This window comes from Sus scrofa, chromosome 1, assembly GCF_000003025.6.
Source record: "Sus scrofa isolate TJ Tabasco breed Duroc chromosome 1, Sscrofa11.1, whole genome shotgun sequence".
NCBI classification, from domain to species: Eukaryota; Metazoa; Chordata; class Mammalia; order Artiodactyla; family Suidae; genus Sus; species Sus scrofa.
In genome coordinates, this window is record NC_010443.5 from 119,710,367 (window position 1) to 119,775,640 (window position 65,274).

At 40.0% G+C, this 65,274-nt stretch overlaps 1 protein-coding gene across 6 annotated transcripts; it reads right to left on the minus strand.

Annotated features, from left to right (window-relative positions):
• MAPK6 (mitogen-activated protein kinase 6) lies at positions 14,660-60,622 on the minus strand. Of its 6 annotated transcripts, XM_021095334.1 has the most exons (8): positions 48,425-48,519; positions 43,023-43,066; positions 42,377-42,471; positions 28,755-29,947; positions 27,749-27,893; positions 24,785-24,949; positions 18,240-18,441; positions 14,777-17,022 (listed from the first exon to the last, which is right to left on the minus strand). In XM_021095334.1, exons 4-8 carry the CDS (start codon positions 29,307-29,309, stop codon positions 15,921-15,923), a joined length of 2,169 nt encoding a protein of 722 aa, XP_020950993.1. In that variant the 5' UTR covers positions 29,310-29,947; positions 42,377-42,471; positions 43,023-43,066; positions 48,425-48,519; the 3' UTR covers positions 14,777-15,920. The 6 variants fall into 6 exon arrangements, with proteins under 6 accessions (XP_001925326.1, XP_020950993.1, XP_005659658.1 ...); XM_005659601.3 differs by lacking the exons at positions 42,377-42,471; positions 48,425-48,519 and adding an exon at positions 49,093-49,235; XM_001925291.5 differs by lacking the exons at positions 42,377-42,471; positions 43,023-43,066; positions 48,425-48,519 and adding an exon at positions 49,093-49,275 and having other exon boundaries at positions 14,660-17,022.

A 65,274-nucleotide genomic window follows, 5' to 3' on the forward strand; every position in this document is an offset into this window, starting at 1 on the left:
CGAGCCACTTCTGCAACCTACACCATGGCTCAAGGCACTGCTGGACCCTTACTCCTAACCCACTGAGCAAGGCCAGGGATCAAACTGCATCCTCATGGATCCTAGTCAGGTTCATTAACCACTCAGCCACAAAGGGAACTCCTGAAGCATCATTCTTAATAGCCAAAAGTGAAAATAAACTAAGTGCCTACCAAGTGATGTACACATAAACGAATTGTGGTATATCTATACAATAGAACATCATTTGGCAAAAAAAGAAATGAAGTACTGATATATGCTACAGTATGGACGAACCTTGAAAACATTATGCACTCAAACATTATTAGTGGTTGTGGGGGAATGGACAGGGTATGGAGACTGGGGACATGGTTTCTTCAGGAAAGATGAAACTGTTATGAAATTAGAGTGTGGTGATGGTTGCACAACCCTGTGAATATAGTAAAATATATTTTTTTGTGCACTTTAAAAAGGGTGAATTGGGAGTTCCTGTCGTGGCTCAGTGGAAACAAATCTGACTAGCATCCATGAGGACTCAGGTTTGATCCCTGGCCCTGCTCAGTGGGTTAAGGATCCAGCGTTGCCGTGAGCTGTAGTGTAGGTCATAAACATGGTACAGATCCTGGTTGCTGTGGCAGTGGTGTAGGTAGCTGCAGTTCCAATTTGACTCCTAGCCTGGGAACTTCCACGTGCTGCAGAAAAAGCAAAAGAAAAAAAAAAGGTAAAAGAAAATCTAGAAGACTGGATCAATAATTGTGGTGTAGGGAAGTCCATTCTAAGTATGACACAAAACTCAGAATATATAAAGGACAATATTAATAGATTGAGTACATTGAAATAAACAATCTTCATTATCATACTAAGTGAAGTCAGGCAGAGAAAGACTAATATCATATATCACTTATATGCGGGACATAATAAAAATGATATAAAAGACCGTATTTACAAAATAGAAACAGACTCAAAGATTTTAAAACCAAACTTATGGTTACCAAAGGGTAAATGTTGGGGGGAGGGATAAATGAGGAGGTTGGGATTAACATATACACATCACTAGATATAAGATAAATAAGTAAAAAGGACCTACTGCATAGCACAAGGAAATCTACCCAATATTGTGTAATTATCTATATAAGAATCTGAAAAGGAATGGATATACGTATATGTACAACTGATTGATTTTGCTGTACACCTGAAGCTAACACGTCATTCTAAGTCAATCATACTTCAGTAAAATTTAATTTAAAAAAATTAATAAAAGGAAATAAAACATAAAAAAGAGATAGACTCCCAGTAATGTTCTGGGACTCTGGTGCTGGCCAGACTACAGGGTAAAGGGCATTTGTGTGGAGAAACAGTGAGTGTAAATTAGTGCAGCCAACTGGAGGGCATGTGGTGTCCAAGAGTGACCTGCAAAACATATCCAATGGTATGGCACAGTTTGAGTGAGCAGCACCAGATGAGAATAACCAGCTTACCACATGAGGCAGGGAGGCTAAAAGTCAGCTCTGGGAGATCTGTTGAAATGTTCAGAGTAAGCAGACTTTTGTCAGAGCATTTCTACCTTTAGATTGGTATCCTTGGAAAGGCTGCAAAGGCACACAAAGAATGTTTACTACAGCTATGTCTGAAATAGTAAACAATATCCATTGATAGGAAACTGGATATGTAATAACGATGCATCCTCACCATCAGATACTATGCAGCCATTAAAAAGAACAACATAGCTTGGAGTTCCTGTCACGGCACAGCAGAAATGAATCCGACTAGGAACCATGAGGTTGCGGGTTAGATCCCTGGTCTGGCTCAGTAGGTTAATGATCCGGCGTTGCCGTGAGCTGTGGTGTGGGTTGCAGTCTTGGCTGTAATCTGGCGTTGCTGTGGCTCTGGTGTAGGCCGGCAGCAACAGCTCTTACTGGAACCCTAGCCTGGGAACCTCCATATGCCACGGGTGCAGCCCTAAAAATGACAAAAAAGACAAAAAAAATTAAAAAATAAAAATAAATTAAAAGAATATAGCTCAAATACTGCCGACAGAAATATGCTTGAAATGCAGAAAAAAAGTTGAACAGTATATATAGTGTGATCCCAACTTTGAAAAAATAATGGTATTTATAAACATAGTATTTATATATAAAAATGGTCTAGGCATAGAAAAAATTCTGGATAAATGCACAATGAACTGTTAATGGTGGTTACCTGTGAGAAATGAATATTTGGAGGGAGGGAGTATAGAGAGAGGGAAAATAAGGAAATTATGTACCTTTGAATCATTTTTATTATTATTATTATTATCATTTTGTCTTTTGTCTTTTCAGGGCCGCACTTGCGGCATATGGAGGTTCCCAGGCTAGGGGTTGAATCGGAGCCGTAGATGCTGGCCTACGCCAGAGCCACAGCAACACCAGATCTGAGACGCGTCTGCAACCTACACCACAGCTCACAGCAACACCGGATTGTTAACCCATTGAGCAAGGCCAGGGATTGAACCCAAAACCCTATGGTTCCTAGTCGGATCTGTTTCCACTGTGCCATGACGGGAACTCCTATTTTTATTATTATTATTAATTTTTTTGGCCACTATTGCAGCATGCAGAAGTTCCTGGTGATGGGACCAAACCAGAACCACAGCAGTGAACTGAGCCGCCGAAGTGGCAACACTGTATCCTTAACTGCAAGGCAACCAGTGAACTCTGGAATTATTTTTATACTTTCATAAATATGGAAATACAAAACAATTATCTTAGGAGCAAACAAGGAAGGAGAAAGGGTGAGAGGAAAAGTACAATATATGAATAGTAATCAACAGTGATTATACTTAAGTGATAGGGTTATGGAGAATTTTTCCCATTTGCTTATATGCATTTTCTAAGTTTTCAATGAGGTTTTTTTTTTTTTTTTTACTTGTTTCAAAATGTAGTTAGAAATAACAGAATATTCTTATGCTTTTCAGCATACCAGCTGAAGAGATAAGGAAAGTCTTGGCGATATGGCTGCAAAAGGAGACAGATTCTAAACAATAAAGCCATTTAGAAGATAATGTTAAGAGAGTTGGTGATGGAAACAATTTTAATAATCAAATCCTGAGTCACATACTTAGCAATCATGAAAGTTTCTCTTTTAGACATCAGGATTCCACTTTTTTTTTTTTTTTTTTTTGGCTGCACCCATGACATACAGAAGTTTCTGGGGCCAGGGATCAAATCCAAGCCACAGGTGCAAGCTATGCCCCAACTGCGGCAGTGCTGGATCCTTTAACCCACCACACCAGGCTGGGGATTGAACCCATACTGCCACAGAGGGAACTCCCAGGACTCCACATTTTTAATGTATATTTTGTGAAACATGGACTTGAAGCTTGGAAGGTCTACTATGCTAACTGATCACTACGCACAATTCCAGCTCTTCCCCTATCTCTGGAGAATGGAGAGTAGGGCTGAGAACTCCAAGTTTCTAATCATGGCTTGGTCTTTCTCATGACTAGCCCCCATCTAAGAGCCCACCAAAGGTCACTTAGTTGGAACAAAAGACACTGCTATCACCCAGGAAATTCCAAGGGGTTTAGGAACTCTGTGTCAGAACTGGGGTCAAAGACCAATTATTAGAACAAAAGACACTTCTAGGCTATTATCACTTAGGAAATCACAAAGGTTTCAGGAGCTCTGCCAGGAACCAAGGGCAGGTATCTATCTATCTATATATATAGATAGATAGGTATATAGATATATATATTTCTATCATCTCACAATGAATAAATATAATTTTTAAAATGATAATTAACAGTGATAAATTATAAAAATCAAAAGAACATATATACATTATTTTAAAATTAGCAATAAAATTGCTATATCAGTAATTTAGTACTGAATACCACCAACATAAAAGAAATATATTGAATGGAGTTCCCACTCCAGGGAGGAAGGAAACCAATCTGACTAGGAACCATGAGATTGAGGGTTGGATCCCTGGCCTTGATCAGTGGGTTAAGGATCTGGCGTTGCCATGGGCTGTGGTGTAGGTCTCAGATACAGCTTGGATCCTGCATTTCTGTGGCTGTGGTGTAGGTGAGCAGCTGTAGCTGATTTGACCCCTGGCCTGGGAACCTCCATATGCCACAGGTACAGCCCTAGAAAAAGCAAAAAAAAAAAAAAAAGAGTTCCCGTCATGGTGCAGCAGAAACTAATCCAACTAGGAACCATGAGGTTGCGGGTTCCATCCCTGGTCTTGCTCAGTAGGTTAAGGATCCGGCATTGCCGTGACCTCTGGTGTAGGTCGCAGACTCGGCTTGAATCTGGCGTTGCTGTGGCTCCGGTGTAGACTGGCAGCTGTAGCTCTGATTAGACCCCTAGCCTGGGAACCTCCATATGCTGCGGGTGTGGCCCTAAAAAGAAAAAAAAAGAAAAAAAAATATATACATAGAGAGAGAGAGCGAGAGAGAATGGTACGACATTTAGCAGACATATAAGGAAATTTTTATTCTAGTTTAAAAAAAAAAAACAAAACCCTGAAAAAACACCCAAGAATTAGGTGGACTGAATTCTAGTCCTGATTCCACCAACCACCCAAAGCTGAGTGAGTTACCTAATTTCTCTATTTCTGTATCCTCAACTTGTAGATGGGGAAAATAACATCTGGTGTCCTTGACCTCACAGGGTAATTTTGAAACTCTCATAAAGGATAGAAGTATGCTCTAAAAAATCATCCAACAGGGATTTCCCATTGTGGCTCAGTGGGAACGAACCCAATTAGTATACATGAGGATTCTGGTTGGCTCCCTGGCCTTGTTTAGTGGGTTAAGGGTCTGGTGTTGCTGGGAGCTGTAACATAGGTTGGAGATGCAGCTCCGACCTGGCATTGCTGTGGCTGTAGCGTCGGCTGGCAGCTGCAGCTCCAATTTGACCCCTAGCCTGGGAACTTCCATATACCACTGATGCAGCCCTAAATCAAAACCTACTTAAAAATCATCAAACTCTCTATACAAATTGTAGATTTGAGACTGATAAAGCCATAGATTGTGCTGATGAACTCAGCAAGAGACAAGCCAGTGGAATCAATACCTGGAGGACCCCCGTGGGTCCAGTTGGAGAAGCTATCAGAATGGCTGACAGGTGACTAAAATATAAGTGAAAAGGGGCAAGTTATTAGCCTGTGATGTAGGCACACTGGGGACAGCTAGCTAAAAACGACCCCCTATCTGCCTTCCACTCTCCATTAGCGAGGGTTAACCCTCAGCAGTAGTGTTTCCTCAATATAACCCTGCTACCTGGCCATAGTTAACTGGGGGTGGGCTGATATGATTTTTTTTCAGAGAAACCTTGAATCAGAGAGAAAAACAGGCAGAGGGATAGACAGCCAGACAGAATTCTATACAACCACAACAGTTGCATTTGAAATTGGAGCTATGAGCAGCTTTCTTTGGACCAGGAAGCCTGGTTGGTCTAGAAAGAATGAGGCAGAGTTGGAAACTAGCTCAACCTTCCTTAAGTGTTGCTGGTGCCCTCCAGCCTGGTTCTGGTTCTTCCAGAGGCCCAGTTATTTGGGCTCTATGAGTCACCTTTGAATCCTGATAAATTTTCAAAGGTTAGCATGGTTTCTATTGCCAAAGATCCTTAACTAAACATATAATCTAGGTCTGGCTCATTTGGTGGGGTTACGATTAACAGGAATAGCACAGAGTCAGTTAAAAAATAAACCGTCTTGCACTGGCTTAACTGGGTCATGAATATATTGTGCAACCCTAACAGGTATAGTCATTCCAGCATAGGAAACAGGAAAATAGGCAAGCAGCTGAGTCAGGAGCAAGACAGTCATTAACCTAAATTGCACTCCCATTTGAAAATGTAATTCAGGATAATGAACCTCCCCGCTCAGATGACATTTTCTGTGAATTCTAACTGCTCTAGGGACTTCTGGTTAGTCCCAACAACTTGGAACTTGCTGGTTCTGGAGAGACACATCTAAGAAACCCCAAAGTTGCAGACTTCCCACTACACATTACAAGTTGAAGAGCCATGAACACTGTAACTTAACCTCCAAACTATTAAGCAAACCCCAGAAATTTCAATAGAGCCTCACTGCCCCTGAGCCCCATCGATCCAGAAGGAATTTAGAAAAGAGCAGTTATTTTCTTCATGGCTTCATACATTCAACAAATATTGAGTGCTTACCATGTGCCAAGCACTGTGTTAGGGGTTGGGGATATAGCCCTGAACAAAACCAATGTTGACCCAAGGAGCTTCTACGCTAAGTGGAGGGAGAGCGACAATAGAAAATCAGGATGTAGCATGTTTGTATACGTGCTAGAAAGAAAATTCAGGCAGAGCAGGTGTATAGGAGTGATGAATGAATTATTTTACATACACTGGTCAGGCACAGCCTCTGTGATAAGGTGATGTTTGGGCAGAGACTTTTTTTTTCCTTTTTAAGGCCGTACCCATGGCATATAGAGGTTCTCGGGCTAGGGGTCGAATCAGAGCTGCAACTGCCAGCCTACACCACAGCCACAGCAATGCCAGATATGAGCTGCATTTATGACCTGTGCCACAGCTCACAGCGATGCCAGATCCCTGAGCCACTGAGCAAGGCCAAGGATCCAACCTGCGTCCTCATGGATATTAGTTGGATTTGTAACCTGCTGAGCTACAATGGGAACTCTCTGAACAGAGACTTCTAAGAAGGAAAGGAGAAAGTGATGAAGCTTCTCTGGGCCAAGAGCTTTCCAGGCAGAGGGAAGTGCTAGTTAACACTCTGAGGTAGGAGTCAGTGGGAGCTGTGGGGCCAGAGCCATGTGAGTTTGGGAAGGAGTAATGGAACGGTCAGGTCCCTTGTAGACCTCAGTAAAAACCTACACCTTTACTGTGAGGAAGGGATTTTTTTTTCAGATTTTGAGTAACTAGAGGAATAACACAGTCTGATTTATCCTGGCTGCTGTATTGAGAATAATCTATAGGGGATCCAGGGAGACCAATTAGGAGGCTATTGCAGACATGACTCATGTGATGGTGAAGAAGCATGATGGTGGATTAGATCACATAGCAGGAATGGAAATGAGAAGTGGTCAGATTCTGGATAGTGCCCTAAGACTCCCTGAAGGATTACAGGTGGGTTTTCAGAAAAAGGATTACAAAATGACTCCTAGGCTTTCGGTTTCCAAATGAAGATGCTTATTCTCCAGGAGGAATAAAAGACAATGCAAACTATTTATAAGAAACACAGAAAGTGGATATGAGTTCAGTCTAGTCTTTATGGATTTGAGAGCTGTCTGTGCTGAAATGATTCAGGTAAGGGCCTGGGCTGATAAGGAAGGACCAAAAACTGGAGCCAGGATTTGGGCAGAGCTGATAAGCAGTATGAGTAGAACAGAAAGCCATCTATAGGTCAAGGCCAGAAGTTAAAAGATACTTAGATAAAGGGATGCAATACTGAAAGCAAAGTCAAGGTTAGGGTTCAGAGTTTTGCTCTAATTTGGAAGGCAAAGGCAATAATTCAACTGGAACAAGAGCAATGATAATTTATAAAACACAAGGCAATCTGCTAAAAGTCTTTGAGTAAGGAGTTCCCTTGTGGCACAGTAGATTAAGGATCCAGTGTCACTGCAGGAGCTTGGGTTGCTGCTGTGGCACAGGTTAGTCACCAGCCTGGGAACTTCTATGCCACAGGCACAGCCTAAAAAAGAAAAAAAAAAAAGGCTTTGAGTACAGAATCTCATTTAATTTGTTCAATAACCCCATGAATTAAGTGAATACCCTACACATGGCTGGTGGCAGACACAGTTTTAACCTTACCTTGGATCTTGAAGCATGTTGTGCTTAAAGACTACACAATACTGCAAGTTTTAATGTCTCAGTAGGCAGTGAAGTCATCTCAGAGGTTCAAGTTAAGTGGGTGTGGGAGTGGTAAGCACAAGTGGAAGCAGAGTCCACGTACACAGACAAAATTGGATCTAAGCTTGTGGTTTAAGCTGGGCGTGAAGGAACAGGCTTGGGCTGGGGTCTGAATCAGGAGCCCAGGATTTGGCAAAGCACCACACTCAACCTAATACAACAGCCCTGAGAGCTAAGCAAGGCACTAGAGATGGCAGACAGTTATAATGAAAGATAAGGACTTTGCTTAGCTAGATTTGCAACATGGCCACTGTGTTATACCAAGGCATCAAGTATAAGTGCAAATCCAATGGAATTTGCTTGCTAGATCTCTGCATCAGAACTAAGTGCTGCAACATGGATAAACAAACACACATCTTTTCCGTAAGAAACTTGTTACAGATCAAGCATTGGAAGAACTCAAAAAGAGCCTTCTCTTTACCTGGCTTATTTAAGGAGCTTGCCCCAGGCAAGAAAAGAGCTGGGTGAGTTCACAATGCTCTTTCAAAGGTAAACTTTGGGCTTCCAATACTTTTGTTTCTTTTCCTCCACCAAATGGCAAAGATGCACTGAACACAAAATTTCATTCTCAATCTGCTTAAAAGGCAGATTAGGAGTTCCTGTTGTGGTGCAGCAGAAACAAATCCGATTAGGAACCATGAGGTTGAGGGTTCGATCCCTGGCCTCACTCAGTGGGTTAAGGATCATGTGTTGCCGTGATCTGTTGTATAGGTTGCAGTCTCAGCTGGAATCCAGCATTGCTGTGGCTGTGGCTGGCAGCTGTAGCTCCAATTAGACCCCTAGCCTGGGAAACTCTATATGCCCTAAAAAGCAAAAAAAGCAAAAAAAAAAAAAAAAAAAAAAGGCAGATTAATGCAGTCAGTCCAAGGCAGCTAACATAGAAATAAGACCTATAAGCAGTATATACTAGTAAAGGTTAATCATTGTGCCCATTATAGTGCATTAGAATTCGACACAATGCTGTCTTGTTCAGAGTTGTCCCTGGTAGGCTGTGTTAGGCTCAAGTAAGCTGCATCTTCTAAATTAACAGGTAACTTAGGCCCACAGAGACAAGTGATATCCAAGTGACAGAGAGTAAGTCAGTGATGAAAATGGATCCAGAACTCATTATCTCCCAATTCCCAATTTGTCCTTTTTCTTCTCCATCCTGATTTTAGTATGAGATATTAGACTTGATTAATAAGCAATCCTAATATGAACAGGCATAGGGTAAAACTAAAATTACTAATATTAGATACAAGATAAACCCATATAGGGTAGAGCCTCTGTTTTGAATTTAACAGTAAAATGGTTCTGAAAAGGCTGAGATTAGTAGGAGGTGAGCGATTCAGTCCATCAAAGTACATGACAACCAGTCCACTAATTAAATGTGCTAATACACACCACAGCCTATGATGGAAAACAGTGCTTTTAAATAATTTTGTAAGGAACAATACTATGCAGAATCTACACTATTTTAACCTCAAAGCCAAGGTGTTACCATATTGGATTTTTTTTAAAACCCTGTTTGATTCATAATGCTCTTTTAACTCCTCAAATTGTTGGCTCCAGTACATATTATATAATTGGCTCAGGCTTTATGTTTTAAACTACTTGTTACCAAGCTGCAGCAACTGTAGTAGAAAGAAACAAGACTACCTGATCATGGGAGTTCCCTGGTGGCTCAGTGAGTTAAGGATCCCCAGTGTTGTCACTGCTGTGGCTTGAGTTGTTGCTGTCATGATGCAGGTTCCATCCCTGGCCTGGAAAATTCAGCATGCTGCAGAAATGGCAAAGAAAAAAAAGGGGGAAAAAAAAACAAAAAAACAAGGACTATTTATTTCATCATCACTGTGGCTGCTGCATAAGAATCTCTAAGGTGGGAGTTCTCGCTCCGGCACAGTCGGTTAATGATCTGACTCGTCTCCATGGTGTTGCTGGTTTGATCCCTGGCCCAGCGCAGTGGGTTAAGGATCTGGCATCAATGCAGCTGTGGCATAGGCACAGTTGGGGCTGTAGCATGGATTCACTCCCTGGTCCAGGAACTTCCATATGCCACAGGTGCAGCTGAAAAGGGAAAAGGAAAAAAAAAAAAAGAATTTCATCTGAAATGACTAAGAGCTGTTTTATTTCAACCATGTCAGCCTCTCCCTCAAGCCTGCATGGCTCATGCATGGAAGCGGAAAAAGCCTATCTTGCAGCTTCTCCTATGAGAGAGAAAGATAAGACTAGAACTATCATCCAATGTTCCAGGTTTTGGGAGGCTGCCCAAGAGACTGATTTCAGTCTGGCCTGACTCAAAGCCCTACTTTGGATGCCCAGGAGCCACCAAGAAGAAATGAGAGCGCTCAGACAATTGTAGTAGCGACAAGAGGCTGTAACTTCTTTGAAAAGAAAACTGTTAAACCTGGTGGGGGGAATGGGGGGTTAAGGGGGATTACACACCAAGTGTAATGACACAATCCTATAAAAGGTTTGAAGATCTCTAGCTGGGATGTCTGGTGAAGATAGTTTCCAGTACAAGCCAGTCTGCAAAGACAGGCAAAGGCATCTGTTTCTTCAAATGCTAGTCGAAAAAAAAAAAAAGATGCGAATAAGGAAGAAACAAAATATATCTCCATAAACTGACCAAAAAGAAATGGAGATCTAGAGTGCCTTGGCAGGCCTGCGGATCTATCTCTTGCTTCAACAGTGTTTGGACCCAAATGGACCAAGGGACATTGCTCCAGCCTTGGACCACCCTCCAACCTTTTTCCCAGTTGCAGTCTTTGGAATCAGCAACTATTCTTGGCCTCCAGGACCAGCCAACACCATTTTCTGAGCTTAACTCCTTATTACTGATCAATGAGCCTCCAGATTCGTCAGAATTATTCCACTGAGGTGGAGGCCATCAACTGCCTGGTCAACATGTACGTGTGGGCCTCCTTACACTTATCTTTCTGGGCCTCCATTTAACAACATGGCTCTGGAGGGTACGGGCCACTTTTTCTGCAAGTTAACTGAGGAGAAGCACGAGGATGCTGAGCGTCTCTTAAAATGCAAAACCAGAGGGCAGCCATGCCCTCTTCCAGGACAGGTAGAAGCCATCTCAAGATGAGTGGGGTAAATCCCAGAGTGCTACAGAAGCCGCCATCCTTGTAGAAGAACCTGACCCAGGCCCTTTTGGATCTGCATGGCCTAGGGTCTTGCCTGTGCAGACCCTCACCTCTGTGACTTCCTGGAGAGCCACTTCCTCGATGAGGAGGTGAAGCTCATGAATGGTCTGCAGGCTGGCTGGTCCCCAGGTTGCTAGGCAAATATCTCTTCAAAAGGCTCACCCTCAAGCACAACTAGGAGTCTCTGGAGCCCAGTGGCCCTTGAGGAACCTCTCCAGTGTCAGGGTTTCTGCCTGAAACCCCTCTCTGCAACCACTAGGCAGCTTTTAAACTACCCTTGGAGCCCTCTCCCAAGGCTTGGAGCAAATGGAAACAAGAAAGCTTTGTGCAGGGAAAAAAAAAAACCAAAACAAAAACACTATGAATTACCTGACAAATAACTCAAAATAATTATCCTAAAGAAGCTTAAGGTGCTACAAGAGAACCCAGATAAGACAATTACACAAAATCAGGAAAGCAATGCTTGAACAAAATGAGGATACAACAGATTTAGAAACTATTAATTCACTAGCAGGGATCAACATCAGACTTGATCAAGCAGATGAATCAGTGAACGCAGAGATAGTATATTTGAAGTTACCAAGTCAGAGGAACAACAACAAAAAAAGAATGATCAAAAGTGAAGAAAGCCTAAGAAATTTATGAAGACAAAATCAAGTGGACAAATGCATATTAGTAAAAGAAGCCAGTGTGAAAGGGCTACATTTTATATGACTCCAACACAGAACATTCTGGAAAAGGCAAGACTATGGAGAGTGAAAAGATTAGTTGCTGCTTTGGTTTGGGGGGATAGGGAAGAATGAGTTGGCAGAGCACAGAGGATTTTTAGGGCAGTGAAACTACTCTGTATTATACAATGGTGGATATGTGTCAGTATACATTTGTTCAAACCTACAGTGAGTACAATATTGAGTAAATCCTAGTTAATGCAAATTGGATTTAGGGTGATACTGACATCAGTCAATGTTCACCAGTTATAACAAATGTACTATTCTGGTGGGGGATGCTGATAATATGGGGGGCAGTAGGTAAATCAGAAATCTCTATACCTTCTGTAGAATCTTGCTGTGAACCTAAAATTGCTCTAAAAAATAAAGTCCATTAAAAAAAAAAAAAAAGCTTCAAATCAACAACCTAACTTTACACCTCAAGGAACTAGAAAAAAAAAAAAAAAAAAAAAAAAAAAAGAACTAAACCCAAAGTTATCATCAGAGGGAAGGAAATAATAAAAATTAGAACAGAAATAAATGAAATAGACAATAGAAAAGATAAACAAATTCAATAAATGCTTAGCTAGAATAAGAGAAAGAGAAGGGAATAAACATAAATCAGAAATGAAAGAGGACCATCAAAAAATGGGCAGAAGATCTAAACAGACCGTTCTCCAAAGAAGACATACAGATGGCCGAGAAACACATGAAAAGATGTTCAACATCACTCATCATTAGAAAAATGCAAATCAAAACCACTCTGAGGTACCACCTTACACCAGCCAGAATGGCCATCACCAAAAAGTCTACAAACAATAAGTGCTGGAGAGGGTGTGGAGAAAAAGGAACACTAGTACACTGCCGGTGGGATTGTAAATTGGTGCAACCACTGTGGAAAGCAGTATGGAGATGCCTCAGAAAACTGTGGAAAGCAGTATGGAGATGCCTCAAATAGAACTACCATTTGATCCAGCAATCCCATTCCTGGGCATCTATCCAGAGAAAACCACAACTCGCAAAGACACGTACTCCAATGTTGACTGCAGCACTATTTACAATAGCCAAGACATGGAAACAACCACGACAGAGGAGTGGATCAGAGGTGGTACATATATATACACAATGGAATATTACTCAGCCATTAAAAAGAATGAAATACGGGCAGTCTCAGCAACATGGATGCACCTAGAAATTATCATGCTAAGTGAAGTCAGCCATACAATGAGACACCAACATCAAATGCTTTCACTGACATGTGGAATCTGAAAAAAGGACAGACTGAACTTCTTTGCAGAACAGATGCTTACTCACAGACATTGAAAAACTTATGGTCTCCAGAGGAGACATTTTGGGGGTTGGGGGGATGTGCTTGGGGTGTGGAATGGAAATCCTGTGAAATCAGATTGTTAAGATCATTATACAACTACAGATGTGATAAATTCAAATTCAGTAATAAAAAAAAGTAAAAAAAAAAAGAAATGAAAGAGGAAATTAACTATACTTCAATTTTTAAAAAAAAGAAATGAAGGAGAAATAAAATAGGATCATAAGAGACTATAATGCCAACAACTGTATTCCAACAAACTGGATAACCCAGAAGAAACTGATAAATTTCTAGAAACATGCAACCTACCAAGGGTGAATTGTGAAGAAATGGAGATTGAATCAATCATCAAAAGCCTCCCAAAGAAAAGCCCAGACCAGATGGCTTCACTAGAGAAGTATACCAAACATTTAAAGAAGAATTAACTCCAATCCTTCTCAAACTACTTCAAAAAACTGACTAGGGAATATTTCCAAACTCATTCTATGAGGCCAGCATTCTTGATACCAAAATCAGACAAAGATATAAGAAAACTACAGACCAATATACCTGGTGCATACTGATAGAAAAATCCTAAAAAAAATATATATATATATATATACACACTAGGAAACCAAATCCAATAGTACATTAAAAGAACTATACATTTTGAACAAATGGAATTCCTAGAATATAAAAATGGTTCAACATATGAATATCAATCAGTGAACAGACCACATTGAGATGAAGGATAAAACCCACATGATTATCTCAATTGATACAGAAAAAGCATTTGACAAAATTCAACACCTTTGCATGATTAAAAAAAAACCAAACACTCAACAAAATAAGAACAGAAGGAAATTACTTCAACACAATAAAGGCTATATATAAGAAAATCCACAGCTAACATCATATTCAAGGGTGAAAAACAAAGCTTCTCCTCTAAGGGTTTGCCATTTTAAGGCAACAAATATATATTCACATTCACAACATGTGGCAATCAATGATATTCACTGAAATCAATGAATTCACTGAAAATACATGCATTTTATTATTTTTGTTTGCTTCTTTTTAGGGCCACACCCATGGCACAGAGAAGCAGCTATCAGCCACAGCAACACGGGATCCAAGCAGCATGTGCAACCTACACCAAAACTCAAGGCAACACCAGATCCTTAACCCACTGAGCAAAGCCAGGGATCTAACCTGCATCCTCATGGATACTACTCAGGTTCGTTTGTAACCACTCAGTCTCAACCACTCAGTCTCAATGAAACTCTGAATGGTTTTATTTGGATACGTAAATGAGTAAGCTCTTGAGCAAAAGAGAGATGTATTGTAAAGCAAATACATTTAAAGGAGGATCCTCCAACTGCATAGCTCAAAGCTTCCACATACATCTTACATAATAGTTTTGAAATAAATAAAGCCTTATTCTATTTTAATGTGTGAGGTTAAGAGATTTTGTGTGGAGACAAAGAATCTTTTTCTTTTAAGCCTTTTACCCTAATGTAGCTTAAACTCCAACCTCAATTCAAAGACGCTGAAAAGAAACTAGCTAAGATTCTGCTAGTGATTTTCATTCTAGTGGGTAATTTTCATTACCTGAAGAGTTAAACAGGACCCATATTTGCTGGCCACGTTTTATTTGTCCTTTTTTTTCAAACAGAATAACCAAAGATACAGACAGTATTCAATAAAATAAAATAGATGAAACAAATTCTAAGAGACGGCAATGCCACATGCTACATTTAACCTAATTTTATTCATGCTTGCCTTGGGATGGGGAATAGATCATTCAGTAAAAACATACAGTAAAAACAAAATATGTCTTATCATGTACAACTTTTAAACTACAATAATGATGTACCTTAATTACTTCCATGCACACAAGTCTAACAGTTTTTTTTTTTAAAAATAAACACAATTAAGACTTCTAGGAGCATTTTATATAAAGTAATTCCTAATTTTTCTTTGTAGATAGATCAAGCACCTCCAAAATACAAATTCCTATACACAGTGAGCTCTTTACTTAAAATGAATACTTAAGTAAATTAAGTACGTGGACAGCCTTAGGATAAGCTGACATTATATATTCAGCTAAGTAGGCAACAAACCATAGTGCCAAAAGGAGAAAAGTGTATTTGCAAATAAATTTTAAAAACTAAGTTAACTTTTTATAATTAAATACAGAAAATATACTGATTTTCTAAAATAAATAAGATGTGATGTAGTAACACTTCACTATAAAGAATGCATACCAGAACATTTATAAACGGTGAGTGAATCTTATTAAGAATAGTTTACTACAATAAACGCTGGCTAAATAGAAGTGCATTTGTGAAGCACTATGGGTGGTATATGTTTTGCCACATACTTTTGTTACCTTGAGGTAGATAACACATGTGTACCAAATTCGGCATTCATTTTCAGTTGCTGCTGGTATCATGTGTTTTTAAGAAATGTGTACAGTATGAAAAACTTGAAAATACTCATGAATGAAAAATGTTTTAGGAAAAAAAATAGATATTTCCATGCAATTATGTACAGTCTCACTGTGTAAATTTTCAAGGCAAAATTTTTGTTTCCTGTAAAACAGATCATTGTTCTATGAGAGAATGTTTTTTACTTGTCTTAGTGCATTTCTTCTGTCTCCTCCTGCATTGCATTATTTTGCTCTTTTCTTTATTTTTGTGTGCAAACGACATGCCAGTTAAAATGAAAACCTTCTCACATGTAGAAAAAAAAGTCTGGGTTTTAAAAACCAAGAATAAAATCCTTTCTAAATGACACCATCTGATTCAAGTAAAAAAATGACTAAACACTAGTAATAAAAAAGACAAAACACATTTCATGAAGAATACAAAGAGAAATGTCTGCTGAGTGTTTTTTAGTTCAGATGTTTCAGAATGCTGCTGTATGTTTTATGAGGAATCTGAGGGGAAGATTTCATAGCAGAAGGTGTTAATGTGGCCTGTATTGACTTAAGCGGTGACCCAACTGGACTGTGAAACTGCGGGATGCCTATGGATTCAAGCTGCTTGTTAAAGAGGAACTCCCCACTGTTATTCAGAAATCCTTCCTCATTTTCTCTCTCCCCAAGCTTCCCATCTTCTACCGGCTCAGTTTCTAGCATTTCAGTATCTTCCTTCCTGCTAAAGAACTTGTCCAGGTAACTGGTGTAATTATTTTCCTTTTCAATATGCTCATCCTTCCTTACCTCACAACAAAACTGATTTATGAGAAAACAGTCCTCTCCACCACCCACAAACTGGCTATCCCAAGAAGACTGGTACAAGGCTTCTAACTGAGCTAAATTTGCCTTTCCTTTTTCCTGTTTTTCTCGGCTTACTGACTTCGATATCAAACTTTTCAATTCTAGTTGGGACACTGAGCTATTCAAGTCATTTAATTTGTCAACAACATCAGTAGGCTCATGTTGTGAACTAAGTTGAATAGTTCCTGCAATAAAGGAATCAAAGTCAAATCCCTGATTCTTTTCCCTTTCTTTTTCAGCCAACTGCTGTGATGCTTCCTCTAGGGCTATCTGGGCTTTAACCAATCCATTCTTTTCACATTTTGACTTGCCTTTCTTATCAGATTTTTCTTTGCTTTGTTCTTTCCAATTGGAAAGATCTATAATAAGCTTGGGTTCATAGTAATGATTAACTTCACTCTCTCTCCAAACTAAATTATCTAAATAGGATGATGACCTGGTTTTGTAGTTACAAGTATGGCTACACTCCAGATCACAATATTTGTTTTCATGATGATCTGGGTACTGCCAACAAGGCTCAGTAGAGTAATTGGTATCAAAAGCAGGATCCTCCAAATACTTTTCACGATCTCCATCCAAATATTTTCGAGGATCGACTTGTACTTCTTCTTCGTCAGTGACATCAGACAGAGCTCTTGGGTCAAGCTGAACTTCGTCAATATCAAAGTTGTTATGTATAGGCCAATCATGCTCTGAAAACTGACAATCATGGTACCTGAAAAAAATTAATTCATTAGTGTTAGTCCAGGTACGTGATCTCACTTTCAAACTCACTGCTTACCTTTTAGGTCAAAGCACTGTGCTCGCTGGGTCTATGAAGGGATAATAGGGGTATAAATAATGGGCCTTCCTCCAGGAACTTATAATTTATAAACTTAATGGATAGATACACTCTGTTACTATATAAAGCAATATGAAGCAATAATTACCAATGATTATACAAATTGCAGATAAACATTTGAGTGACTGTTGGATTCCAACAGTTTCAAACTAAGAAAAAAAATACTTTACGACCACAAAATGCAGATCTCTAATCTCAATCAAGAATCTTACCAATTTTCACTCTACTGGTAATAAGGCAAAATAGAAGAAGGCTTGCTTGAACTTATCACCATGAATAGAAAATAAATAAACATGAAAAACCACCCCAACAACTCTCCACACATATGTGCTACTGAATGTGGTATCCTCTTACTGACACATTTCAGCAAGGTGAAGACACTAGGCCAAGTAGAGGCATCTGAGACACACATGAAAAACAGTGGGGGTTGGGCAGGAGGGAACAAGAAATGAGATTAAGAAAATGGTTGGCAGATATGTGTACACATACTCAGAAATACCTCAACATTTTAGGAGTTAGCAAACGAATTTCAACATTAACTACTCTTGTTTCAAAGCAGCATTTAACTTTTCCCATTATGTATATCCTAAGATAAACAATTTAATAACAATTAAATAAATACTTAAATTATATAATGGCTATTCAAAGACAGCAATAAGTTTAGCAGAAACCCAAAGAGACCATTACTAAAATTTTAAGACTTCTGCATTGTCTTATACACAATTTTATTTTATTTATTTTATTATTATTATTTTTTTTGTCTTTTGCCATTTGTTGGGCTGCTCCCGCGGCATATGGAGGTTCCCAGGCTAGGGGTCTAATAGGAGCTGTTGATGCCAGCCTACGCCAAAGCCAGAGCAACTCGGGATCCGAGCTGTGTCTGCGACCTACACCACAGCTCACAGCAACGCCGGATCCTTAACCCACTGAGCAAGGGCAGGGATCGAACCTGCAACCTCATGGTTCCTAGTCGGATTCGTTAACCACTGCGCCACGACAGGAACTCCCTATACACGATTTTAAAATAAAATTTCAATAAACATTATGGTTTATTGAAAATAAAATCTTTCCCTAATTTACAGCCAATTTACCTTTCCCAGTTATAAATGTGACTATGAGTTTCATCCATAAGCAAAATATCATCAACTTCATCTTCAATATGAAAAGGATGACTTGAAATAGGCTCATCCATTGGAAAAGAATAAATGCTCATGTAAGGATGGGAAAGCGCTTCTTCTGCTGTCAACCGATCCATGGGGCTAAAAGTCAAAATTTGTTCCAGGAAATCCAGTGCTGCAAAAGAGAGAAATAAATAACTGTACCAGAGGTCCACCAACCTATAAAGGAAAAAGCAGTTATTACACAATTAAAAGATATGTTAATTTAAGTTTTGTTCAGAAAAATAAAACTAACCAATTTATAGATTTTTAAAGACATGTGCCCTGGAAATTCCTGTTGTGGCTCAGCAGTAACGATCCCAACTAGTATCCATGACGATGCAGGTTTGATCCCTGACCACTCTCAGTGTGTTAAGGATCTGGCGCTGCCATGAGCTGTGGTGTAGGTGGCAAGACACGGCTCAGATCCAGCGCTGCTGTGGCTGTGGCATAGCCCAACAGGTGCAGCTCCGATTCGACCCGTAGTTTGGGAACTTCTATATGCTGCATGTGTGGCCCTTTAAAAAAAAAGTATACAAATTAAAATGTATAGTGTCTAGGTCTTAATATAAAGCCCTTTCCTCCCCTTATCTCAGACAGGTTGCACTAATTTGTTGATGTCTGTTTCACATCAATCACACTACAGCAAATCACAAGTGCACTTGATCATTTTTAGGGCTATAGAGGAGCAACCACAAACCCAATTCTTCCCACTAATTCAGTCTTTTGGGCCTTCCTAAGCTCCTTAGCCAGCTTGAACCACATTGTTACCAGCCCCACACCACCACAAACGTATGCTTTATGATTTTACACCAATCTTCAACTCTGAATGATTTCCACCATCCACTTTCTTTTTTCTAGCCATATAGTACTGATGAAAGTTACATGCAAAATCACATGTGTATCTGTATCTGGCTCACATACTAAGGAATTTCAATTTGGCCTTTGTTACTGCGCAGCAATGTTCCATACCACCTCTTTACATTCACAATCTTTATCCTTCTCAACAGATAAACCCACTTAACATTTATTTCAGTATGGTCTGTCACATGTCTACTCATCCATACTTTCTGTCTCAAAGGAAAGCAAGCTAGCCCTTCACTCAAAAACTAAGCTGCACTCTAGAAAGGACCCTATTCTCAATTCCCAACCTCTCATTAACAAGAAAACAGGTGACATCTTTATAACCATTTATAACTTGACAAAGTGCTTTCACATTCATTATCTCATTCAATCTTCAAATCAGCCAGAAGATGGTAAAGAAACCTAAGGCTCATTGTTATTCATTCCCTTCAGTGACCCAGGGCTGAGGCTCCTTCCTGAGCTACCCCCTTTCCCATTTCTATTATATTACTCTAATCTGGAAGTTATTTCATGATACATATGTCAAGCTGTTCTTGGTTCTCCCACAAAAGTCTTGCACCAGGGCCCATGTGTCTCAAGGCAAGAGATCTTGTAACGCAGAGTTATGGATGGCTGACCCAGCACAATCACTGTTCTCTGAGGGAAATACATCCACCTAAACAGGAAGAATACATTCTAAATCGCTAGCATTTGGCAACAGTAGGTAGTAGGCAGAAACAAAGGGTAACAAACTAGTCAGGCTGAGCTCCCAAATGTATGCAAATATAGAATATTTCCATTTCCTGAAAATTCTATTGGATAGAACTGCTCTAGAAGAAATTGTTCTATTTACTACAATGGTGTTGAAATATGCTATGATATGGAAATAAAGTGGTAAACTATAGAGACAGGGAGGAGAAAGGTAAGCATAGATTGAAATGTAAAAGATTTGGTATTCATCTAAAGACACTAACCAGAGCATGGTTCCTAGCAGTCTTAATGTGTTGATTCATATGTACTTAATTTGCTTTTTGTCTGAAGATCATGAAGAGAATATGAGAAAACATTTTGTATTATTCCTACTAAGAGTTCCCCATTGCCTCAGAAGATACTCTGCCCAAAAATAAAACTCCAGTGTTAATCAGTAAGAAATTGATGTAGAGTATATCTATATAATAAATCTTTAGTTCCAGGAACTTTAAACACTCTGCATTGCACTTGTATGTGAGCACAGTTCTGCCGCTTGTGAAAACCAAGGATCTTTGCCCAATGGTTAATTTAATGCATCTATTATCAAAGACATTCATTTAACAGATTATGAATAAACCTCAGCCAGCAGCCAAATACTCAGGTTGGTTATCAGCTGACTAACTCATGGTTCCCACCCTAATAAAGGTAGGGAAAAGAGGATTTAAATTTAACTAGATTACAAATGCTTAAACATCACTGTTCTCTATTCTATAGTTTGCCACTTTTGGTAAGACCCAGCAATGGTGACAATGACTCCAAAGCCAATCCAGGTTATTTCCAAGCACTATCTCTCAACCTGGCTGAGCAGAGTCATACTGCCAAAGGTTTAAAAACACAGACACATGGCTTGGTCGACACCTCACCTTTGGATTCTGATTTAATAATGCACTTTTTTTTTTTTTTTTTTTTTAAACTGGCTACAACCACAGCATGTGCAAGTTCTCAGGGCAGGAACTGAAACCGAGCCACAGCTGTGGGCAACACTAGATCCTTTAACTCACTGCACTGGGCCAGGCTTCGAACCCACAGCAACTCAAACCACCACAGTTGGATTCTTGACCCACTGCCACACAGCGAGAACACCAATAATCTGCATTTTTTAAAGAGCTCCCAAGGACAATTCTGAGGTACAGTCAAGTGTTATACGACTAATGTTCAGTTATGAACAGGGATGTCCTGAGTGGCTACAAGGTTAGGAATAAGAAAGCCAGCAACATATTGGCTGATTGTGAAAAGTCTAAAAGACGGATTAGAAATGTAGAACTACTGATAAGGAAGCTTGCAAGACTTGCTGAAATTAAATATAATGCCTCGTTTTCATTTTGGCCTTTACTAAGTTCCAAGCATGTCTGAGGAGGAAAAAAAAATGTCCTCATGGTTTTGCCATCCAGTGCCTATTTCTCAAAATACTTGCTAGTTTTCTTCTTTTTGCTTTTTAGGGGCACACATGTGGCATATGGAAGTTCCCAGGCTAGGGGTCTAATTGGAGCTGAAGCTGCTGGCCTACACCACAGCCACAACAATGTGGGATCCGAGATGTATCTACGACCTACGCCACAGCCCACAGAAACACTGGATCCTTAACACACTGAGTGAGGCCAGGGATCAAACTCCTGTCCTCATAGATACTAGTTGGGTTGTTACCGCTAACCTAATAGCACTTGATGATTTAAAACACTTTACTAAACTGCATGTAAATCAATGAAACTGGAACACACCCTCACAAAACTGTGCACAAAAATAAACTCAAAATGGCTTAAAGACTTAAACATAAGACAAGACACTATCAAATTCCTAGAAGAGAACATAGGCAAAACATTCTCAGACATCAACCTTACAAATGTTTTCTTAGGTCAGTCTCCCAAGGCAACAGAAATAAAAGCAAAAATAAACCAATGGGACCTAATCAAAAGGAAACCATAAAAAAAGAAAAAAAAAAAAAAAAAAAAGACAACCTACGGAATGGGAGAAAATAGTTTCAAATGATGCAACTGACAAGGGCTTAATCTCTAAAATAAACAAACAACTTATACAACTCAACAGCAAAAAAACCCAAAAACCCAAATGAAAAATGGGCAAAAGACCTGAGTAGACATTTCTCCAAAGAAGATATACAGATGGCCAACAAGCACATGAAAAAATGTTCAGCATCACTAATTATTGGAGAAATCCAAATCAAAACTATTATCAAAACTACCTCACACCAGTCAGAGAGGCCATTGTTAACAAGTCAACAAATAACAATTACTGGAGGGAGTTCCGGTCATGGCTCAGTGGGACTAGGAACCATGAGGTTGCAGGTTCGATCCCTGGCCTTGCTCAGTGGGTTAAGAATCCAGTGTTGCTGTGAGCTGTGATGTAGGTTGCAGATGCGGCTCGAATCCTGCTTTGCTGTGGCTCTGGCGTAGGCCGGTGGCTACAGCTCTGATTAGACCCCTAGCCTGGGAACCCCCATATGCCATGGGAGCTGACCAAGAAATGACAAAAAGACAAAAAAAAAAAAAATGCTGGAGAGGGTGTGGAGAAAAGGGAACCCTCCTACACTGTTGGTGGGAATGGAAAACAGTATGAAGGCACCTCAGAAAACTTAAATATAGAACTACCACATGACCCAGCAGCAATCCCACTCTTGGGCATATACCTGGACAAAACTTTCCTTGAAAAAGACACATGCGCCCGTATGTTCACTGCAGCAATATTCACAATAGCCAAGACATGGAAACAACTTAAATGTATATTGACAGATCAATGGATTAAGATGTGGTATATATACACAACGGAATACTACTCAGCCATAAAAAAGAACAAAATAATGGCATTTACAGCAACATGGATGGAACTAGAGACTCTCATGCTAAGTGAAGTAAGTCAGAGAGAGAAAGACAAATATCATATGATATAATGAACCTTTCCACGGAAAAGAAACTCATGAACTTGGAGTACAGATTTTTGGTTGCAAGGGCAGAGTGAGTGGGATGGACTGGAAGTTTGGGGTTAGTAGATGAAAACTATTGCATTTGGAGTGGATAAGCAATGAAATCCTGCTGTATAGCACAGGGAACTATATCTAGTCACTTGCAATAGAACATGAGAGGCTAATGTGAAAAAAGAAATGTCATATATATATACACAATTGGGTCACTTTGCTGTACAATGGAAACTGACAGAACACTGTAAATCAACTATAACGGAAAATTTTTAAATCATAAAAATAAATAAATAAATAAATGAAACACTTATAGTGCTAGGAGTTCCTATCGTGGCTCAGCACTAGTGAACCTAACTAGTTAGTATCCATGAGGATGCAGGTTCGATCCCTGGCCTCATTCAGTGGGTTAAGTAAGGATCCAGTGTTGCTGTGAGCTGTGGTGTGGGTCACAGATGCAGCACAGATCTTTCATTGCTGGGGCTGTGGTGTAGGCTGGCAGCTATAGCTCCAATTTGACCCCTAGGTCTGGGAACCTCCATATACTGCAGGTGTGGCCCTAAAAAGACAAAAACAAAAAAACAAAAAAACCCAAAACACTTTGTTATACACCAACCTCAACCACATATAATGATTGGAGTGAGTGATGTGAATAATAGACATATAATTAAGAGAAAGTTTAAAATGTTTAAGAAACTATATTTGAACCTAACCTTATGATACATGAAAGAACTATACAGTCCTGGCATTGATGCAGCTAAATACAATATAATAATTCTTAAAGACACAATACAATCAACTTTTAAGAAAGATATTTTTCAAATCTAATGCTCTTCTTTCAAAAAATGCTATCTTAAACCTATATGGGAAAAGAATCTGAAAAGAATGGAATATGTGTATATGTGTAACTGTATCACTTTGTTGTACAGCAGAAATTATCCTATTATAAATCAACTATACTTCAATAAATCTTTTAAAAAATGGAAAAAAGGTATTACAGATAACTAAAAAAGAATTTTAGACTTTTGAATCTTATTTATACCAATAAAGCCTAAAGAGGAGTTCCCGTTGTGACTCAATGGTTAACGAATCCGACTAGGAACCATGAGGTTGTGGGTTCGATCCCTGGCCTTGCTCAGCAAGATAAGGATCCAGCGTTGCAGTGAGCTGTGGTGTAGGCTGCAGACGCGGCTCGGATCCTGCGTTGCTGTGGCTCTGGTGTAGGCTGGCGGCTACAGCTCTGATTAGACCCCTAGCCTGGGAACCTCCTAGAAAAGGCAAAACGACAAAAAATAAGTAAATAAATGAATAAATAAATAAATAAAGCCTAAAGATACCTATTTTGAGGATAAAATTAATTGCGTTAGTGGCCAAAGGAGTTTTGATTCTCTCCAATTTCCTATTTTCAAGTTTGCATAAACTCTCACATTTAGCACCTAATATTCCTAACACCAATCTGGAAACTTTTATGTAATGAGTTTGCTCACATGAAGTTTTGGTCTCTCCTTCATCTCTTCCTTGCCCTGAAACCTTTTCTTTCCTCCAACTTAATTCCCTCTTGCATATCTAAATCACATTCATGTTCATACTCACACTTACTTATCTTACAACCCTCACAGAAGCCCATTCGAGCTTAGAGAGAGTCAATGATTCAATACGCTCACCTAATGTAGACATCAGAGGGGTAAGCTGAAAAAATAAGTGGAATTATTAGAACCAGGAGAGAGGGGTTCACTTTCTGGAATGTGGAAAATTATTCACAGCAAAGAAACAGATCCCGGCCTAAGTGCCAGGCCAACAAAGGGAAGCGAGAGCTAAAGGTTTAGGTATACCGTAAGTGTTTAAAAGACTATTTGGGAGAATGCTACACATAACTAAGGGTAAAAAGCTAAAGCTCCCTACACAGGTACTGCTTACACACAAACACACCATTACATGACGGTTACTGGAGTCACAATACCTTCTCGACTAATTCCTGGAAGCAGCTGAGTTAAAGGTTTGTGTGGCTCAGTCATATCATTTCTAATGTAAACTGGAATTACGCTGAGAAGCTCCTGACGATCTTCCTCATGCACAACAGGAATAGATTCTAAAATCAGCTGCATCTGTTCAAGTTCATGTGCACCTGAGTGAGATTAAAGAAAAACACCAAATGAACATTAATAAATACATTTCTCAATGTTTACTTATTTGGCAGTAAACATTCTAAAGCTATACAAAGCTAACTTAAATACTGTAATGACCACCAATGGGAAAATGGTTTTAACTGAGTCATTAATCAGATTTCATTGCTTTGAATATCATCAATCTGCTCAAAAAGCACATCTATTTCAATTTCTGATCACTGATATATTTAGTTTTTTATCTGCTTTGTTTCCATAAGAAACTGACTTGAAGTCTGGACTCTTTTTTTTTTTTTTTTTTTGGTCTTTTGTCTTTTTCGGGCCACACCTGCGGCATGTGGAGGTTCCCAGGCTAGGGGTCCAATTGGAGCTGCTGCTGCCAGCCTACGCCAGAGCCACAGCAACGCCAGATCCAAGCCACATCTGTGACCTACACCACAGCTCACAGCAATGCTGGATCCTTAACCCACTGAGCGAGGCCAGGGAATGAACCTGCAACCTGATGGCTCCTAGTCAGATTCATTTCTGCTGAGCCACAACGGGCACTCCTGGACTCATTTTAAGGTGTCAAAAAGTAGTGAAAAAAGCAATGAACTAAGATTCAAAAGACTTGGATTCTAGTCTTAACTGTACCACTAACTCACTATAACTTTGAGAATACTTAACATGGTAATGACTTGATTTCTCTATTAATAAAATAGAGGCTTGGACCAGACTTGTGAAACAAAGTTTTATAGTTATGTGTTGGGCTCACTTAACATTTCAGGACCACTATTAAAGGAATACAAGGGGTAACTTTAGGCTAAATGGGCAACTAATTTTTTAGAAAAAAAATTTGCTTTCCTACTGATTTCTAGAAATTCATTCGACATTCAAATTTCTTCTTGAGAGCCCACCCACTATGAGCAAGGCACTTTAGAATACAGCTGTGAAACAAAACTGACCAAGTTCCTGCCTTCCTGGGGCTCACATCTAGTGGAGGAAAACAGATAATAATTCTGCAAACATTTATGTCAAATGGTGACAAATGCTGTGAAGCAAAACAGAATAAGCTAAGGGGATAGAGAGCACTGCTGGGGGTAGGATTGCTAATTTATACGGGATGACCAAGGAAGGCCTTACTGAGAAGCTGAAAATCAAGGAAGTTAGAAACCACCACACATTCATATGCAGGAAGGAACATCCAGGAAGATGAGAAAAGGCCCAAAGGCCCAGAGAAGACAATGGGCTTGCTGAGTCTAAGAAACAACAATTTGGCAAGTGTAGCTGAAGTAGCTCTGGGGAGTGATTGGAGATGAAGTCAGAGTAGTACCAGAACACAACAAGTCTGCTTTAGCCTAAATTTGATAAGCCATGACAGAGCTTTGAACAGAGAAATGACATGACCTGATTTGTCAGAGAACTACTGCAGCTGCTATGTGGTAACCTGATCACAGACAGCAAGGGTTAAAGCAGAAAAGTTAGTTAGAAGGTCCTGCATTAGACCAGAAGAGGCATAATGGCTTACTGAACTGGGAGGAGGGGTATGGATAGAGATACTATCAAGCAGTTAGATTTGGGACATATTTTGAAGCAAGAGCCCACAAGATCTACACTGAGAGCAGTGAAGGACAATGCCAAGATTTTGGGCCCAGCAACAAGAAGTAAATCTGGTTTACTGAGATAAGGAAGGCAGCAAACAGAAAATATGAAGGAGAACCATCAAGAGTTCAGTTTTAGGTAGGTTAAATTTGAGATGCTAGTAAATCTGAGATACTATAGGTTAAAAATACACACATTTCTCCGCTAACTTGCGGCCTATACTAATACAGACATAGATCTCCCTCATGCTGCTTTTACTAAGTGGTTCACAAACCTACCAAAAAGGCTTCAAATGGGAACCACACTGGATCTTTCAAATTACTTCACAAACAGTTCTCTTTAATTAAATGTTTAAAATTTACAAGGGTTTAAGATAAAATTTGTTTTTGTTTTTTAATTCACCTTAACTCTCACACTTCTTTAGACTCCCTGAGAACACCAAAATGAGCAAAAAAAAAGGCTGTTTCTGAAATATCACAGTAGTCAGGCAACAGGATTGATAGAGGGCAAAGAAAGAATTAGTGAATTTTCAACAACAGCTAAAAACATTTTACCAGGAAGTAACAAACACTGACAGAAACAGGCAACTTATGTATGTATCATTTAACACAAAATAAGCAGCAAATATCATGGACCTACAAAATATGCAATTATATTTAAGAAGTAAGATATATAAAAAAGAACACTAGAACTAAATTTATTAAGTGAACAATTCAGTGAATATACTTTATCAAATTTTTAGATATTGAAAATACCATTTTATTATTTCATTTTAATATTCTAGACTACAATAAATTGCTCTAAATCTTATATAAATCGGAGTTCCCGTCGTGGCGCAGTGGTTAACAAATCCGACTAGGAACCATGAGGTTGCAGGTTCAGTCCCTGCCCTTGCTCAGTGGGTTAACGATCCGGCATTGCCGTGAGCTGTGGTGTAGGTTGCAGACGCGGCTCAGATCCCGCATTGCTGTGGCTCTGGCGTAGGCCAGTGGCTATAGCTCCAATTGGACCCCTAGCCTGGGAACCTCCATATGCCTCAGGAGTGGCCCAAGAAATAGCAAAAAGACCGAAAAAAAAAAAAAAAAAAAAAAAAATCTAATAAAGTGTTGCTGTGTGTGTTTAAAAAAAAATACATCTTATATAAATCTTGCTTCATAGATACATGGAAAATTATTTTTCTCTTTGAAATAAATTTTCCTATATATTTTTAAATTTCTGACCTGCAAAGAGAGTTTTACCAGTCAGCATTTCAGCAAAGATGCAACCTGCAGCCCACATGTCAATGGCTTTAGTATAATTATTAGGAGAAAGTAAAAGACGTGGAGATCTGTACCATTTAGTAACCAATCCTTCAGAAAGATGACCCTGAAAAAGAAACAAAAATACATTTTACATTCTAGCTGAAGAATAGTACATAAAACACGGTTCATAAAGAATCCTAATCTAAAAACAAACTGTAAGAGTTCCCATGGTGGCTCAGTAGTAATGAACCCAATTAGGATCCCTGAGGACGCAGGTTTGATCCCTAGCCTCACTCAGTGGGTTAAGGAGCTGGCGCTACCATGAGCTATGGTGTAAGTCACAGATTCAGCTCGGACCTGGTATTGCTGTGGCTATGGCATAGCCTGGCAGCTGTAGCTCTGATTCAACCCTTAGCCTGGGAACTTCCATGTCCCATGATCCTAAAAAGACAACAACAACAACAACAAAACCCAGAGGCCAGCTCAGAAAACGTTATTAACTTCTTGTACAAAAGCAAGCTATTATCTAAGGCAGAATTACTATGAATCCTTTTGGCTATTCTTATTACCTATTTTATCTTGATGTAAATTTAGATTTCAAACTAAATTAAGTTTGCTAAACAAGTATGATAGAATAGCACTGACTCAAAGGGATAAAAAGGCATAAAAGTTGAAACAGTATGCCCTATTACCTTCAGAAAGAACCACCTCCTGCCCTAAACACATAAGGATGTATCATATTTTTAAATAAGGGAGAATTTAAATTATAATAAATGACCACAAATTTTTAGGAATTTGTATTTAATTAGGACTCAACCCTACTTTCATTTCAAACAGAGGGCGATCACGAATTTTAAAAAGGTACTATGTACAGTTGAATACAATAAACTAAAAATTCTGCCACAGCACACAAAATAAATACAAGTACCTAATCTGATAATCCATTATCAGTTTAAAGGTCTGCCTCAGCTGACTTTCCACGTACCTTATGGGAATAATGGGGATCCATGATCCGTGCAAGACCAAAGTCACCTATCTTCAGCACCAAGTCTTCAGTGTTAATGAAAAGATTAGCTGGTTTGAGATCTCTGTGCAGTACGTTTGCTGAGTGAATATATTTGAGCCCACGTAGCAGCTGATACATGAAAAGCCTGGCATGCTCTTCCAGTAAAGGGCCCTGTTCCAGCACATTAGCCAAGTCTGTCTCCATGTACTCCTGAACAATGTAAACACTGTTCAGTTCGGTAAGAGAGCCCACATCATCTGTTAACTGGCTTCCACTAGGACCAAGAATTTCAAACACCTTCACAATGTTATCATGGTCAAGTCTTCTAATAATTTTAATTTCACGTAGAGCATGTTTGACACTCTGGGGATCAGTAAGGACTATTTTCTTGATGGCTACTCTTTTGTCACAGTCATTGTCTACAGCAGAAAAAACCAAGCCATTGCCTCCACAACCCAATGGTTTTAAGTCCATATACCTAGAGCCCAGATCAAAACCATGAATGTTCATGAGACTTTCAAATTTCTCTGCCATTTTGAAACCCTTACTATTGCCTTTTCCTTTCAATTGTTGAACTTCTGTAAACAAGGAAGAAAACTGGCATCAAAAGGAAAGATCTTTCAAAAAGGGATAAGAAAAATAATTTTGCTTCCACAGCAAGATGGTTTCTTGATGTTCATTGCATATGCCAACCGGGCCCGTTGAGTTCCCCTTAGATTTAAAGCTCAAAAAGCTCTACTCATACTGAGAATTAAAAAGATTGCAGTACTCATAGTTCAAGAAAGGGGCAGCAACTCTGCAGACATTTAAAGAAAACACTCAAGAAACTCAAACGGAATGAAATGACATACTATGTATGCACCTAGATTTACTGTGCTGAAGGATTTAACATTTAACAAAAATGTGAATAAATATGCACACAACAGGCTTCTATGAACATTCTCCTCACAGTGCAGATACATTCAGTGTTGGACTGGTCCTGAGCAGCATCATTCTAAGGTGCTGGTAAGCACTATTTCCGTTTTGCTTCGTTTCTTCCTTTGTTGCTGTATATTTCAACAGGAAGCCCTGGCGGTTGTTTATTAACAGAAGATGTCTTTTGTTAGTGATCAGGTGGCTCCAGCTCACCACAATCACAATCAAAGCTACCGTCCATCTTACTCAGATACAACCTGGAGGATGAGAAAAAGATGGAAGAGTCACCACTGTAGGAAATGCTCTTTTATTCAACTTTGTAAAATGACACAAACTGGGCATTTAGCTATAGGCTACTACTGGTACATTAAACATTTATTTATAGTCACTAAATGGAAAGATCACCCTCAATCAAAAATAGCTATCCATGTTGCAAGCAATTCACATGTTAACTCAGACTCTAGATTCTACCAACACTAGATTTTCTCTCTCTCTCTTTTTTCTTTTTAGAGCCACACCCATCGCATATAGAAGCTCCCAGACTAGGGCTTGAATTGGAGCTGGAGCTGCCAGCCTACACAATAGCCACATTAACTCAGGGTCCGACCCATGTCTGCAATTTACACTGGAGCTCATGGCAATGCCGGATCCTTAAACCACTGAGCAGGGCCAGGGATGGAACCCACCTCTTCTTGGATACTAGTCGGGTTCATTACTGCTGAACCACAATGGGAACTTTTCATACTAGATTCTTTACATTATTTAGATCATTAGGTTGGATAACTTCTTAAATGCCAATGAGCAAAAGAAGGTTCACAGTATTTCTTTACAGAATTCTTTAGAACTTTTTTTTGGCCATGCCCATGACATGTGGAAATTCCCAAGCCAGGAATCAAACCCATGTAACAGCTGCAGCCTGAGCCACTACAGCGGCAATGCTGGATCCTTAACCCACTAAGCCACATGTAAACTCCATGAACTTTTAGAAGTTTTTTTTTCCCTTTAGAAGTTCTGAAGGGTAAAACATTAGTAGCATTTCTCTAAAAATCTAGCAGTACAAATAAAAAATCTGCCAAGGAAGTTCCTCAATTTACAAAGAGTGAATTTAGAGAATAAACCTATAAAGAAAACCTATGAAATGATGTTTAATTTTACTGATAATTAGAAAAATCATATTATTTCATGAGGAAAAACATAATTTCATGAGGAAATTTCATATTGGAAAAACATTGTTAACAGCAAGTTTGCGGAGAAATGTGGAAAAACAGGAACTTATACAATATTGGTGAGAGTTTAAATCAGTAAAAACATCAGAGCAATCTGGCATAAATAAATATATAAGCAGATGAGTAAATAATGCATTATGCCTTAGTAATTTTTCTCCAAGGAAAATTCCCTAGAAAAATGCTTGCAAATGAACAAATGTTTGCTTTTTCTTGTAATGGCAAAATATCAAAAACAACCTAAACTTTCAACAATAATAGAATGAGTTATAGTCACACAGTCAACACTATATAATAGTAAAAATGAATAGAGATGGTTGAAATCACCAAAAACACACTACATTTAAAAAGCAAACTGTAGATAGAAATGTGCCTGCTGAAACCAGTTATATCAGGTAGATAAACATGCAAAATAATGCTATTTTGGAGTGCATATATTCATAGCAAAAGTATAAGAAACATAAGACTGGATAAATAACAAATTTATGATAATTACCTTGAGGAAAGAAGGAAGGATAAGAATCAAGGTGGCGTTACATAGCATGTTTCAACTATATCTTTTATGTGTTATTTCTTTAAAATAATGAAGCATGACGAATTATTATAATCTTATTGAGTTAGGTAGTATGTATATGAAGAGCTCACATTATAGCGGGGGAATACAGGAAGACAAGCAAAACACACATATTAGATAACCAAAAGAGATATGGAAAAATAAAACAGAGAAAGGTGATGGGGAGGGTAGTTAAGAAATACCTCTCTGATAAGGTGTTGCTGGAAGAAAGCTCTGAGGTAGGAAGTAAGGAAATGGGGGGGCCGAGGGATGCTATGTGGGAAAAACTGTTGCAGACCCCAAAACCACTAAGATGAAAGTGTGCATGTCAGGTTTCAGAAGCAACTAAGAGGCCAATGCAGCAGCTCATTTAAATATACAGGCCTATAAGAATATAATACAGCTGACCCTTTAAATGGAAAGTCTTCCTGTTGCTGACTTTTGATCTTAAAGCTGGTATAGATGCATATACAGTTCTATTTTCTGAATAAATCTGAAGGGATTGGAATTAGGACATATTCCTTGTTCAAAGAGCTAATCTTTTAAATGCAAGAAGAAACTGTCATCAGTGTATGAAATAAAGCAGTCCATTCTCAACCTGAAGATGTAACAACAGTCAATCGCCTTCAGGTGTGGCTTAAAACCTGCTAGGACTGAAATACATCACCTGTTTTGCAGTGGCGAAGCTTTGTACCAATACAAGATTCTGAAAAATAACAGTATTTATCTTAATCTGAGAAAATCTTCAATTTTGAGAAATTAAACACAAACATTAAAAATAAGGTATGAAAGGAGTTCCCGTATGGCTCAGCGGGTTAAGAATCCGGAGTTGTCACTGCAGCAGCTCAGGTCACTGCTGTGTCATGAGTTCAATCCCTGACCTGGGAACTTCTGCATGCCATGGGTATGGCCAAAAAAAAAAAAAAAAAGTATAAAAGAGAAACTGAGGATACTAATAACTCAGAGACTAAGTAGATAAATGATCTTTATGGCAACAGTTTTTTTAAAAAGCTGACATTTAATATTCCTGAGTTCTTTTAGTAAATATGAGTGTTTCTTACATCTATTTAACACTGTGAAGAACGTTTATAAAGCATAATGGTTTTCTCTGTTTTACTATGGCAGAGACTGTGTCTTTTGCCTGCAAGTATTTCATCTGCTTCTCAGAAATCAGAAAAAAAAAAAAAAAAAAAAAAAGCAGACTTCTAAAAATTCTGCACCTTATCAGTCTATTTGTAGTAAAACATTTGAAAATTAAATTAAGGTTTGCAAATAATCTTTTGAATTAAAAAAATTACTCTAATGTAGACAATTCCTTAAAGCTCAGTCAAGTTTTAAGTTTTTGATAAATACGCATTTTTATCTCAGTTTAACAGACTTGACATAAGAACAGTAAAACCTCTAAGTACTCTCTTAAAGCTAGTTCACTAATAGAGCAATCACAGTAAAGCACAAATAATGCTTTGCCAAAAATGACACCACTATTATCCAAAAGAATAGCTCAATAGTAGGAACTGCATCCAGATTATGAGAGAGATCTCTACTCAAGACCTTCATCCAATATGTGCTCCCTTTCAATTTTAGTGAGACCAAGAAGCATTACAGACCAGAAACAAATGTTAGCAAGAGAATGCCCTTTCAGAAATTTCAGTGACTGGGGAGCTCCCGTTGTGGCTCAGCAGTTAACAAATCTGACTGTGATCCACGAGGACGCGGGTTCAATCCCTGGCTTCATCCAGTGGGTTGAGGATCTGGCACTGCTGTGGGCTGTGCTGTGGGCAGAGGCAGCTCAGACCTGGCGTTACTGTGGCTGTGGTGTAGGCTGGCAACTGTGGCTCTGATTCAAACCCTGGCCTGAGAGCTTCCATATGCCGAGAGTGCGGCCCTAAAATAAATAAATAAATAAATAAATAAATAAATAAATAAATAAATAAATGATTGGTCAACATTTACAGGGGTAAGGAGTGGGTAAAAATTCATCTTGGGGAAGGCAGGAGTTTGTGCCTAGGCTGAGAGCAGCAGCTGAGAACTGCAGAGTCCTCATTATAGATTCAGAGGATGACTATTTTGAAAGCCTTGAGCAGACCTTACAGAAATATGAGACCAATCTCAAGAGATAAGGTAATATTTATCAATAAAACTGTAATTTCACTAGACAGCAAGTACTGTACAAATAAAAAATTGGGGGAGGGGGAGAAGATCCCACTGTTTACAGTAGTGTTTGTCCAGTGAGTTGCCTCACTGCTCTGTGAGCAGTAGTTTTCAAAGTCTTACAAAATCCGTAAGACCAAAAGCTTTTAACATCTAGGAGCCCACCTTAATGAGTAAGTTGGAGGTCATGTTACACTTCTGCATGATAAAGTAGATACAGGAAATGTCTCCAATTCAGTCCTGCCCTATTCAGCAAGTATTTGCTAATTATATATAATGTATGTGTCAATATACTAAAAACTTGGGATAAAATGGTTAAGTAAAGATAGGCTTGAGCCCTGCCCTCAAGAGTTTATGGTATGGCTAGAGACAAACAATAATAAACTGACAGGAGTTCCCGTCGTGGCACAGTGGTTAACGAATCCGACCAGGAACCATGAGGCTGCGGGTTCGATCCCTGGCCTTGCTCAGTAGTTTAAGGATTGCCGTGAGCTGTGGTGTGGGGTCACAGACGTGGCTCAGATCCCGCGTTGCTGTTGCTCTGGCGTAGGCCAGCGGCTATAGCTCTGATTAGACCCCTAGCCTGGGAACCTCCATATGCAGTGGGAACGGCCCTAGAAAAGGCAAAAAGACAACAACAACAACAACAACAACAATAATAAAAACTGACAACAGGAAAAAGGGGAATGCAGAAGAGACAAGCAGTACAGGATGCTATGAGAGCCTAGACAGTGGGGGACTTGATCTAATTAGAGAGGTCAGGATGGGTGTCTCTGGAAGCCATAAAAAGCCATAAAAAGCCTTCCAGGCTCCCCCTTAGCAATCATGGAAATAGCTTCTTCCTTATCATCTTGACCTTTAAGATAGTTATATTCAAAATCCTGATCTCTACAATCACTTCCATCTTTCACATCCATCTGGGAGATTCTTAGATTGATCAAAGCATGCACATGCACCTCAAGTGGATCAGTAGATTACTGGTCACTGCATCCTCCATCCACATCAACAACCTCTAGACATTTTTTCCACCATCTTTCATGGTTAACTTCACAAAAGCAAAGATCAAGGTTTAGACTCAGGAAAGATCACAGTTCTATATTCCTTCTGCACTTTCTACATACTTCAAGGGAGGATAAGGAAAACTAAGACCGGACAGTAACTTTAAAAAGACTCTTCCCACCACCCTTCCAATTTCTCCTCCTTCAAATATTACCTATTCTTACCAACTTCAATGCTACTGTGTTGCTTGGAGAGAGACGATTAGTTAAGTTTTAATTAGCTGGGTCAATGTTGTTTTGTTTTTAACAATTTGGTAAATAAAATGAAGTGCAGAGAATGATCTATAAAAACAAATTGGTTCTTTGGTCTTCCTTCAGATCCACCAAAATATGGAGAAATAAAAGCTCTGTATGTAGCCCAGGCTGGGTACTAGATTCCAACAATAAAAGGCAGTTCTCTGAAACTGCATTAGTCACACTATCACCTCAAGTTCTCTTTTATTCCCTAAATCTGCCTCCTGTTTTGTCACTTAGCCTACCCCCACACCAAGAAAAATGCAGGTACTCTGAGTCAAGCCCTGGTGTATGAAATAAAATTATAAAATGCATATGAAAGAAATAAAAACATAGAATAACTTCTGCCCCAACTCCACATTCTATAAAAACTGGATTTTCTTTCCTTTCTTATCTTTCCTTTCTTATCCAGGAACAACTTGGCCAGGGTCAGAAAACACAAAGTTTGAGGCAAGGACCTTAAACATAAAGGTTACTTGTCTGGTTTTCTCTTCCAGACTGGTACTTCTCAGGTTAAACGCTGACATGGGTCATCTGGTCACGCTCACCCACAATCCTACCCCCACCCCTTCAACAGCCCTTGCCTATTTTGCTCTTTTCCAGGGTCCAGTAAGTAATCTGAGTTAACTGGTATTCAGCTAGACTCATATCTCCTCAGCCAAAACCCAGTTGCTTTTGGAGAGAAGGGAAAGGTTGAGCTCTACTTATATTCACCTAGGACTGTCTCCTAACCCTGGCACAGAATGGTGTTGTTATAGCAAAGTTACCCTTCCCTAAGATCATGTTCTCAAGCTCTCAACAACACTACTAAGTTTCGAGGGCAGAGAAGGCCAAAGCTACAGCTTAGCTGCTCATGCATATGCATTCCCGGCAAAGCCCTTGCTCCAAATGTAGGGTAACCCTAAGAGTTATGAGGGACTCCTCTCAGGATTTAGATCTCGTTCAAAGTGCAAACTAGTGTCAGTGAATGATCATCTTAGGAACCTGGAGTGGAAAAGAAACCTTTACACTTAAGCATCCAAGCCCAACTGGTTTTGCCTGCTATCAGTAACTACAGAGCTCCAGAGATAAACTTCCAAAGATGGATGATTACACAGTTTTTAACAAAGTATCCTGTTTTGAAAAAACTCCTCTTCTATCCCTGAACCTCTGCCTAAATACATTCTAACATTAGGGACTTCAACCATTTAAAAGGCCATTATAAAATAAATGTCATTTCCTTCCTTCCTTTCCTCCCTCCTTCCTTCCTTCTTTCTTTTTTAAGGGCTGAACCTACTATATACGGAAGTTCCTAGGCTAGGGGTCAAATCAGAGCTGCAGCTGTCAGGCTATACCACAGCAATAGCAACACCAGATCAGAGCCACATCTGTGACCTAAGCCACAGCTTGCAGCAATACCAGATCCTTTACCCACTGAGCGGGGCCAGGGATTGAACCCACATCCTCAAGGATACAAGTCAGGTTCTTAAACCTCCGAGCCACAATGGGAACTTCTCATTATATTTCTTTTGATGCTCATTTCTAGTTGCTATTTTCCTTAGGGTACCCATATTGGAATATTGAAACTTCATAGGCCAGATAAACTAGCCAAAGAATCTCTAAAGACCCTTTCAATTCTAAAACTATGATTTACGAAAGCACAGTACAAATATCTTACTTCACTAATTTTTGTTCCCACTTATTATGGTGGTATGTCCAGAATGGTGGAAATGTGATTGAAATTGCTATAAATCAATCATTAAAAATACACAATCCCTTCAACAAGTTTACAGCTGGAAATTTTAAAATAATTATAATAACCATTCATCTCTCTCATATTTTCCTTCTGCCTGAGCCTTTATTTCTAAGTCCCCTCTCCTAACTAGTGTTAAGGAAACACTGGTGCAAATATACAAGCAAGAGACACGTGGGCAGCCTCTTTCTTCAAGTATCTGTGGAAATCTGAGGATTCCAACCAAACAAACATGAGTATAAATTTCTGTAGTAGTCAGGTTAGACAGTGTTACAGCAACAATCCCCAAATCTCAGAGACTTAACAAACCCCTAAGTCTTGCTCATGCAGCAAGTTCATCATAGCTATTATCCAAACTCTTGAAGTACTTAGCATCTCTATCATTGCCACTCAATGTTCCAGCCAGAGTGGGAACATCTCACTGGTGCCTGAACCTTCATCCAAAAATGATACACTCACTTCTACTCACATTTTACTGACCAAAGCAGATCACATGGCCATACTTACTTCAAGGCATCAGGGAAATGCAATCCCAACATGGCCCAGAAGCAGAGAAAATCTAGATGTTGTTAACAGCTGTCACTAACATAGCTTCAATTCTTCTATCCATCCACTACCTTTTTATTCAACAAAACTTTGCATGCTTACCAAATGTCAAGCACTGTTTTAGGCATGAAGGTAGAGAAGGGGTCAAAATAACTTAAAAAAAATATCTGGTCTCATGGAGCACATACTCTTAGAATATTGCAGCAGATTCCTCCCTGTGCCATTAAGTTTTCTTTCTCTTCTCTTTTCAAATAGCACTCTTGCCTTTTGCCATCCATCCCCAATCTCATCTCTAACTTCAAATCCTCTAATCTTCCTTTTCTAGAACATCACTCTCTTCCCCTTTGTTATAGCTCTGTTAAAATAAAAGGTCTGGAGTTCCAGTCACGGTGCAGAGCAAACAAATCCAACTAACAACCACGAGGCCTTGCTCAGTGGGTTAAGGATCTGGCGTTGCCATGAGCTGTTGTGTATGTCGCAGACGTGGCTTGGATCCTGCGCTGCTGTGGCTGTGGCGTAGGCTGGCAGCTGTAGCTCCAAGTTGAACCCTAGCCTGGGAACTTCCATATGCCTCAGGTGCAGCCCTAAAAAGCAAAAAAAATAATTAATTAATTAAAAATAAAACAAAATAAAACAAAAGGTCTAGGACTAAGTAGATTTACTGACATTTGGGGGGCATAGTACCTGGTACTTGGTGGATACCTCAAAAACTACTGAATGAATTACTATAAATGGGATAGTCTCCTTGGTAGTAGAACGTTTTGGAGAAGACAAGTTCTACCCCCATTTTTTTTTTTCCAGAATCTGATCTCATTCTGAACTACCGTGAGGGAACATCAGTGATGACCCCAAGATAATAAGGTGCTTTCCTTTCCTGGCATTCCTCTAGGAGCCTTACCCTCTGGTGAACACACAGGTCTGCCAACACATGAAGAAACCAACAGACTTCAACCCACTCAGACTGAAGAAACAAAAACACTTCAGCTTTGTTATAGCTCCTGGTTTGTTCTGTTGAGGTAATGGAGAATGAATGTGTCACTGAAATAGTGTTCTATATAACCAGAAGAGCAGGATTCTATAAAAAGTCCTACTAGCCCATGTGATAACAAGCAGGTATCATGAAGATACACAAGACATTGACATTATTCTGATTTTACTGTTCCTGTCCATCCTAGCAGGATCTATGTGCCATAGCCTTCCAGACTGTACATCAAATATAATGGCTGTCACTTTTTAGCTAACTCTGATGAGGGTCCAAAGATCACATTGTGTAGGGCCACACAAAACATTTCTGGACCCTTATCAAATGGAGACAGCCACATGCTTGGTTAGAGAGTTCCCAATTAAAAAAAAAAAAAAAGATTCATAATGGCCTATAACTTTTCTGGAATACCCTTCCTGCTTTGTTTCTCATATTCTCCAGACCTGAACAAAGCTTGCACGCTAAGAAATAGTCTAAGTTTCCTATTAGATTCACACTACAATTCGGCTCTGCTGAAAAATTTATTAATACTGTATAAAAAAACCAACATCGACTAAAGAGATCTGAAGTCTAGGTCCAGGATCTGTGGCTAAATTAGCTTTGCAATCAAAGCAATCTCACATTTCTATGTCTCAGTTCCTCATCAGGAAAATGATCATGCAGTAGCTAAACTACATGATTTCTATGGTCTCTTCCAGCTCTAAAATGTAAGTTTAATGGAAGGCTCAGGATTTCACTTCTGGTGAAAATGCAGGAAGTTACAAGACACCATTACTCTAACACTATAAATCATGATAAGCTGAATAAAGCTACAAAACTGTAGTTAAAAAAACAACCCATCAAAAATCTAAAGATGCAAAGAACTATAAATAAGTTCCAGAAAATGTTAAGCCTTTCATAAGACAAGAGACCATAGAATAGCTATTCTCATTCCTGGCAAAGTGGCAAGAGAATAAGAAATTTTCCATTAACAGAATTAAGGAGAAACTAGCCAAATTTATAAACAAATTTTAATGGCTGTACGTGGATTCAGGTAACAGCTTAAAATTCAGAGGAAGCTCAGTTACAAGCTCCACCTGCCAATTCTTCCCCATGGGTCTTCGCTAAGTGCACAAGTCTGAAGGCAAGGCAGGAAAGCTGAAAAAAAAAATTTCATAAAGCATATGGGCCTTGAGTGTGTCCAAGACAGATGCCCTCTGACAGTAGAGGACAAGACAAGAAGAAAGAGATACAACCCCTCCAAGGCTCTCTGAGTATAATATTCTTCCTAAGAAAATGAGCAAAAACATGACATACAGAAAATCTGAGATGGTACTATAAAGCAAAGAAAATGTTCAAGCAACCTAAAGAACTGGCAACTGGGCTGAAAAGTAGAGAGCCTCAAGGTTCAGCGAGCTGACGGGGCAGAAATATGTGATGAGATAATGGATAAAAACCTTCCAAAACTAGTAAAAGACATCAAATCACAGACCTGGAAGCTCAATGAACCATAAGCAGGATAAATACCAAAAAAACCTCACACTTAGGCACATCACAGTCATACTGTTGGAAGTTGGAGGGTGAGGAGGGTGGGGGGTGCAAGAAACAATTCTTAAAAGCAACTATGGAAAAGAGAAAGAGTATATATGAGGGAAAAAACAATAGGAACGATGGCTGATTTATCATTAGAAACTATTTATCATTAGACACCATTGGACACCAGAAGACAATAGAACATCATCGTCCCAAGTGCCAAAAGAAAAAGAAACTATCAACCCAGAACTCTAGATCAAGGCAAATATAATTCAAAAATGCAGATGAAATAAAACCATTTTTGGGAGTTCCCATCATTGCTCAGTGGTTAATGAATCCGACTAGGAATCATGAGGTTGAGGGTTTGATCCCTAGCCTTGCTCAGTGGGTTAAGGATCTGATATTGCCGTGAACTGTGGTGTAGGTCGCAGAAGTGGCTCAGATCTGGCGTTGCAGTGGCTCTGGCGTAGGCTGGCGGCTACAGCTCCAAATGGACCCCTAGCCTGGGAACCTCCATATGCCATGGGTGCAGCCCTAGAAAAGACAAAAAAAAAAAAAAAAAAAAAAAAAAAAAACAACCCACCAATTTCAAAAAGACAGAGGTGAAAAGAATTTGTCTCCAGTGGACTTTCACTACAAAAAACGTTAAAAGAAGTTCGTTATGGTGAAGGAAAATGATACCAAATGGAAACCCCAGATCTACAGAAAGGAACAAAATCACCAGAAAGGGTAAATAATTGGAAAATACAAAAAGCCTTTTGAAAATCCACATGTTTAAACATCTTTAAGAGATTACTGGAGTTCCCATCATGGCACAGAGGAAACATATCTGACTAGTAACTATGAGGTTGTGGGTTCAACCCCTGGCCTCGCTCAGTGGGTTAAGGATCTGGCGTTCCCACAAGCTGCGGTGTAGGTTGCAGGCGCACTTCAGATCCAGCGTTGCCTCAACTGTGGCACAGGCCACAGGAGCAGCTCCAATTCAACCCCTGGCCCAGGAACTTTCAAATGCCACAGGTGAGGCCATAAAAATTAAAAAATAAATAAATACATAAACAAATAAAGGAGAAATGCAAAAGAAAAAGAGAGAAAACCAAATAAATCACTAATAGTAGGTAATGATTTATTTGGCCAAGGGGTTTTTGTGTACTTACACATCAATAATAATACGAATACGTTAACCGGTTTCATAAAAACAATTACTAAAAAATATGTTTATATTATAAAGAAAGTCACAGCACTGAACACAAGAATGTAATTTTTTTAAAGTGAATTTTTGAATAGAAGGAATAATAGCAAGCTTGATTAAGAATGTATTGTGCGGGAGTTCCCATCGTGGTGCAGTGGTTACCGAATCCGACTAGGAACCATGAGGTCGCGGGTTCGATCCCTGCCCTTGCTCAGTGGGTTAAGGATCCGTCGTTGCCATGAGTTATGGTGTAGGTCGCAGACGTGGCTTGGATCCTTTGTTGCTCTGGCTCTGGCGTAGGCTGGCAAGTACAGCTCCGATTCGACCCCTAGCCTGGGATTTTTTTTTTTTTTTTGTCTTTTTGCCATTTCTTGGGCCACTCCTGAGGCATATGGAGGTTCCCAGGCTAGGGGTTGAATCAGAGCTATAGCCACGCCAGAGCCACAGCAACGCGGGATCCGAGCTACATCTGCAACCTACACCACAGCTCAAGGCAACACCGGATCCTTAACCCACTGAGCAAGGCCAGGGATCGAACCCACAACCTCATGGTTACTAGTTGGATTCGTTAACCACTGAGCCACAACAGGAACTCGCAGTCTAAGATCTTTAGAGAATTTAAATAACACATCCAAAATCACACATCAGTAGGCCCCAGAACCTGAACCTCAGGTTTGTAAACCAAAGGCCATGATCTTCTCTCAAATAACAGTGTAATTTACTGACAAGTATACTACACACTCCCAACTCTATGACAGTATATTTCTTATAGACATTCTTCTACATAACCAAAATATAATCATCAAAATCACAAAATTAACAGTGTATAGTACTACCATCTAATACTCAGATGCCATTTAAGTTTCTGCAATTGTACCAGTTGTACCAATAATGTACTTGAAAACTAAAAATCCCACTTCAGAATCCCATGTTACAATGAGTGCAATGTATCTTCCCTTCAGAAGTTTAAGGGCATCAAACATTTTACATAGTGTACAAAAATTTACTGAGCACTTGAAATGTGTCAAGCATTGTTTGATGGTACAGTAGAGAATAAGACAGTTAAGGTTCTTCTGCTTCCAAACGAGTTTACATTCTAGTGCAGAAAGACTAAGTTCAGGCTTGGTCAGGTGCTATGACTGGGTAGCTTGGAAATGGCCATCTAAGGAGCTGCAATCTGAATGATAAGAAAGAACCAGCACTGCTAAGAGATGAAAAATAGTGCTTCAAACAGAGGAAAGATCAAATGTAATAGGTGGGCCTACAGCAGGACAGAACTTGCTGTTCTGGAGAAAAAGAAAAGATGACAGCATCCTGAGAAAGAGAGCAGGGTCTGATGTGAAGATAAAGTTGGATAAGTAGAAAGAAAACACATGAGGCAGGATTCTGAATTTTATAACTAAGAGCAAAAACAAGCTATTGATGGATTTTAAGCAGACAACTGGCATGGTTTCATTTACTATTAATTATTAATTATTATTATTATTGGTCATTTTAGGGACATACCCGCAGCATATGGAAGTTCCCAAGCTAGGGGTCGAATCGGAGCTGCAACTGCTGGCCTATACCACAGCCACAGCAAAGCCAGATCCAAGCTGCATCTGCAACATATGCCACAACACCAGATCCTTAACTCACTGAGCAAGGCCAGGGATAGAACCTATGTCCTCAACAGACACCAGTCGGGTTCATTACCACTGAGTCACAACAGGAACTCCTCATTTACTTTTAAGAAGATGTTTCTAGCTACTAGGAGGAGAATGCACTGAAGATGGTCAAGTGAAAGCAGAGACCAGTTAAAAGCTATTTCAGTAGGCCACATGAGATGATGGTGACTGAAACTAGGACAAATCCAAATGATATTTTGGAGATCAAGAAAACATGGTGATGGATTAGATATGACAGATAAAGGGAAAATAGGTTTCAGGGATAACTCCTAGGTGCCAATTACTGACATGGGGAAGACAGAGAGAAGAACAATATGAGAGAAAGAGTTTTATTTTGGATCTATTAAGTCTACTTAGGCAAGAGGTCTAAACCAGAAACATACATTTGAAAATTATTCACATAGCGATTTAAAAAACTAAATTAAATGAGACTACCTACAGAAAGAATTTAGAAAGAGAAGGGGTTGGAGGAGTCCAAGACTAACCTTTGGAATATTCCAATGCCTAGATGCAGGTGGAGGAGAGAAGTCTGTAAAAAAAAAAGAAAGAATGAAGGTGGTAGTTCTCTTGTGAAGCAGCAGGTTAAGAACCCAGAATTGTTGCTGCAGCAGCTGAGGTTGCTGCTGTGATATGGGTTCAATCCCTGGCCTGGGAATTTACACACACTGCTTGAAAGAGGATCAGAGATATGTGGCGGCAACCAGAGAAGAATGTGGAATCAGGACAGGGTTTACAGGAGACTTCTATGTCTTCACTGTCCAATATGGAATCCAATAGCTACACATGGCTACTAAGTGACAGAAACACAGACAGCATGAATGAGGAAATGAATTTTTTAAATTAATTTTTGTTTAAATAGCTACAAGTGGCTAATGGCTACTATATTGTACAGTATAGCTCTAGAGCACATTTGTATACCAATAAAGATGGCCAGAGAAAGGGCAAAATTCATGATGCAGGCAAGAGATGCATCCTTAAGAAGTCAAGAGAAGGAATCCAGAGCACAAGTGGAGGATATACAAGGGACATAACATGAATGAAGCAGGCATGAAGTCATGAAACTGATGGGAACGACAAGACTTGAAATCAGAAAATGCTTTAGATTTAGTTGGAATCTTAAACATAAGACTAACTATTAAATACAGAGTATCTATTAATTGCCAGGCATGTTCTAAGTGACAAACTATTTCTGTTACTCAAAACCACCACTGTATGAGTCTCATTTTTATGAACAAGAGCATTGATGTTCCCAGAAAGTTCACTGAAATCACATACATAGTAAATGTCAAGATTTGGACACAGGCCTCTGACTTACCCCAGGGTTAAAATCTTCCCACTGAATAAGGTGGGAGGTTAACAACCACTTAATATTTCTGCACCTGGAAATAACATAATAAATGGCTGATCTGATAGCTATCAACAAGTACCAAAAAGCCTGGAGGTACTAAGCTAAAGGTGAAAACTGTCCCCTCAGTACTATTCACAAGATAATTAAGGAACATTTACTTAACAGGTTTTTTTTTTGGCCACACCCAGGCATGTCAAAATTCCCAGGGTGGGGATCAAACCTGCGCCAGAGCAGTAACCAAAGTCATGGAAGTAACAGCACTGGATCCTTAACCCATTGAGCCACCAAGGAACTCCAAAGTATTTTTAATTTTTTAAAATCTAAGTGAAAAATATCTTCATTGAGACAAATGGTAAAATGTATATTCTTAGAACTTAGATTACCTAACATTATTGGACATAGGAGTATAAATTAGAAAATTGGCATTATTTCATAATAACTACTAAAATAAATATCTGGGCATATTAGAAAAGTGGGTAGTTAGAAATCCACCATCTCTCCAATTTGTAAATAAAGGAAATCATCAAATTAAGCCTAATCAGTTACAAAATTATAGTTTAGATTATTTTAAACAGTGTGGGCAAAGATCATCTAAATTTGTGCTGTCCAACATGGTAGCCATTAACTTCATGCAGCTATTTAAGTAAAAATTAATTAAAAACTCAGGGAATTCTCTTGAGCACAAACCCAGTGTTATCACTGCAGCTTGGGCTGCTGCTATAGTAAGGGTTTGATCTTTAGCCTGGGAACTTCCACATGCCACAGGCACCCCCCCCAACCCCCTCCCAAAATTCAGTTCCTCAGGTGCACTAGCCACCTGTCAAATGCTCAACAGTCACATGTGGCTAGTGGTTATCTCAATCGACAGCACAGAATAGAACACTTCTATCATCACAGAAAGTTCTACTGGACAGAGATTAGATCTTCAATTTTCCTTTTGACTTTTTTCCTGCAGGGCCAAAGTAGAGAGGAACACAGGAGACCTGAGTTTTCCACCTATGTATATATTACTTAGCAGTGCTTTCAGAAATGAACGTGCATTTGAATCACCCAAGAATCTAGTTAAACTGTAGGTTCAAACACAGTAAGTCTTGAGATGGAGTAGAAGATTATGCACATCTAATGAATTCTCAGGTGAGGCTAATACTGCTGGTCCAGAAACCAAGGTCTTAGCTCTCTCTGGGCCTCAGTTTCCTAAGCTGTCAAATGATGTACCTGGGGCAAGAAAATGTCCAAGACACTTCTGCAAAAACTAACATTTTATAGTTTTATGGTTGTACAGAATTAAATGCACCCAAATTCCTCACACTCCGCAGAGGCAGCCTCTTCCCTGAAGTAAACACTAGGATTCTAACAAATTTTTGTGATAGCCATTTTTTCCCATGAAAAATACACCAAATTTAAGTGAAAATAAATGGGGACGTGTGATTTGTTATGCATGTAATCTCTACAATTTTTCAGAAATGGCTTTAAAAGGCTGACATGTATGTAACACAAACCTTTTAAAAACGATCAAAGGAGTATACTATATATTCCAAATATGCAGTTCATAGAAGGAAAAAACCAATGATGGACTCAGTATACACCACTGTTACTTTAAATGCATCAGCTCCACATGAAAAGCAACTCCTAGGAAAAAGCCAATAACTACAATAACCTTATTGTTTTTGTAAAGTCAAATAGGGCTCTGATCAGTAAAACCGACTCAAATCCCCATATCCCTCTGACAGCAGGCAGTCAACAATGCTACAAAGAATTTACTGCTGGCAGCATCTTCTATATTTTAACAGGACCCTAGAGTAACACACAGTTCAAGTGGGCAATGCAAACAAGGAACTAGATAGCAGTGATAAGGATCAAGGTTCATAAGGCAATACCTCACAGAAAGGAGACAGGCTAATACATCCGGTTTGTTTATAAATTCTGAATTAAGCATGACAGCTCAGTAGTTATATTCTTATAAACACACACACACTAGAAATACATGTTCAACCTTTAAATGATAGGACGTTTTGAAAATCGAGAATATTTTTGTATTGTTATATTTCCTTTAGGAGAAAATGTATTAAAGTTTGAATTAAACTTTATTAAAGTTCCTCTACATAAATCATGCAATGTTCTTCCAAAATCTCTTCTAAGACTTAATTCACATTAATACACGTTACTGCCTCCAAAACTCTTCAAATAAATCACTTTGGAGATGATAAATCGTATAAAAAGAAACACTTGGGGAGTTCCCATTGTGGCTCAGCAGAAACGAATCTGACTAGTATCCATGAGGATGTAGTTTCAAGCCCTGGCCTTGATTAGTGGGTTAAGGATCCGGAGTTTCGGTAACCTGTGGTGTAGGTGGCAGACACAGCTCAGATCTTGCGTTGCTGTGGCTACAGATCCATTTCAACCCCTAGCCTAGGAACCTCCATAGGCTGTGGGTGCAGCCCTAAAAGACAAAAAAAAAGGAACACTTGGGAGTGGGAAGTTTCTTCTTTTCACTTTTAAAACAAACTGAAATTCTCTTTTTTTCTCTCAATCTTATTTTAAGCCAACCTGCTAAACAATGGCTTTTTACAATCAGTCAAAATATTATATTACCAAATTTCAAAGTAAATCCTAAATTTGAAACTGTACATTCAGCTTGTCTTAGGAAAAGACTGATGAAAAACAGTGATTACCATACCTATTCCAAACTGTCTTTACTAAATTCATAAAAATAAGGAGAAAGCACTATGTATAATTCCATCAGAATGAAAGGCTCACAGTCAGAGCTATATCTGATTAAATACTGCTGCACTTTTACACTTATTTAAACTGATTTCTAGATACTATAAAGATAACTTTTATATTAACAATGAAAACAAAAGGTTAATTTCTATCCATGCCACAAAGTACTATCTGTCCTTTGTAAATAATCCATTAAGAATCTCTTTCAATAACCAAGGAACTGCTAGTATCAAATATTAAATTGCAGCAACTGATCAAGCACTACTTTTACCTTTCCTCTCAACAAATGTCATAAAATTCCACCTGCAGGAAATACGATATCCTTTTAAAATGCAACTTAAGAAGCCCTTACTTTTTCAGAAAAACTGTGTCTCCTCTATGAGAGTGAGAATTATAATGTGGACAGAAGCATTTTAGCCTATCATTTAAAAAAATACAGTGTATAAAAAAAAAAAGGGCCACGTAGCAAGCAGTCCGTGGGCAGGATGAGTCATCATCCAACTCAAAACTTGCAGCACTTCTAAGCTTCCTCCTACCCGACCCTATCCCCTTCAGCAATGTACCCTGAGTCAGCAAACCTTACTATTTTGTCAGTTATGAATTCTCACGATGCTTAAATGAACTTATGCAAATGCTGTAACACTTTTAGTACTAACACTTGTCATTAAAACATGTACTTTTTCTGGTGCAAAATTAACTGATCTTCAAATCAATCTTCTCTGGATTCTTAGTCACAGAAAGTAGCAACCACTTTTAATCCTCTTTTGCAAATAACTGAACTGCAAAATACGGTCGTATTTACAGTTTTCATAAATAATTGTCCATCTCCCAGAGCTTTTTTCTGAATAGTAATAATGTAATTAAAACACGTCCTGCTCAAATCTGGCATTTTTTCTACATGACTGCAATTACAGAATTCAGGACATCAATAAGCAATTTTACAAGTTTCACTGGGCAATTCTTATTAAGTGATGTAACACATATATGTGAAAGGACTTTACACTCTATGGCACACAGCAAGCCTTTTGTAAACATGTTGGAACAACTACTCGTTAAAGAAATGTAAAATTTCTCTCACCCAATTAAAAATTATATTTCAAACATAAGAATCTAACTTTTCTAAGAAGAAACTCTAAAAGCAGTTTCCTTTCAAGGCCCAGCCCTGTTTGAGCCCTTCATTCTTCGAGTCAGATTACTTTTTCGAACTCAGTTTCCAACAATGAAAAGAGAGAATACGTCCAATCAGAACTTAAAAAGAACAAGACTAGAATAACCAAGCAATCAGAAAACTATTCGGAAGCTGCTTTCGCTCCATTTTGTCCCCTGTTAATGTTTCTTTCCCATGATAAATCACCTTGTACCTGGAAAAAGTTAATACTAAGCCTTACGGGGGCGGGGGGGGGCATTTTTAGCAATGAAGCAAAGAACATGAATTTTGCTGCAAATGTAGTAGTCTTCTCATTCCACCTCACCAGTTTCCCTTTACTGGACTTTCCCGAAAGAGCAAGCAAAAGAAAAAATAAAGCAGGAATCAGAAAGCTCTTGTCTCAGAGCGTTCCCACATAACACCTGAACCAGTCGGGTCTAACTAAGCCAAGGAACAAAAGGCAGCCAAACAATTTCAACGCACCTCACCAAGTCAGAGAAAAAAATGCACAGAGAAGCGAGGAGGCCCCTTTTTAGTGAAGTGACAAAATAAGTTTTCATTTGGGGACCTTCAAAGACCACCACCGCTCCACGTCCCGAACGCAGCTCAGGCAAGGCTGTAGTAGAAGGGGGAGGAAATTAGGAATTCGGATTCGGACCAGTTTTCTATACCTCCTTTCCGGCGAGACTCAACTTGGGCAGAGGGTGTCACGGCTCTGAACCCAGCCGGGTGAGCGGTGCGCGCTATGCAATGTGCCGAGCGCACTGGAGACTTTGCCCGGCCGGAGTCAGCTGAGGCCGAGTCACCGGAGTGGGATGGGGGAGGAGACGCGGGAGCATTTCGAAAGGCAGCGTGCCAGGAAGGCGAGACTCCGCGCCACCTCACGCTTCCCGGGCGGGCCGCCCCTCCCAGCCACCGCCCCGCGCCCAGGCCGGCCGAGCTTCGAACCCGCGGAGCCGAGCGCGGGCAGAGAGGCAGCAGCCTGCCACCCGGGCCCCCGGGAGGACAGGCGGGCGAGGCCCGGCCCGGCCCGGCCCGGCGACTGCCGAGGGGCGTGCCGGATGGGAGGGGCACGCCGGCCACTCTGCCGGCCCCACGCGGGGACCCCGGCCCGCCGCCACCGGCCCGCGAGGGAACGCGCCGGTCAGGCCCAAGCAAGCGAGCGGCGGGCGGGCCGGAGACGGAACAAAAGCGCCTTTGTTGAGAGGCGGCCGCCGGAGGGTCACACACAATGGAGGAGGGAGCCGGCGCCGCCGCCGCCGCCGCCGCCGGGCCCGCCGCGGCGCCCTCCCGAGCCGCCCCGCCGGCGCGCCCCGCACACGTACACATATATACTCACGGGACTTCTCCGACTCATCGAGGGAGTGCGGGGCCCACGGACAGCCCCCAGTGTCGGCTCAGGTCTCCAGCTGTGCTGGCGGCAGCAGCGTCTCCGAGGTTCTCGCTTTGCCGCAGTCGCCGCCATGTAACCCCGACCCGCGAGAGAGGGCGAGGAAGAGGGGGCGGGGCCTCCTGGAACCACGCCCCCTCACGTCACAGGCTCACTCCATGGGTTCCCCCGCCCCCGCCGGGCCCAGCGCTCCGGCACGCGCCGGAATTTCCAACGCCCGTGACCGAGCCCAGCGCGCCGCGGGGGCGGCAGGAGAGGCACAAGGGTTTGTCAGCCGCCTCTGGTGTGCTGGGCCGGGCCAGGGGTCTCACCGGGTAGTGAACGGACCTGCCTTTAGCGCTCTGCTACTTGCCTCAGCGTTAGAGCAGAGTGACCAAACTCTTGGCGAGCGTTTACTGTGCACCTACTACGTGCGAGGCACTAGGCAAGCTAGAGAAATAGGCCTTCGTCCCCATCCTTGGGGAACTAGAAGGCTGGACCTGAAGATGGATAGGTTACAAGGCAACAGCGGATGAACAAAGCAAACGCGTTAAAAGTCAGGTGCTAAAGAGAGCCTATAAGTGAGGTTGCCGTTAGCGATTTTTTTCAGCTAAATTAGGAGCCCATATAACTAGAGGAAGTGAGGGAGTAGCTGTTCCTGCGGAGGGGATAGGGAGGAGGAGAGCACCTGGCTTGTTACAGTAACTGGACCCAGGCCTGCTTCAGGGAAGCGTAAAATTTGGGCAGGGGTGTACCGCAAGTTAAGTGGGAATCGTAGATTCGTGATTTCTTGGGCCCGCTTGGACGAAAAACAAGTTTATTTTATTTATCATGACTTATTGACTTGGAGGCTTTCCAGTGTTTATGTGAAGTTTATGTAGGTATTCATAAAATTAGAGACGCAGGTCAACATACTTTTTCAGTGACCTAATCACCGTTCCTGATGAGAACCAATCCTTTGGCAGCCCTGTATCCATTATTATGTGCATCTTCAAGTTTTAAGCATTGAGACAAAAGCCACTTCAAAGATCAAATAGTGGCTTGAAGTTAAGAAGTTGGCATGGAGCTTGAAGTTTTTATATTAAAACAATACCAGCTGAACACCAGGTGTGAAGAAGACTTGGTCAGTAGATAAAACCAAGAGAAAGAGATTTTTTTATTTATGGATGCAGCCTTTCTGCAAGTCCTTCCCTGAGACCACTATCATTCCTGCTGTCCCTGCTCTAGGCTCCCCTGAGATTCCTAAGATACCTTTCCTCCCCCATCCATCAATGTTTGATCACCAGAAGAGGGGTGGAGAATAAATACAAGCACTGTATCTTCCCTCAAGGAGGTTATTATTATGTCAGCTCCTGAGACCATCTAAATGACCTGTTGATCAAGCAAAGCCAAGTTTATTGCTTATAGGAGTAAGAGAGCCCACTGTGTTGACAGAGTCTTATGTAGCATCTCAAAGAGGGAGGTCAAGAGTAGAATAGCTGTGGAGTTCTCGTCGTGGTATAGTGGTTAACGAATCCGACTAGAAACCATGAGGTTGAGGGTTCGATCCCTGCCCTTGCTCAGTGGGTTAAAGATCTGGCATTGCCGTGAGCTGTGGTGTAGGCCGCAGATGCGGCTCAGATCCCGCGTTGCTGTGGCTCTGGCATAGGCCAGAGGCTACAGCTCCGATTAGACCCCTAGCCTGGGAAACTCCATATGCCTAGGGAGTAGCCCAAGAAATGGCAAAAAGACAAAAAAAAAAAAGAATTTCTTGGAATTAAAGTCATGTTTATGCAGATTCTAGAGTTGCATAAACTTTTTCAGTGACCTAATCACCATGGTAATATAGTTGATTTTAGTTCTTAATCCTATTGTGTGGCTGCAAATAGTTCTAAGTAGTTTTTCAAACACCCATGTAGTGAAATCATTTTGATGGATTATGATCTGCATTTTTTTTCTTAATGAGATGGAGTAAAAAAAAATAGTATCACCTAAAACAAAGGATAAACATTATTTTGTGAAAGTTTTAGTTATTATCACATTCCAACAAATCTAAAATGTTATCAATTATGACACACCATTGTTTTATGTACTGTTAAAAATTAAGTGATGGAGTTCCTGCAGTGGTGCAGTGGGTTAAGGAGCCGATGTGGTATAGGTCACAGTTGTGGTTCAGATTAGATCCTTGGCCCAGGAACTTCCACAGGCCACAGTGCAGCCAAAAAAGAAAGCAGAAACTATCAAAGTAATGATACTGTATTGTTATATCTCTGAGACATTAAAATGAAGAGGTATTTTTTAAAATTGGTCAACTATAAGGTATGTATAAATGTGCCATTTGGATCACAATGGCACTGATTATTGCTTGCTATTGCTATGAACTATGCTATTGTTAAAAGGGTTTGAAAGCTACTGTTATAGTGGAAGAATGCAGGAAAGGAGCAGATAAATACACCATAAGGCAATATGGGATGAGTGCTTCATGAGCAGAAATGCAAAATTACCTGTTTTTTGTTGGAGGAAACAATTGATAAGGACTGGGGACATCAGGAAAATTTGAACCAGAGGACAAAGTACTTGAGCTGGGCTTGATTCCATCAGAAAGTGTGAAGAAAAAGATATTTTGGGATGGGAGGGCAGAAAGTACAAAGGCATGAATGTGCCGGGCACACTTTGGAAAATAGGAGAAGTCTGACAGGCCTGGAGGGATGAAGGCAAGTTAGCACCAGATTGAGAAGGCCTTGATTAGATGCCAAAACTTTTGGATTTATGCTAAAGGCAAGAGAGGAATTTAGATGATTCAACTAGTATTTTAGAACGATGATTCTGCCATGAATGGGAAGGATAGATTAGATGAGCAAGAGGTTGGTGACAGGCAGAGGGCAGGAGGATCCACTGTTTGTTTGTTTGTTTTTTTCTTTTTCTGCTCTGCATCCAGTCTGCCTTAGTCTGGTAGCAATATTCTGGTGTCCTTTAAGGAGCCACCCTGTCCCGTGTAAGTCAGAATTCTGTTACAGTGACAGAAAATTCAATACAAATTCTGGTTTAATTTGGTTTAATTTAACATGAGAGAATGTGTCTCTGTTGGGCACAGGAAGGGGATAACAATACAAGTGATTTTTTTTTCTTTTTCTTTTTTGCTTTATAGGGCTGCACTCTCGGCATATGGAGGTTCCCAGGCTGGGGGTCCAATCGGAGCTGCAGCTGCTGGCCTATGCCACAGCCACAGCAACATCAGATCCGAGCTGTGTCTGTGACCTACACCACAACTCATGGCAACGCCGGCTCCTTAACCCACTGAGGGAGGCCAGGAATGGAACCCACAATCTCGTAGTTCCTAGTCAGATTCATTTCCGCTTCGCCATGACGGGAACTCCACAAGTGATATTTTTGGGGCCAAATCAACTGGACTTGATGAACGCTTAGAGGAGCAAGGGATAAGTCTTGAGTTACCCTGGTGCTCCCATTTTGCCTGTTTGAGTTTAAATTCCCTCATTAAGCTACATGTTTTATCTTTCTCCAATTTGATTACCATCTTCCTAGGAAAATAAACTGTCCACATCCTCATTTTCAAGATGAAGGGTAAAGTAGATTTTAGAAATACAGACCACTAAGTTTGATGTCAAATTTTGGAAACTTTCTAATATAAATCATTGAACACAGTGTGTCGGGGAAATTTTACAGTTAATAGGAGTCATCATGGATTCTTTTAGGTAAATCATGACAAAGAAATACCACTTCCTTTCTTTTTTTCTTTTTTTTTTTTTTTTTTTTTTTGTTTTTTAATCTTTTCTAGGGCCGCTCCCACGGCATATGGAGTTCCCAGGCCAGGGGTCGAATTGGAGCTGTAGCCACCGGCCTACACCAGAGCCACAGCAACGCGGGATCCAAGCCGCATCTTCGACCTACACCACAGCTCACGGCAACACCAGATCGTTAACCCACTGAGCGAGGCCAGGGATTGAACCCACAACCTCATGGTTCAAAGTCAGATTCGTTAACCACTACACCACGACAGGAACTCTACCCACTTCCTTTCTTGACAGGATCATTACTAAACAAAGATGTTGGTCATTTCAAAAAGTCAAGACAGGAGTTCCCGTCGTGGCGCAGTGGAAACAAATCCAACTAGGAACCATGAGGTTGAGGGTTTGATCCCTGGCCTTGCTTGGTGGATTAAGGATCTGGTATTGCCATGAGCTGTGGAGTAGGTCACAGACGAGGCTCGGATCCCAAATTGCTGTGGGCTCTGGCGTAGGCCGGCGGCTACAGCTCCAATTGGACCCCTAGCCTGGGAACCTTCATATGCCACAGGTGTGGCCCTAAAAAGACAAGAGACAAAAAAAAAGTCAAGACACTTTTGTGGATAAGTATGAGAAACATGGGTTTAGATCATTGCAGAGAAAGTTTGATTTAGAGAGTGCTGATTACTGGAGTGACATTAATCTTGAGGCCTCAAGTTCTTAGGACAAAACAATAAAGATTTATCCTCCTTTATTCAGACCTAAGTAATCTTTTTATTGATGTTTTGAGTTAAGATATCAAATTTGAAAGATATACAGAGCCCATATCAGAATATGATGACAGAATAGTTAATCAAAATAATTTTTAGGAAAATAGATAACATTTTGCTGCAGTAAATATAAAGTGTGGTATCTTTATTCAGAAAAATCATTTGAAAGAGGCTGGGATTTGGGAGACTTGATTTGACCTGATAATGTGACAATAAGTTACATTATCATGCAGTGTGAGCCTTCGCCAAAAAACTAACAAAATTTAAACTGTGTTAATGCAAGACAGTGTTTAAGTCACAGGGGTACCCGACCTGTGCTATTTAGCTCAGGATTTCTGAACTTATGTGTTCAAATATAGATACCACATGAAAAGAGCTACCTGTGCATAGCAAATCAGAATTCATTAAGCAGAGACACCCGGGAAGAGTGTAGAAACCATTTTTTCTCTTAAGATGAGGGAATTGGGTCTGCTTAAACTGCAGAAAAGCAATTTGCTAAAGGGTTGTTATGCAGAGAAGAGAGTAGATTTATTCCACGTCATGCTGGAGACCATCAGGAGGGCTGTTACTGAGAGGAAGATTTTGGCTCACAGTAAGAAAGGACAGTTTGGGATATTGGAACTGAACCACGGTGGACAGGACCTCCTGGTGAAGTGAGCTCTACATCACTGGAAGCATTCAATCAGAAAACAGTGGCCACCTGTCAGGGTTGCTATAAAAGGAATTACTGGGGGGAGGAGGGGCCTGCAGAGATGTGATAACATCCAAGGTCTCCTCTAACTTGAAGCTTCTATATGTCAGTGTTTATTCTCTGAACTTCAAATGATTGCTTTCCTAGACATAGTTTCTAAAAGAACACATTATAATTTGATTTATAAACAAAACAACTTTCCACTGAAGAAATTCGTTGCCAAGTACAATTGATTCTTGTTGTTTGTGGTAGTTGTATTCTGTAAGGTCACTTTGAATACTGAATTAGTGACTGCTGAACCATTGCTTCTAAAGGAAATACAGAATTAGTTTCCTACACGCTTTTGTTCATATTTTCACCAACCAGTCAATACATAACCTTGTTTTATGTGTTTTTCTATTTAAAGACACCTTATTTAATGTATGTTGTTAATTCATTAACATCAAACTATGGCCAATAGCACTATAACTCATGCTGAATGAAGCTTACTTAACTTTTCTCCAAAAGGCATTATCACAACTTTCTTATGCCTAGGGACACTAGCCAGCATATCAATACTATGCTTGGGAGCCATTTTAAACAGCTAAATCACCAACAAAAACAGCAAAAATGCAAAAAACATGATGCTAAATATACCACAAAAAGAACATTTGTTCATAGTATGAGAGTCGAAACAAGAAGGCAAAGTATCCCTTCTTCAACCTCAGTGGGAATGTATACAAAGGTGACAATTTTTTCACAACTCTGTGTGTCCAAAAATGACTGAAAATGCTGTATTGATTTAGGAGTTACAAACAAATTTCAGCAAGTAGGCAAATTCATAATTTGCAAATAATGAGGACTGACTAATTAAAGATTATGAAGATAGTATTTTTAGACATAACCCATTGAAGCTGTGTGTAAAGTTCAATGAGAGGCAGATCACATTAATTTTTTTGAAGTGAGACACCTGTAAATGAAAATCAACAATCCTACATTTAACTTGATGGGGCAACAAAGAGCTTACCCCTCAGCAGAAAGGTAATAGCATTTATTAAGTCACCTATTTCAGGTAGACATTTTATAAGCATTATATCATTCTCTTAGGCTATGGTAAATAGGATTTTGTAGAAAAGCTTCAGTAAACTATTTAAAATTTTTATACAAAACCTGACTTTCCTTGTAACAAAATCTCTGAAACAATCTATACACTTACTTTTTGAATAATGGTTATGAAATTATACTCTTAAATGTACTGGGAAATACCTATTGGGGTAATTTTATAAGAACAGTAAATAATCAAAGGAACCTCCTTGCAGTTTATCTACTTTGGAAGTCAGTATTTTCTGGAAGCCAGGTAAATTTGCAGAAATCGTAGAATTAAACTACTAACATAATAATCGTAGTAGTTCCCATTGTGGCTCAGCAATAATGAACCTGACTAGTATCCATTGGGATACATGTTAGATCCCTGGCTTGGTTCAGTGGGTTAAAGATCTGGCATTGCTGTGAGCTGTAGTGTAGGTCACAGACATGGCTCGAATCTGGCATTGCTGTGGCTGTTGCATTGGATGGCAGCTACAGCTCAGATTCCACTAGCTGGAAACTTCCGTATGGTGTGGGTGTGGCCCTAAAAAGACAAAATAATAATAACTGTAGCCTACACCTCCCCCCCGACACACACACTCTTCAAGAGGAGCATACAGATGGTGACACTCGGCTTTAGGGAAAATTGGTCCAAAGGATTTTCTTATTTGCACTCTATCCATCTTCCTCCTATCCCTAGAGCCCTGTTAGTGTGAGAACAGAGTTCTGGAGAGTCTGTATTTTTGAAACTTGAACTCTTGAGACCACAAAGACTTCTATAACTAGCCTCAATTTTTTTTCTTTTTTTTTTTTTTCTTTTTTTAAAGGGCTGAACCTGTGACATATGGAAGTTCCTGGGCTAGGGGTCAAATCGGGGCTGCAGCCATTGGCCTACACCACAGCTCACAGCAACACCAGATCTTTAACCCACTGAGCGAGGCCAGGGATCAAACCCACATCCTCGTGGACACTAGTTGGGTTCATTACCACTGAACGACGACAGGAACTCCTAACTATCCATAATTTTTTAGAACAACCTGGGCCTCTGCCACATGGCCAATGCAAATAAAAGTAAGATTAGACAAGGTGTCCTTCAGCCCATCCACAGAGTGATAAATATTTTTAATTCTGGGGACAAAGCAGCTTTCAGTACACAAGGTCATTTCCCCTCCTTTTTGCACTGCAAAATAATCAAGCTATCTGTTGAAGCTAATCACTATCTGTAACTCTAAACTTGTGCTGAAGATGTGTTCACATTGGTCATTATAAGTGCTCAAGTTATCAGCTAGTAGAGGATATGATTTAGTAGGTCTCACTTCCACTATCCCATCTCCTTCTATTTGACATATTTTGCCAGCTGGTAGTTACCACCACTGACACCCACTTCTAGAGTCTTGACCGACGCCTTCACTGTTTCTAGCAGTACCCTATGTGTGATGTTCTGAAGGGAAAGTGGCCAAGCCCTCAAGAGGCTCTATCTCAGTGAATTCTCATCCCAGTCAACCATAGGTCTTCCTGCTTTGCAGCCCACCTTACCCCATACCCAGGGCATTTTGCAGGACCCCATACTCAAAAAGACCTCATACTTGGTTTTTAATACTCTGGTATTGCCATCTTGAAATTCCTAATGAGTTTACCTTTGAACTCGCGTTTTGTAGTGAGGTTGGATAGAACAATGGAGCATGCATGTAAACAGGTGATAGACACAGTGCCTGTCCATTGTTCCTTGCCACTCATTCACATAAGCTTTCTCACTGCCCCAGGAGCACAGAATCCTGGTGGACACACAATGCATTGGAGTTCAGTGAAACAAAGCAAGTGCAAAGTGTGTTATGTCTACACATATCTCTGAGAAGTCATGCTTTCTATTAGAAGCAGAACTTGCTTAAAACACAGGAAGAAGGCAATGGTGTTCTAACAAAAAGATCAAGGAACCCTATTACATCCTTTCTTATGTTACTTCCCTGAATTAGCCAACTGCCTCTGCTGAAAACATTTTCTTTCCAGCCCTTTCTTACTCCTCAGTAAATCAAAGGTATAGAGTGTTGGTAGAATGTGCATATATCAAGAAGGGTTAAGTTAGTTTTCTGAAGTGTTTTGCACTGCTCTGGTGAGAACAAAATATACATGCATGTGAGAGCTGCAACACAGAAATTGTGTCATTTTGGTTATTTCATGTAGGAGTTAAATGCTCTTATATTTGTATTTCAAACCAGCGTTGTACAATATAAAAATTCATTTTAAAATTCATGCTGAGGAGTTCCCACTGTGGCTCAGCAGGTTACAAACCCAACTAGTATCCATGAGAATGTCTTCAATCCCTGGCCTTGCTCAGTGGATTAAGGATCTGGTGTTGCCATGAACTGTGGTGAAAGTTGCAGACTCAGCATGGATCCCACGTTGTTGTGGTGTAGGACAGCAGCTGCAGCTCCGATTTGACCCCAGCCTGGGAACTTCAATATACTGCAGGTGCTGCCCTAAAAAGCAAAAAAATAAAAAATAAATAAATAAATAAAATTCATGTTGACAACTTAAAATTTTCATTTTTCCTTACTTAGAATGATATTAGTTATAATTATTGACTATCTAAACACCATGACAAGTCAAGAGAGACCAGAAGAAAAGAAAAAGTCTTTGTATTTTTGTACCTTTAGTGCCCTCCATTCTTTCCCCTACTTTCTGAACAAGAGGCCTCAGAAATTATGTAGCCAGCTTTGAACCCTCCACCCCTCAAAAGAGTCCCAACAGCCCTACTCAGGAGAAGGGGGTCTAGGAAAGACTCCATGCCTTCCCCCACCCGCTTCACTGACAGGGTCAGGGTGGGAGTGGTAAGCGTAGCTCCACCTCGTGGATAAGGTGTCCCGAGGCTGAGGGCCCCCAGTGGCCTGCATGCAGGAGCTGTGTTTCCTGTAGTAAACACACTGGCTTCTAATCAGATAGGTAGGAAGTGAGGGAGGAAGGAAGTCCTTGTTCCGCTCCTGGGGCACATTTTCCCATGGAAACAGTGTCATGGGTCACAGTTCTCATCCTCTCATAGTTGAGCTGCTTGAGGACTTAAATGGGCTTTTAAGAGCTGGCCTGAGAACCTAACCAGTATTTATCACATTGTTTCTCTGGGGAAAATGCATTTTCAGTTTCAAACAACCAAATTAGAAGTTAGCTTTGGGGAACATAACTGTCATATAGGGACTGTGTACTTTCCTAGCTCAGAAGAAATGCTGAAACCACAGAGAAAACTGGCGTTTGTAAGACCCAGATAAACCTTACTGAGAAGGTTATTAATACTAACAATTTCACTTTATCTTCTGGGAGAGTCCAGTCCTTCAGATTTGCAACTTGAAAAACCTGATTGCAAGTTCACTGGGGTTGATGAGTCTCTGGCAACAAACACATACCAACCAAACCCAACTGGCATCTGTAAACCAGATGCCAATCTATTAAGAATACAAGAAAAGTTGTGCCGAGTTGGACTAAAGATTCACTCTGTCTGGTATTCTGTGACAATGATAGTGAACTTCTATTTTTTATTCACTCTAAATGCTAGTGTTGACCATATTGTCTGACTATAGTCAATAAAATGTTGAAAATGAAGTGTTTTTGAATATTGTAATTGCTCTCTATAACATATATTTCAGAAAGGTTAATAAGGATTTCCTCCCAATATCCACTCACTCAACCCTGTTTTTAAAGCAACTTTCTTCTTAGGTTAGGAAATCTATTTGATTGTTTTAGTTGTCCTTTTTCTATGACCTGGTGTATTGACTAGGCTCTTTTTTAAGGTTTCAGGGCAGAATTAGATGCCTGATTCCGGGTATGGCTTCATTACCATTTTGTCGATTGTAGGACAAAACAGGGCTTTCAGTTTTGTTTTTGACCTGCTTAGCAAGGAGGACTAGCCTTTTATTGTTATATGACTTTAGGAAAGCGTCAACAGTTAAGTCATGGTTCTCTTTCTTAAAATAAAACATAGCTCCAGGTTCATCTTCTTTTAAGTATCCTTCAGACTAACGATATGAAATACATTATCCAAAATCAGTACAGAATGAAACTCATTGGCCATATTTCTGTCCACTTACATAGCTTTGTGCAATGTATTCTCTCTTCAATTTAAATCAATCTGCTTGGTGTTTACTACCCTTGAGAGCTTAAGGACGTCTCAGCCTAGTGACTTTTCTTATATGATCCCACTTTCAAAAAGTCAATGAAAATTTTAAATAAGACCAGGTCCCCTAGCAGTAATCTTTGAAGACTCCACTCTGAAATCAGAAAAATCCATCTGGAATTCTGGCACCAACCACAGTCAGCAGACCTGGGTACTTGGCCCAGTTATGCCACTTATTAGTTGTTTAGAGTCCAGGCAGGTCATTTAATCTTATCATTAAAAATGCCTCACCTCCCTTGCAGGGCTGTTCCAAGGATTTCATGAGATAATGTGTGTGAAAGCACTCTGAAAATCTTAAATGACTGTATAAATAAGGGGTGCTATTAATATCTCCATCCAGAAGCTTGTCTGTTTAAAGCATGGTTTCCTGAAGTTAAGCCAGCTCTCCTTTCATTCAATTCATTCCACAGATTTTTTTTTCCTGGCCACAGCTTGCAGTGGCTTGATGTGGGATCTCACTTCCCTGACCAGGGATTGAACCTGGGCCCAACGCTGTGAAAGTGCTGGATCCTAACCACCAGGCCACTGAGGAACTCCTCACAGATATTCTTTAAGTGCCTACTTTACCCACAATAGAATTTTCTCCCCACTTTCTGAGTGATTTAGTTCAGTAAGACTTTTTCTTCAAGATTTAATATGTAAATTGGTTTTTTTTTTTTTTAAAAAAATACCCTCTTTTTAAAAATGTAGCATTCACTGTTTCCATGCTTATTTATCCCTCAAAGAAAAGTGGTCAAATAGTGAGCATGAGACATGCCATAGCATGCTGCAAAGGTGGAAGGAAGGCCAGAAGAGTCTCTGCCTGCAAGTCCCATGGAAAGCAGGAATGCCTTCTACACAGCCCAAGAGAGACAAAGGGAAAGGCCAGACAGGGTACAGTGAGAAAGGGATGGGGAGGAACCGTATGTAACCTCTCAGATTCCAGCAATCAGTATGATATGAAATAGGTTTACTTACACGAAAGCAGTTTAAGGAAGTCTCCTTTAATTTAGCTGGTGGTCCATTCAGCAAAGAAAAATTTATTCCAGTTTTAGAAGCTTCTGAAGGTGTATAAATACTGTTTCCAAAGGAACAATAAAAGGCAAGTGATTCTTGGGGAAGAGGGGAAAAACAGATTTTAAAAATGACTTAGCTGTATAGCAGGTTATGAAGAAGGGAAAAGGAAGAGATTAAAACAATTCTTTCCCTCCTCCCTCTGTGACTCAGAGATTAATTTTAAAACTAATCTTCATCCCAGTATGGGAAGCTGAGCAAAGACTCACATCTTCACATTCCAAGTTCCACAATGGCCTTGGGTAGGAAAGGAACAAAAGGAAAAGGGAGGAATGAAACAGTAAACTCTTAAAGATAATCACGGAAAGACTTACCTACTCAGAAGAGGTGAGGTGAAATTAAAGGCAGGTCTAGCTGTGATGAAATAGGCACTTTCTATTGTTGCCCTATTAAGAAGTATGTTGTATCAGCAAGGATGAAGCCTCAACTTGCCTTTTCAGTCTTACCTCCCACTAACTCTTCTGGTGATCCATATTTTACTCATTCAAATGAATATTCACCTTTCAACACCATTCCCTTTCCTTTGTGTCAGCAATAGAAACCTCTTTTCTAGATGTTTCCTTAGTCTCATTTCATTTATGTTTTTCTTTTGTTTTTGTTTTTGTTTTTGTTTTCATTTTTAGAGCTGCATCCACGCCACTTGGAAGTTCCCAGGCTAGGTTACAAAAATCAAAGCTGCAGCTGCTGGCCTACACTACAGCCACAGCAATGCCACATCCAAGACGTGTCTGTGACCTATACCACAGCTCACAGCAATGCTGGATCCTTGTATAACCCACTGAACAAGGTCAGGGATTGAACCCACATCCTCATGGGTACTAGCTGGGTTCCAAACCTGTTGAGCCACAACAGGAACTCTTATGTTCATTTTTTTTAAGTTTTTTTTTTTTTTTTAAGGGTATTTCAAACTTATAGGCATGTTGCACACATAGCACAATGAACCCTTTTTTATGTGTGTGGTCTTTTTAGGCTGCACCGGTGGCATATGGAAGTTCCCAGGCTAGGGGTCAAATCAGAGCTGCAGCTGCAGGCCTACACCACAGCCACAGCAACACTACACCCAAGCTGCATCTGTGACTTAGACCACAGCTCACAGCATTGCCAGATACTTAACCCACTCAGCAAGGCTGGGTATTGAATCCTTGTACTCATGCATACTATTCAGATTCATTACCACTGAGCCACAATGGGAACTCCTGACCTTTTTTTTTTTTTTTTTTTTTTTTTTTGTCTTTTTGCCTTTTCTAGGGCCGCTTCCTGTGGCATATGAGGGTTCCCAGGCTAGGGGTCTAATCGGAGCTGTAGCCACTGGCCTACGCCTGAGCCACAGCAACTTGGGATTTGAGCCATGTCTGCACCTACACCACAGCTCACGGCAACGCTGGATCCTTAATCCACTGAGCAAGGCCAGGGACCGAACCCACAACTTCATGGTTCCTAGTTGGATTCGTTAACCACTGAGCCACGATGGGAACTCTATCCTGAACTTTTTTTTTTTACCTGAACAATTTGAGAGTAAGTTGCTTGTGTGATACCTGTGGTAGACATTGAGATGCATTGACTGGTTGTCCCCCAAGGAAAGACTTGGAACCCCACTGTGAGACTGGTGGTTGACACACTATCAGCTATCATTCCCTTCAGGGTTTGCCTTGTCTGTAGAGACTCACCTTGTCCAAGGAGATGCCCTTTCCCAGATGGTCCAGATGGCACAAATCCAAGGACTGCTCAAGGAAAGGATAGGGAGGCCTGGCTATCAGCCCTGTGCAGGGCAACTTTGATGGGCATTTCTCCTCAAGACCTCCCAGTAGGGTTCGTTGAGCTTACCCAGCCTACACCTCAGATTAGCTTCTCCCCTTTGCCTAATCCTGTTTCCTTCCCCTCTAATCCACAGACATTGCTCCCAAGAACACTTCCTCATAGTTATCTGAAGACTAAAGTCTGTCTCAGAGTTTGCTTCCTGGAAAACTGAAACTGCTGTAGTTGGGGCCAGAAAAGAGATTTGAGAAAGCAGATGATAAGATGAGGTCTTGGAGCTGGATCACCACCCAGCTGATAGGAGGACCTCATCACTGGTGATGGATGGAGCACAGATAGCCTCTGGCATAAGGTCCAGGTACTCAAACTTTCACCAGGGGTGACGTGAGATAGTATCTAGTAAAAGAGAATGTATTAGTTAGTGCAATATGTGGAGAAAATAGTAACTATAAGGACAGTGGGATTGGGTGGTTATTGCTTAGCTCTATTGAAGCTCTATGAGAAGAAAACTAAAAGATGAAAGAGTGACTAGCAGGCAACTGAAAGCCAAACGTGAAAGCCAGAGGGTCTCTTTGGTAAAGAGGCTTTCATAGCCTGCAGAAGGAAGGCAGAAAAAGCTGAGGACTAGACCAAACCAAATCATCAATGTGGCCAGGCTCCAAAGGAGGTTAAACTACTAACTAAACTAGGTTTCCTAATCCGAAACAGGGCTGTTGTTGGGAAAAATGAGACCCTGACACATGGGATGGGGACCTCTGAGTTGATGCCCCCAATATCTTATATTTCCAGGCTTCTTTTGATTCTCTGAGCCTGCAGAAGTGAGCCACCCTTTCCTGCTAAGAGTCATACACTCCCCTTGCTTGAGACAATGCCAAGGTCTTTTCCTGCAATAAAATATGTTTCTCCCAGGATGTTCTCCTACTGATTCCCCTGTCCAGTAAATCTGTAACTGATGGTAGGTGGCAGCATTACTCCCTTGGGGACATGCTAGGCCTGGTAAGGGAGGAAAGAAACCATATCCCAAAGGAATAGAAAGATTAACCAGGAGGTCACTGGTGGCCTGGTGGTTAAGGACTGAGCATTGTCACTGCTGTGGCTGGCGTTACTGCTATGGCTGGGATTCAGTCCCTGGCCTGGAAACTTCCACATGCTGCAGGCATGGCAAAAAAAAAAAAAAAAATTTAACCAGCATGGATTGCAGGAGATGGGAGAAATACATATGGGACTAGATTCTGAGGATACTTGATTAGGAAGGATAGAACATAAGATTAGATAAAAATTTGGGTACATTCTCACAAGATTTACATTTATCAAAGACCCCAAGAATTGGTGCAAACTTGCTAGTAAGATAGCTCCTATAAAACATGGAAAAAGTGATGGCCCATGCTAAGTGACATCAAAATGCCATAAATGTTTTGGCAGATAGTAAAGGAAAGGATTAAAACACTAAGGAAAATTGAAAGTAATAAAATACCTAGGAGTAAATTTAGTAAGTCAGTTATACTGAAATAAACAAACAAAGTGAATTTGACAAGCTGCATACACTGAAGTCTATAAAACGCTGTTGAAAGAAATTTAAAGAAGCCCTAAATTGGAATTCCTGTTGTGGTTCAGCTGGTTAAGAACCCAACTAGTATCCATTAGTATTGGGTTTGATTCTTGGCCTCTCTCAGTGGATTAAGGATCCAGCATTGCCACAAGCTGCGATGCGTAGTTCACAGATGTAGCTCACATCTGGCCTTGCCATGGCTATGTTGTAGGCTGGTGACTGCAGCTCCCATTCAGCCCCTAGCCATGGGTGCAGCTCCCATTCAGCCCCTAGCCATGGGTGCAGCCCTAAAAAGGAATAAAAAAAGGAAGAAGCCCTAAATTAATGAAAAGATATTCCACATTCATTTATTGGAAGACTTAATGTTGTTAAAATGACAATAATCTCCAAGTTAATGTATAGATTCAGTGTAATCCCTATCAAAATCCCAACTTTAGTCAAAATTAATAAACTGATCCTAAAATTCATATGGAAATGTAACAGACCCTGAATAGTCCAAACAATCTTGAAAAAGAACAAAGGTGGAGGATTCAACTCCCAGCTTCAAAACTTAATACAAACCTGCAGTAACCAAATCAGTGTGGTACTGGCATAAGAATAGACTTATAGGTGAAGAGAACAGAGTTGAGGGTTCAGAAAATAAACCTACACATTTATGGGCAGTGGATTTTCAATAAGAATGCAGAAAAAAAAAGTTCTTTGAAGAAAGGATAGTTTTCTCAACAAAAGGTGCTATCCGCATGCAAAAAAAGAATTTGGACCCTTATATGTGAATCTCATACAACACACAAGATTAATGCAAATGAAATCATAGTCTTAAATGTAAGAGCTAACATTATAAAACTCTTAGAAAAAAAATGTGTAAATTTTGTGACCTCGGATTAGGCAATGGCTTCTTTGACATGACACAAAACATGGTCAACCAAACTTGAACTTTATCAAAATTAAAAGCTTTTGTGCTTCAAAGAACATCACAAACAAAGTCAAAAGACAACCTAAAGAATAGAAGAAAATATTTGCAAATCATATAGCTGGTAATAGTCTAGTATCCAGAATATACATACATACATACATACATATATATATATATATATATATATATATAAACTTTACCCAATAATAATGAAACAAATAACCCAATTTTAAAATATACAAAAGATTTGAATAGACATTTTTCCAAAGAAGATACACAAATGGACCACAAACATATGAAAATATTTTCAACATCAGTGATCATTATTGAACTCTAAATGAAAACCATAATAAGGAGTTCCCGTCGTGGTGCAGTGGTTAACGAATCCGACTAGGAACCATGAGGTGGCGGGTTCGGTCCCTGCCATTGCTCAGTGGGTTAACGATCCGGTGTTGCCATAAGCTGTGGTGTA

Excerpts from the sequence above, each read along its gene's own strand:
- MAPK6 (XM_001925291.5), bottom strand. The coding sequence starts at position 29,309 with ATGGCAGAGAAATTTGAAAGTCTCATGAACATTCATGGTTTTGATCTG. Across the intron at positions 27,894-28,754 it reads ATCCCCATTATTCCCATAAG|GGTCATCTTTCTGAAGGATT; the intron begins GTACGTGGAAAG and ends TTTCTTTTTCAG. Across the intron at positions 17,023-18,239 it reads CACATTTATAACTGGGAAAG|GTACCATGATTGTCAGTTTT; the intron begins GTAAATTGGCTG and ends AATTTTTTTCAG.